The 72,089-nt window shown below is 41.1% G+C and overlaps 1 protein-coding gene and 1 long non-coding RNA gene across 9 annotated transcripts; one reads left to right on the forward strand and one right to left on the reverse strand.

Annotated features, from left to right (window-relative positions):
* The first annotated feature begins 6,727 nt into the window (after positions 1-6,727).
* On the forward strand, positions 6,728-15,212 carry LOC136710977 (uncharacterized). The gene is made up of 3 exons (XR_010804691.1): positions 6,728-6,920; positions 14,208-14,392; positions 14,988-15,212. It is a non-coding gene; the product is annotated as an uncharacterized lncRNA (long non-coding RNA).
* On the reverse strand, positions 14,386-49,757 carry LOC136710975 (R3H domain-containing protein 1-like). Of its 8 annotated transcripts, XM_066686906.1 has the most exons (27): positions 49,544-49,757; positions 44,956-45,167; positions 44,033-44,176; positions 40,488-40,523; positions 39,872-39,964; positions 37,945-38,080; positions 37,743-37,821; positions 37,537-37,596; positions 37,209-37,349; positions 36,845-36,953; positions 36,502-36,594; positions 36,310-36,338; positions 35,723-35,776; positions 35,409-35,626; positions 34,212-34,514; positions 31,911-32,074; positions 30,401-30,502; positions 27,392-27,661; positions 26,833-26,962; positions 22,895-23,046; positions 22,452-22,603; positions 20,810-20,913; positions 17,470-17,642; positions 16,738-16,882; positions 16,355-16,452; positions 15,713-15,797; positions 14,386-15,323 (listed from the first exon to the last, which is right to left on the reverse strand). In XM_066686906.1, the coding sequence occupies exons 2-27, from the start codon at positions 45,091-45,093 to the stop codon at positions 15,004-15,006; spliced, it is 3,528 nt and encodes a 1,175-aa protein (XP_066543003.1). In that variant the 5' UTR covers positions 45,094-45,167; positions 49,544-49,757; the 3' UTR covers positions 14,386-15,003. The 8 variants fall into 8 exon arrangements, with proteins under 8 accessions (XP_066543003.1, XP_066542997.1, XP_066543000.1 ...); XM_066686900.1 differs by lacking the exon at positions 49,544-49,757 and having other exon boundaries at positions 44,033-44,246; positions 44,956-45,093; XM_066686904.1 differs by lacking the exon at positions 49,544-49,757 and having other exon boundaries at positions 15,183-15,323; positions 15,726-15,797; positions 44,033-44,246; positions 44,956-45,093.
* Positions 49,758-72,089: the final 22,332 nt, after the last annotated feature.

The following is a 72,089-nucleotide window of genomic DNA, read 5'->3' on the forward strand; positions in this document are numbered from 1 at the left end:
CCAGCAAAAAGGGCAGAATAATCCCTTGAGACCTGGCGAGGCAAAGGCAGTCTACCCTTTGTTCTCTAGACAGCGGATATTTAATTTGACTTGTACAACATCTGGAAGATGAAGAGTCGAGGAACACCAAGTAGACTACACATCATCATTATTTGAAAGAACTAGGACCAGGCCTCCCAGCAAAAAGGGCAGAATAATCCCTTGAGACCTGGCGAGGCAAAGGCAGTCTACCCTTTGTTCTCTAGACAGCGGATATTTAATTTGACTTGTACAACATCTGGAAGATGAAGAGTCGAGGAACACCAAGTAGACTACACATCATCATTAATTGAAAGAACTAGGACCAGGCCTCCCAGCAAAAAGGGCAGAATAATCCCTTGAGACCTGGCGAGGCAAAGGCAGTCTACCCTTTGTTCTCTAGACAGCGGATATTTAATTTGACTTGTACAACATCTGGAAGATGAAGAGTCGAGGAACACCAAGTAGACTACACATCATCATTATTTGAAAGAACTAGGACCAGGCCTCCCAGCAAAAAGGGCAGAATAATCCCTTGAGACCTGGCGAAGCAAAGGCAGTCTACCCTTTGTTCTCTAGACAGTGGATATTTAATTTGACTTGTACAACATCTGGAAGATGAAGAGTCGAGGAACACCAAGTAGACTACACATCATCATTATTTGAAAGAACTAGGACCAGGCCTCCCAGCAAAAAGGGCAGAATAATCCCTTGAGACCTGGCGAGGCAAAGGCAGTCTACCCTTTGTTCTCTAGACAGTGGATATTTAATTTGACTTGTACAACATCTGGAAGATGAAGAGTCGAGGAACACCAAGTAGACTACACATCATCATTATTTGAAAGAACTAGGACCAGGCCTCCCAGCAAAAAGGGCAGAATAATCCCTTGAGACCTGGTGAGGCAAAGGCAGTCTACCCTTTGTTCTCTAGACAGTGGATATTTAATTTGACTTGTACAACATCTGGAAGATGAAGAGTCGATGAACACCAAGTAGACTACACATCATCATTATTTGAAAGAACTAGGACCAGGCCTCCCAGCAAAAGGGCAGAATAATCCCTTGAGACCTGGCGAGGCAAAGGCAGTCTACCCTTTGTTCTCTAGACAGTGGATATTTAATTTGACTTGTACAACATCTGGAAGATGAAGAGTCGAGGAACACCAAGTAGACTACACATCATCATTATTTGAAAGAACTAGGACCAGGCCTCCCAGCAAAAAGGGCAGAATAATTCCTTGAGACCTGGCGAGGCAAAGGCAGTCTACCCTTTGTTCTCTAGACAGTGGATATTTAATTTGACTTGTACAACATCTGGAAGATGAAGAGTCGAGGAACACCAAGTAGACTACACATCATCATTATTTGAAAGAACTAGGACCAGGCCTCCCAGCAAAAAGGGCAGAATAATCCCTTGAGACCTGGCGAGGCAAAGGCAGTCTACCCTTTGTTCTCTAGACAGTGGATATTTAATTTGACTTGTACAACATCTGGAAGATGAAGAGTCGAGGAACACCAAGTAGACTACACATCATCATTATTTGAAAGAACTAGGACCAGGCCTCCCAGCAAAAAGGACAGAATAATCCATTGAGACCTGGCGAGGCAAAGGCAGTCTACCCTTTGTTCTCTAGACAGTGGATATTTCATTTGACTTGTACAACATCTGGAAGATGAAGAGTAGAGGAACACCAAGTAGACTACACATCATCATTATTTGAAAGAACTAGGACCAGGCCTCCCAGCAAAAAGGGCAGAATAATCCCTTGAGACCTGGCGAGGCAAAGGCAGTCTACCCTTTGTTCTCTAGACAGCGGATATTTAATTTGACTTGTACAACATCTGGAAGATGAAGAGTCGAGGAACACCAAGTAGACTACACATCATCATTATTTGAAAGAACTAGGACCAGGCCTCCCAGCAAAAAGGGCAGAATAATCCCTTGAGACCTGGCGAGGCAAAGGCAGTCTACCCTTTGTTCTCTAGACAGCGGATATTTAATTTGACTTGTACAACATCTGGAAGATGAAGAGTCGAGGAACACCAAGTAGACTACACATCATCATTAATTGAAAGAACTAGGACCAGGCCTCCCAGCAAAAAGGGCAGAATAATCCCTTGAGACCTGGCGAGGCAAAGGCAGTCTACCCTTTGTTCTCTAGACAGCGGATATTTAATTTGACTTGTACAACATCTGGAAGATGAAGAGTCGAGGAACACCAAGTAGACTACACATCATCATTATTTGAAAGAACTAGGACCAGGCCTCCCAGCAAAAAGGGCAGAATAATCCCTTGAGACCTGGCGAAGCAAAGGCAGTCTACCCTTTGTTCTCTAGACAGTGGATATTTAATTTGACTTGTACAACATCTGGAAGATGAAGAGTCGAGGAACACCAAGTAGACTACACATCATCATTATTTGAAAGAACTAGGACCAGGCCTCCCAGCAAAAAGGGCAGAATAATCCCTTGAGACCTGGCGAGGCAAAGGCAGTCTACCCTTTGTTCTCTAGACAGTGGATATTTAATTTGACTTGTACAACATCTGGAAGATGAAGAGTCGAGGAACACCAAGTAGACTACACATCATCATTATTTGAAAGAACTAGGACCAGGCCTCCCAGCAAAAAGGGCAGAATAATCCCTTGAGACCTGGTGAGGCAAAGGCAGTCTACCCTTTGTTCTCTAGACAGTGGATATTTAATTTGACTTGTACAACATCTGGAAGATGAAGAGTCGATGAACACCAAGTAGACTACACATCATCATTATTTGAAAGAACTAGGACCAGGCCTCCCAGCAAAAGGGCAGAATAATCCCTTGAGACCTGGCGAGGCAAAGGCAGTCTACCCTTTGTTCTCTAGACAGTGGATATTTAATTTGACTTGTACAACATCTGGAAGATGAAGAGTCGAGGAACACCAAGTAGACTACACATCATCATTATTTGAAAGAACTAGGACCAGGCCTCCCAGCAAAAAGGGCAGAATAATTCCTTGAGACCTGGCGAGGCAAAGGCAGTCTACCCTTTGTTCTCTAGACAGTGGATATTTAATTTGACTTGTACAACATCTGGAAGATGAAGAGTCGAGGAACACCAAGTAGACTACACATCATCATTATTTGAAAGAACTAGGACCAGGCCTCCCAGCAAAAAGGGCAGAATAATCCCTTGAGACCTGGCGAGGCAAAGGCAGTCTACCCTTTGTTCTCTAGACAGTGGATATTTAATTTGACTTGTACAACATCTGGAAGATGAAGAGTCGAGGAACACCAAGTAGACTACACATCATCATTATTTGAAAGAACTAGGACCAGGCCTCCCAGCAAAAAGGACAGAATAATCCATTGAGACCTGGCGAGGCAAAGGCAGTCTACCCTTTGTTCTCTAGACAGTGGATATTTCATTTGACTTGTACAACATCTGGAAGATGAAGAGTAGAGGAACACCAAGTAGACTACACATCATCATTATTTGAAAGAACTAGGACCAGGCCTCCCAGCAAAAAGGGCAGAATAATCCCTTGAGACCCGGCGAGGCAAAGGCAGTCTACCCTTTGTTCTCTAGACAGTGGATATTTAATTTGACTCGTACAACATCTGGAAGATGAAGAGTCGAGGAACACCAAGTAGACTACACATCATCATTATTTGAAAGAACTAGGACCAGGCCTCCCAGCAAAAAGGGCAGAATAATCCCTTGAGACCTGGCGAGACAAAGGCAGTCTACCCTTTGTTCTCTAGACACTTGATATTCAAATTGAATGCTACAACATCTGGAAGAGAAACAATTGAGGAGAATACAGTTTTTGAACAATATTGTCACAAGTAAGCAGGGGTGTGGCCACAGGTGGGCCAAGACCAAGGTTTGTTTTTGTGAGATGCGTAAAGATGGTTGACAAATTGAAAACAAACCACCACCAGCAGCAGCACCTCACCAAAATGTACATTCATCTTATTTCTGGTGACACCTCTACATTCAACATAGTATCAGACAAATATTTGAAATTCTATACAAGCCTTTATTGTTAGTAACTAAAAGAACACAAGGTAAGATTTGGTATTTATGCTCCTGGGCTCCCCCTAAAGTTGTACAGTGTAATTCACTTTTATAGCACTGCCCTGAAATAAAACGCTGGGGAGTGGGGGTTGGTGTTGGTTTCCTACCCTTCTTTAAAAGTTACATAATGCAATTTCTGCACTGCTGAGCCCAGAGTAGCAATGACAGAGGCCCTATTCCAGAGGCCCCATGACCGGTTAGTGAAACATCACAATGACAAAAGCTGTAAGTTTTAGGTAAAATACTACCTGGTGTTCCTTTAAGATATTTTAACATGAAAATGTTGTTGATGCAGTTCGTTATCACTATCCAAGAAAACCATGTTCATTTATTTTTGTAAATCATCTGACATAATGGCCTCTCTGTACAATGTGTTACAATTTCACAAGTGATGAACCAATGGAAATGCTACAAAATTACTTGAAATAAACAATGAACACTGATTATTCTAGTTTTTGTTGTGTGGTTTATTTTAAGATTTATTGTAATTGTTTGCTTGAATATCAATAATTCAGCAGGTTATGCTCTCTTTCATTTTTTCTTTTAAAATACCGATGACTGGACCAGTTATTTATTTATTTATCTCTAAGCTCTTGCCTTTGTATTGGCTACCCACCTTAACTGTGCATCCATCAGTGAAGCTATGGTCAGAATAAAGTTGTTTTACTGCTCTGTAGAAATGATTAGCTTGGAATTTCTATATCAACATTAACAGTCAGTTAAGATTTTATGATTCAGTATTTTCCAACAGTGATTTATTAATTTATTCATGTATTCGTTCATTCAGTTGGTACACTCTAAAAAAAAAACTGCTGTAGAGGTACATTATTGGTCACTAAAGGTACAAACAGTGTAAATGTAACTTTAAAAGGTACACCACAGAGGCGTTAAAGTCCAGTTGTGTTTCCTTAAGGTACATTCAATTCTCTTCTCCAGAAGTAGAGGCGAATATTTGTAAGATTTCATTACAGAACTGTGTAAAATAAAATAAAATAAAATAACATAAGTCCTGGACATGAAATGGAGCGCATGAGCTCTACACAACTTTAAAATCTACAATTATTTTAGAATGAGGTATAATTATGTTCCCTAACTAAAGCTACTGTATCTGTACCCTTGAGGGTACCACCACAGTGACAGTTTTTCTGATGGTGTGTAACCACTTCATCATGTCCAGAGTCATGGTAATTCTATAACCTTCAGGCACAAGGCAGTAATACCAGTAACAATCCAATCCTACAGTAAATTAGATAAAGAATATATTAAATTATGTAATAATGTATGTTTTTCACTGGGGTATAAAATGGACAGTGGCACAAAGGCTTAACATAACTCTAAAACCTTTTCCTGTTTGGTAAAGATGTGGTCAACTTTTAACACTTTGTGTTTTGTACAAATGTAGAGTGTGTTATGAATAAAATGTATTATTATCATTAACTTCATGACGCACTGAAGCTGTCCCGCCAACTATGTTGATAAATAGAGCTGGTTTGCGTGATGTTTCTGTTATTTTTTTTTTACAGCCCCTTTACATTACACAGCTCTACTAAGGGTCAGTGTATACCTTACCAGCGCTTATGGGAGGTTTATTTCATGGATAAAAAATAAATAGAAGAAATGCATTGCATTTTCATCACATTATGACAGAGGAGTCGATAAAGCCATAATTCATTATTAATCACTGCATTTTAATTACTGTTTCTGAAGAAGTGCTGTGAAGTTATATTTAATAATCAGCCATATGGTTGTTGTAATAACAGCTGTGTAGAGCTGTGTGGGGAGCTTTTCCACCAGCAGAGACAGGATACAGTACTGCAACATGGTTAAAATAACTCATAAAGATTCACAAAGTTCATTAAATCAGCATTATTTGTTGCGTTGCTCAGAATAATTGCAAGCCTTACATTAAAAGTCAGTTTAGCTATTAGCATGTGGTTGGAATAGCAGAGAGGTAAGCCTTGTGTTTCTTCAAGCCATGGATTATAACAAAATCATACATATTCATTAGTAAATACTGGGGTTTTCCCCAGTGTGACACTCCATTACAGATTCCCTGCACTCAATATTGTGTATTTTTGAAAGATTAAGTTCTCTTGCATGGTTTAGTATTATAAAATCACAACAATAACAAAATTAATGCTATTTATAGAGTAGTTTTCATACCTGTAACTGCTCAAAGTGCTTCATATATCAGTATTGGTGTTCTCTATAGTCCACAAACCCAAACAGACCTAATGCCTCTCTGCTCATTCCGAGGTACTCTGCCCTCTCGGACTGACGCTGATGAATGGCTGACAGTCGGGGTCTTCCTCTCACCTTCTTCCAGACTAGATGTCTGCCCTCTATTCTCAGTGTCTGCTACACACAGTACCTCTACCCCACTCCACACTTGCAACAACACCTCTGTGATTGTGGTGCACCAACACTTGGACATATGATGGGACTGATTAAGCCCATAGAATTACTAAAGGCCTCCACAACCCCAAGGCTGCTTCTACCTGCAGTTTTAAAGTAAAGCTACTCTTAATTTTCTAGGTTGTTTGACCAGTTGCTAATTGGACCCCCCCCCCTCTTGTAAGTCTGGGTTCCATTTTAAATACACAGCTAACGAGCACGCATGCGCAAAAGGCCCTGGCTTGTTGGAAATGTTTGGGTGTAACACGGTTAACCGTTCAAACAGACATAGCGCTGGCTAAATTCGTTTCATTTTACGGATTTATAACCTACCCGTCTATTCTACCGTCAAACCGTACAGCCATTTAAGGTGGAACAGAAAGTTCCAGCATGAACCTGCTGCTCGACTTAAGGGTGAACACGTGTTTTACGAAGGGAGAGTTACAGGTAAGACTTCATAGCCCAAATTCGGTGTTTTAGGTTTGAAAACCAGATAAAATTACGAGTGCGGACCGAGACGCTGTTCTATCCTGTGACTAATCAACTATTAAGAGCTGTTTAATTTGTAACAGAGTGTTTGTTTTAAATGGTGTGGCTCTCACCGCTGTCCTAGGGCCAGTAAAAATAGCCCAATGGACGTGATAAAAGCTCTTTTTGGACACATTCAGGACAGCATTGAGTTAAAACCAGAACCTTTAAAAATAAGGGAACGATTACGGGATGAGATTCTCACAACGATGAACTTTAATTCCCGCCCTTCAGCGTAAAGAGCCAATCAGCTTGCTGTTAACAGATAAAGTCCCGCCCTCCGGCAACAAGAACCAATCAGATGCTGGTTATGTAAAGCAATGTCTGCACCTACAAGTCATAAGGGACTTTATTTACATATGGGTGTTTTTTACGAACCGTTTGTGCACAACTGGACGTCTTTTTTCACAACGGTTGATCCTCAAATAGATGAACGAGTTCTTTATAAGGAATGTATGCAAACGTTTAGACGTACAGTGTATTATTAGGTGGCCACCAGCTGGGGGCAGCATCTCTCTTTCTCAGTCAAATGGAAAAGAAGCTTTCGAGGATTTTAGGATGTAAACGTAGAGGGGCCACTGTGGGTCGAAATCAAATTACAGTCATGATGTTTGAGAGGATTAGGTTGAAGTAAAAATCTTTTAAAGCTAAACTACGCTTTTTTCTTATCTCTAATTGAGGTCCTGTTAGGATCCATGCTGGAAAATATTGGCTGCTTTAATAGCTCTGGATCATTGTGCTTTAAATTAAATATCTGAATTATTTCTTTGAGCACTTAAATACAATAACCAAAGGTCAGTAATCACAACGGAATATTGACTTTCCAATCCTAAATTCCCTGATTATCTAGCAATCTATACTCAACTGGACCAGTATTGACCTTTACTAATTACACTGTATGACAGAGAGTTTTGGACACCTGCTCATTCAACATACATTCTTCTCAAATAAATGATAGTAATAGGGTGTTTGTTCACTTTCACTGCAGTAACAGTTTTCTGGAAAGGCTTTATACTTGCTGCTGGGACATGCCTGTGAGGATTTAATGTGAGTATTAGTACTGATGCATGATTACAGCAGAGTTGTTAGATAGTTCCACTGCTTAAGGCCCTTGCCAACACGTGTCACTGGGCCTGATGACCTTAAAGAGCAGTGGTCTTTTAGCCCCACCTCCCTTCTCTGCATCACTCCAAGATTCAGGGTTAACTTCTGCCTCTTTTTGCAGTTGTGTAAACGAGGGTAGCATGCTTACAGAGTCTCCCAATGACTGCCAGACAAAAGCAGGTTTTTCATTCCTTCATTTATTATCTGTAAGCGCTTATCCAGTTCAGGGTCGCTGTGGGTCCAGAGCCTACCTGGAATCATTGGGCGCAAGGTGGGAATACACCCTGGAGGGGGCGCCAGTCCTTCACAGGGCAACACACACACACACACACACACACACATTCACTCACACACTCACACCTACAGACACTTTTGAGTCGCCAATCCACCTACCAACGTGTGTTTTTGGACCATGGGAGGAAACTGGAGCACCCGGAGGAAACCCACGCAGACACAGGGAGAACACAAAAGAAGGTTTTATGCTTTTTTATTATTATTATTATTATTTATTTATTTTTTTTTAACCAATCCTCATGGGCCTCATGTTATCACAACACGGGACTTATAACTAACACCACCTAGAGACTTCTTTGTTTAAGACATTTTGAAATTTCACGGACATTGGTCCAGTGTCCCAATTAATTTAATGCTTTACTAAAGAGGTTATAAAAGCTATGTGTGAAGAATTGAATGTTTTCATCTAAAATAGGTGCATATAAAGTAGCCAAATTCACAAATAAGGGGTGTCTACCAAATTTTTAGTTATTAGTGTTTGTACCAATATTAATCAAATATTCTTTTATTATTAATGTTATTTATGGAGTTAGTTCCTGACAAGGTGTATCTGCTTTAGAAACGAATTGTTGGAACAGCTGTCTGTTCCTGGTTAGCTCAGAAATATGATCAAATAAGAGTAAGAGCAAAAGCACACACCTGCACATTTTAATGCCTCAACATGTTTGCTGAATTGAAAATATAGAAAGCAAATTGTGGCTTGTGCAAACGTTATGTGGAGTGACCATGGAGGTGTTCTGGGCACAGAAATCAGACCCACTGTTCCTCAACAGGGGAAAGATATGGAAGAGAGGTGGGTGATAGGATGGTGTGTTTAGTCACAGAACACTGAGAAAGGAGGATTTAAAGGGCATAGAACGTGTATGAATAGTAGTTTCGGTCATGGTCGACTGCTCAGACGTAACTTAGGCTATTATACCAATGCTGTTATGTATCCTTATCTATGGTTTCAACTGTTGGGTTTGATTGAAAACTCTCATTGTGGTTTTATACTGTGTTAAGAATTTATCATCACTGGACCAACAGAAATAGTCCAAAAAAGGCTTGCAAAAATTCTCTCAGTAACAGTGAATGCTTTTAGGAGCACTGCAGGTAATGTCACTGCAACACAGCTCCAGGATTTTAGGGTTGTTTTTTCAGCCTTGTTTGGGTCAATGTCTGTGAGGAGTTTGGTGTGTTCTCCCTGTGTCTCTGTGGGTTTCCTCACATCGATTGGCTGTACAGAAAGTGTCCTTAGCTGGATACGTGTGTTATTCCATGTGATGGACTGGTGTTCTGTCCAGAGTGTGTTCCTGCCAAGGATCCAGTCATTGCAGGTAGGATCTGGATACACTGCATCCTTAACAGGTGAAGCACTATGAGGAAATGAATGACTTGCTATTGTTTTAGAAATGCAATGTTTTAAGAAATAGGTTTCCACATGGTTTAAAAATATATATTTAAAAATAATTTTTAAATGTGCAGAAAAAATGTAGTACAGGACATGAGGACTTTTCTCATTTTGACAAATGACAAGGAGTGATCGCATTTCTGCACACAAATGTGGTTTTTCCTGGAAGACACGATGCAACTTTTGAAAGCATAAAAATTAGTAATGGTGCAAACGCATGGTTAATAATCTTCTCTCTGCTTCTTCCCACATTGTGACGGGCAAGTCACAAAGTTCACCAAAATTGATGCATCCAGCCTTGCTTTGTCATTATGCACAGGACGTCTTATTAATCTGACTCAAAACGATTGTGGGTGTCCCTGCAGGTCAGTGGACATTACTGTCAAATAACAGACATCCATTAATTCACTGTAATGTGACACCCTTGGGGTTTAATTGGAAATTCACAGAAACTGTGACAGTGGCAGTGTGAGAGCATCAGGATGGCTGAGGGTGAAGAGTGGACACCTAATCCAATTGAGTCCAGCCATGACTACATCACTTGGTATGAGGGCCACAGTGAGGGAATGAGGATTGTCTTCAGTTGGACAGATAGTGTATAAGCAACAATATTTTATTCAGGTTACATTTAACATGTAGGACTCGCTTATAATTAGTCAGATAAGCTGCTTTAAGATGCACCCATTGTGGAGACATCCTTTATCTTTGGGATGAGTTGAAATGGCGTGTTATCGATAATCAATCATGTAACATCAGCACCTGACCAAATCCTCACAGGAATGTTTCAAGATCTTGGGTAAAGCCTTTCCATAAAAGTAAACGTTGTTTCTACAGCAAAGAATCAAACAACAACTCAACTATTAATGCTCTTCACTAGGTTTATTTCACTTGCGGAATATATATTTTAATGTATTTTTACAATTTTGCGATGTAATATTGTGATAGATGTTTACATTTTTATTATTTTCTATAAATTAAAATCCAGCCCTGGTTTCATAGCCAAGAAGATCTGGCTTTAATTTTGAACTCCGGATGTAGAGTGCCAGAGTGTCATTTAGTTTTTAAAAGTAATTAAATAAATAAATATACTGTGATTATTGTTATGTACACAGCAGTGTTTGGTTATGTTTGATTGGTTCAGCTCTGATATCATAAGCTAGAAGTTTTAAACCTTTTTAAAGCATTGTTTGTGATAATATAGTTTAGAAAAAGAAATGTAATATTTGATCATAAACACAATATTTCAACCCTGTCGTTCATTTTAAAGAAACACTGGATGATGAACAGATGTCCACAAACACACAGCAATCGTCAGCTGCTTACAGAGCTCTTCAGGAAATAGATCAGGTGTGTTAGAATGTCGTGTGGTAGAAGCTCTGTCACCTAGAACAGGATTAAGTCCCTATTCCAGTCATCGAATAATCTCCTTAAAATAAAAAATAAATAAAAAAAACTCTCAGAAATAGATTGTGAAATTTAATTTTAAAAATCCATTACTTCTTTAAAAAGACTTGTAACTCTATACCTTTATTCAGTACACACGGATCTATAAATATGCGACTTACCGCCTCTATCTCCATTCACCCTCCACTGCACTAAAATAAAAGCCCTGCTAATAAATGAACTGGGGCTCATATGTTTGGTTCTGCAGGTTTTGTGATGTAAGAAACCCTGTCTGTCTGCATTTGCCCATTTGCAGACTGGCTTTAGAAGGCTTCAGTTTCAAAGTGGAAATATTCAGCCTTGGTACTGACTGCTTATGTCACTCATGGTACTTCTTTCAGCGTATAACAGCAGCATACGGACACGGTAACACGGTTCTAAACTTAGTGATTTGTAAATGTAGGTAAATTCTGTTTTGATTGGATGTCTTGTAATGTAGTTAATTCATTAAGAAAACCATATAGGAACACTCCTTACTCCTTACAGGTTTTATGGCGATTAAAATAAAACATTTGTAGCATTGTGCATTGTTTATGGACTGGAAATGAATGGTGCATTTTTTTTAAACATTAACCTTGTTAACATAACACACGTGTGTGTGTGTGTGTATAATGGCCGCTTCCAAAATTTGGTCTCTTCATTTTTTTCTGTAATTAAAAAAGCTATGTAATTTCATGAATTACTGCATGGTAAAGGAAATCTTCTCTGATTGTGGGTGATCTGCCTACAATAGAAAACCTAGTGTTATGTCCTTGTTTCCAATTGACAGAAAAATTGTAGAACAGTTTAAAACAAACACTCATTATAACCCCTTAAGGCACAGTAACAGTGGATGGGAATGGGGATTAACAACCTTTCTAATAACTATAATTTGTATCCAATTTATTTGACAAGAAAACATGACACTGGGGTTGGTTTTCCATAAATGGCTATAAAGAATATCTCCTCCTTGAGGCTGCATGTCCTCCTCAGAGCACCAGAAAAGGTCCTGCTCAAACCCCTCCCCATTTACACTCTTGATTTAACAGGTCAGTGTCTGAAATCTGGAAACTGAAAAGTATAGTCTTTAACCCATTACCACTATTTCCCCCTTAGCCTCAAAAAAAAAACCTAATTTATTTTGATGATAGTGAATGACTGCTTATACATTCTTGTGACCTGATGTTCAGCCTCAGGGTATGATGAGAATTGTTTGATTACGTGGTTTATAAAAACATGTGACACAATGTGTACTAATGTGTACTAAAGTAGGCTTATGTGTAGCTAAAAACCAAACATTATGATCAGTGTATTTCACATCAGCCTTGGATCTAGGGGAAAAAAAACACTCCACAAACACCAAAGTAGTAGATTTAAAAATGAATGGCTGTTGACATTTGCACCTTTTCCATTTTAATTCAGATTTGTATCAGAATCGTGTTGTGCCAAGGTCAGCAGCCGAGGACGAACTTTCCAGAGTGAGTGGATAAAAAGTAATGAATATACTCTATTAGACGGATGTAACTGTACACTTAATCAAAACAGCTTATCCATCTTCTCAGTGTCAGGGTCGTCCAGATGTCGGACTTAATTAGCGGTTAATAATCCGGTCAACGATCTCGCCTACCGTTCCTCAGAGGGTGAAAAAGCAAAGACGTCAATTTTAGAAAAAAGTCTCCCAGTCACACACATTCCCTCAGGCTCAGTGTGAAAACGTGGAAAGGATTTCTCTCTTTCACTAAATTGCTTTGATGCTGTTAGAGGAAGGAGGGGCGGAGGAGAGGAAAAAGAAAAATCTAGACGAACTGTAGGCCATTTTGCTGAGATGAGGTTGGAGGGAGGTTAATGTAGCAGACAAATGGGCCAATAAAAGAGAAAATTGAGATGAATAGCACCCAGTAGAGCGTCAGATAGGGGCCGGTGAAGAGTACAGGACCTGGCACTCGTTTTGACAAAGTCGGCAGCCACAACGCTCCTGTTTGGTTGATGAATATGTTCTAACAGACAGGGGGACAACAACTTGCTATTAACAAAGATAGAGGCCCTTACAGGAGGAGCAGCAGATCCAGGGAGGGTAAAAACATTTTTATGTCAGACAAAAAAAAAGTATGTCATTTGGTGTAAACATTTATTGGTTCTTCAAACTGAAATAAAAATGACTTGCACCAGTAAACATTTAACAGCCTTTCAGAATCCACACATTTTTCTTTGAGAAATAAAAGGAAAAAAATATATATTTATATATATATATATTTATATATAGACTTGTATAAATGTGCAAACTGTTTTTTTCCAGTGACCCAGTAGGCATATTTTCTTTCTTTTTTTATTTTTATATTTTTTAAAAGACTTTGAAAATCAAAAGGTTTGACATGGTTCTCCATGTGTGAGGAGGGACGAGAACTGGAGGAACTGAGGAATGGGGCGTTTTTATGTTTTGGAGATGTCTTAAGTTAAAAATGGTGGGGGGAAAAAAATGGAAAAAAAAAAACACCTTGCTGTTAAATTTGCCTTGTCCCAAATTTCACAGCAGGAAGGGAATTGAATTATTTAGCTACTATGTAAATTATTTACAAAACAAAATGTGGGTCTTCATTTTTTTTTTAATCAGGACATAGTGAGGTGTCTTTCTGTGAAGCCAACCTCTGATCGAAGGCACAACATAAGACCCACTGTGTACCCCATGATTTGACCACACTTGTTGGGGGGGGGGGTGTTGGGGGCAATGCTGCCATGGAGAGGTAAGAGCGCACCATTGGAGGAGCAGCTAATGCTGTGAGGGGAAAGTAAGTTGCTGAGACTTTAGTCAGAAACCAGATTTTACACACAAAATAACAAATTGGAAATCAAAAAAGGAAGAGGGGGAGGGAAGTACAAGCTACCCCCTTTTGATATGTTTCAGTCAGTTATCCAAATCTTGTTTGTGTGTGACACAACACGGGAGGGAGTAAGTCTCTAAGTTTCAAGTCCTTTTCTGTCTGTCTTTCTCCCCCAAGAACGCCAAGAACATGACAAAGATCACGGCAAAGTGTTTCTAACTTGAGTGTGGGGAATTGGAGGTGGGCCATTCGCTCTGTTTTTGGCAGAGCAACTCCGACAGAATCAGAGAGGAGGATAGGACGACAAAGTGGAGAGATGCTGGTGGTGAAGGGGATGCCGTACACTGTCAGAAAAAAAAAAGGTACAGTCTTCAGATGTAGTTATGTACCTTTAAAGGTTACATTGCCTTCCATGTACCATTTAGAAAGGGGTGTTTATTAATTTTAAATATCAAATAATAAATTAAGATGAGGGTGTATGGAGTAATGCAGAAGTACCATCACTAGTGACCAAAGCTTAAATTTGCCAGTAAATACACTGTATAAAAAACCCAGTTAAATTAAATACATGCAGCTCCATGTAAACTAGAGACATGCCCCCTTGCAGCTCTACAAGATAATGTGTATTTTGTTGAAGCCTGATTCTGAGATCTGGAGATGTCCTTGGTCAACACGGTGCTGCTGCTGTTGTGTACTGACGTTCACTGACATGACCAGTAAGTTCAGTAATCCCGCTGCAGTAGCTTACCGCTGGTGTCGAAACCAAGACATTTTTTCCCCTTCACCTACTCTTGTCATAATTTAAACCCAAACTTTGGAAAGCTGAACAGAAACTCTGCCAGTGACATAGGAAGGTATGTCGACGTTAACAGTGTGTGCGGGGGTTCTTTTTCTGACAGTGTAGGGTGATGTGAGATTATTTCTTTATTTTTATTTTTTTTTTTTTAACTGGGGCAGTTGAGAGTGAGGGGTTTCATTGGGAGCTTGCCCTCTCCAGTGTGGGCAGCTCGCATCGTCTCTTGCTGGGGGCCAGTCTAAAGGGTGCAGGGCCGAGGGCGAAGCTGTAGCTGAGCAGTGCCCCCTGGGCTGCTTGTCTGGAGGGGAAGGTGGCCAGGACGGTGTATGCGGAGGCAGGATCAGAGGTCAGTGGCCTGGAACGGTCACCATCTGTCCGGCGCTCTGAGAGCCATGTAACCACGCCACCCACGCGACCCAGATCCCTCAGCAGCAGATCGGCCTCCAGTTGACTGATACCCACAGGCAGGTCCGTAACTTCCAGAACATGTCCACTCACTACAGGATAGAGAACGGGGGTTAATTCACCACATCGCATTATGTAACATGACATTAATATGTCCCTGATCTAGGGATGCAGCAAACAAATGACATCACCATCAAATGTAAACCTATTGGCTGCACCACGTAATGACAATCACTGACAGATGCTTTAAACAATGTATAAATACTTAATATAACGTCCAGCCGTACCCTAATCATATCACATGTAGATATTAGATTACTACAACTACACTTTTGTCTCTTTTCCCCCAGTCACTGTTAAATCTCTGGAAGGTAAAACAGACTCGTCACACAGAGAATCATCTTCAGTCCTGTGTCTCTGCTCTCAGGTCCTTTCTGGACACTGTCTCACCGAGGAGCATCATGCCCCCCGCTACCATTACCTGCTTCACCTACACTGAGATCTGTAGACAATGCTTTCCTTGGCGGCTTCCTGCCTCGACCTCCATGCCGTATCCCCACTGGACCCTGAGCCATAGAAGAGAAAAAAAAAGGAAAAATAAAGACATATTCTCAGCCTCTCTCCATATGTCCTTGGTGCTCTGTGACACAACGCTGGCTGTGATGATTTATAGCTGTTAGAGGAGCAAGCAAGGACACAGAAGTAGGGCAGCGTGATGACTGGTTCACTGTTATTGAGGTTTTTTTAAGTAACATCAGTGTTTGATGGGATTTTGATATACACTGTTGCCGAATATTTGTACACACCCAGTCATCCATCTTTGTTCTGAAGGATATTAATTAGTAGTTTGGTTCCCTTTTGACATAACAGCTTCTAATCTTCTAGGAAAGCTTTACAGTGCTGAGCGTGCTTTAAATCCATCTAGTTCACACTTGGCATTGAGCATGAGGATGTTATGCTCAGGTGTAACCGCTCTACAGAATCCCAGTCTTTAGTCAGAGCTTTTCTTTGGAGATTATACATCAGTGTGTGCACAGTGGATAAAACCTAGAAGCAGCTGAGCTCACTAATTATTCAAATAATGTTTGGTGGTGAATAAATATGGCTGTTCAGTGAGACTCACCTGATGAGTGGAGACCATAGGGGGTGCGTGAAGCAATGGAGGACGGACCTGGGGGCTGTACTGGAGAGGCTGACCAATGAGGGGGTACCTTGCATCACCTTTTAAGACGGAAAAAAAAGTGAATGAACTATAAGAATGTGATTCTGACTTTATTTTCAACAAGCCACACGTCATGGAGAAATCCTACTTACAATTGCATTTTGAATTTATTTGTTTTGGTCGAACAGATTTAAAATAGTGTATAACACAACAGAAAAACAGTTTGTTTTTTTGCTCTCGTTGTCAGGAGTGCATCACCGAGCTGAACATAAATGCACTTCATGTGTCAATGAACTGTAATAATTAACAAAAAAATTATATTTAAGCTTTTAAACAGGACTGACCTTGCCCTGGGACAAAGGATCTGGAGAACTGAGGCATGATGGGAACAGACGTGAGGCCAGGACGGACGTTCTTCACGTTGGTCAGGTGGGAGGGTGTGGGTGATTGTGCAGGGGAGGGGGAGGGACTGCCCAGTTGGGGGCTGCTCTGTGAGGACAGAGGAGAAAGTGTTTTCAGCAAAACATTGTAATAAATACGTGCAGGTTTAAAAATAAAATAATGAAAATTCTCTGGTAATCTGTGTATAATATGCCATTCTTTCAGGCTCACGTTTGTAAACCCAGTGGATTGTCATGGTGTATGTATCTTACAAGCATAAAAACATTGTATAAGCTCTTATTATTCTGGCTTTGGAAAGCTGCTTTGCTGCTGCTATAACAGCTTGTTAGGAGGACACACTCTGGATCTGCCCATTTTATTATTTTTATTTTGTCCAATCTGGCAGTTCTGTTTTACCTGTACCAAAGTGTGCGCAGCATAATAGCAAAATACCCAACTAATTTTGGTTTAGAGTATGCTTGATTTTTGTTAAAACTACTTTCAATGGCAGTTTCACTGATTAAAGCCTGAACATTTTCATGTTTAGAAAACGCAAGCAACAGCCTGTGGGTATAAGCCTATTTTTAAAAATGGCTGCTAAAAATCAATCCAAAACTTTGGCTGTAAAGAAATCAGCTTTAAAATGACCAGTGCCTCCCAATATATTTTCTATGCCTTTCTAAGGAAGCTTTTACCTGTGAGGTGTCGAGGCTGCAGAGATCTGTGGACTTCTGGCTGCGTTGATGGTCCAGACTGTGGTATTTATTGTGTTTCCAATGTGGAGGCGAGTGTGGCCGTGGCTGTTGGGTTGGAGGTAATGTGAGCTGCATCATCACCATGCCACCACCAGGGGGTGGAGGGGGCACGCCTGCACACACAAATATACACCTCAGCTCTTCTCAAATTACTGAATTTAGCTCCCGTTATAACCAAAACACGTCTACGTTGCCTGTGAGCAGCTCAGACTGTATTCTGATTGGTCAGTGGTTTATACACGTCCTGACGACACACAGGTTTAACGCCAGTGAAGCAGTTTTAGTGAAGGCTTTGTGACACACTGCTACATTTAAATGCTTGCTTGCAGGCTCATGTGCAGCTGCTCAAGAACATCCCGTTTCATTCTGTGCACAAGCAGTGTGGGCAGAACTGTACAAAATGGCTGACTCAAGCAAAGGATTTTGTCTACAATCTTCACCCAGATATATATTCACTTGTTTTTGCGATGTTTCAGTCATTAGCCTGAATTCAGTGCCACAGCTTGAGAAAGCAGTTAATGACGTTAGCAGGCAATATACAAGACTAACGGCTATTACGAGAGCACATGTTGGATCTATTCTGTCTGTAAACCTTATTGTGATACACAGCAGCCAGTCCTCTGTTCCCTTACAAGAATCAGAAAATGGAACCACAATATTAGTCCATCATGGGGAATTAGGAGCATGTAATGAGGACAAGCGAGTGCAAATCTATGGACTTATTTCCTTTAACAAGGAATTACCATCCACACTGATGGGATGGAATTAAATTCCGAAATTGAATTATTCATCCCCTGCAACTTTTGCCTGTGTTGCTTAATTTATTAGTGCCTGGAATTTAAAGTGCTGTAGCTTATTTGCCAGAGCACATGTCCCTCTCTCCAAGCTTGGACACATATGGCACTGCAGTAAAGAGATGGGCTTGAATTCTATCTAACAACTTCACACAAGGCTACTTACAAGGTTGGAGACTTTTCAGAGCCGAGACTTGACCTCATTTAAGAGAAGCTCTGGAGACACTTTTCTCTGGGTAATTACTCTTTTTTTGCAAGTAACCTATTTAATATCCTCCTCAGGTTGAGATCAAAATAAGGTTAAGTCCCACTAATCCACGCTTGCTCTGAATGATTTCATTAACGTCTGTATTAATTTCAGATGAAACTGGCTTCCTTGCGCTTTTCTTGCTGGCTGAAATGCTTAACTGCCAAATAAATTACGATTCCAATGTTAGTGGTGTTCGACTTATTCTCAGAGAGGATGGAGAGTCAGAAACCTCAGATAAGGAACTCCTTAAGCTACATAATCTAAATTGAACTCTTATTACGTGAAGAATACCTTTGTAGGGATAAACTGGTGGGGGGGAAAGAGTAAATAAAGCAGACGATGACCAGACAAGCTTCATTATGATCTGCTTGTTCTACACTCTAAAAGGCTAAGGCTGGCAGCTATAGACCGAGAAACGATGGAGGAATATTCAGGATTTGCCACAACAGGGGTTTAAAAGGCCATGTTCTTTCCACTTGGTAATCCCCCCATGAAATTAAAACCATTGCGGCCACCGACTACTAAAACAGACGGCGGGAATCTAATTCCGGTGGTTGAAAGGCAGGGCTTTTTTGGTACCCGTCTCTCCTTTTAATTAGTTATTAAGGGCAGGAGAGTAAGAGTGTGATGGAGAGAACAATCGGGAAGAAAGCAATTCACGTTAATGATGGCACATAAAGCGGCACGCCAAATTAGAATTAGAGGCCCTTTTAAATTTATTTATTTATTAAATTTTTTTAAAGACGGCCTTAACTTGGAACAAAGCGGCAAAGGAATTACTTTTTAATTACCACCCCATATCTGTTCGATAATTGGATCGTTAGGGCTGGAGAATGTAATTTCAATTAGCACCTTTAAGTCTGATGCGAAATTGAAAGAGGGGAGGGGAAGGGTGGGATTTTTTTTTTTTATATAAATCTAAATATGGGTGCTGCCCGACTACCTTTCTTTTGTGGTGGCTAAATTATATGGTGATGGCCTGGCTTTGAGTGGGATCCCCACTGAATCCACCAGCTGGCGAGGTGAGCCAAGTGGGGAATCATTTCTCAAGGTGCCACCTTCCTTGTGTGGAGGCCCACCATCTAATTTGGGAGGTTTCGGAGCGAGGTGCACTTGAGTTGAGTGAAGCAGGTTGGAGTTGCTTTGTGTGAGGCAAGGCAAGGATTACGAAGAAAAGGGGGGAGAGGAATGAAACGGGGTGGAAGAATAAAGAGGATATTGATTTAAAAACTAACCTGTGGAGTAGACGGTGGATTTTTTTCCCCCCTTGTCCCTTACACACAAGTCTTTTGCTACTGTAGATTATGTTGTAGAATTTGGAATGAAAGTGTAATAAAATGTGGCTGCTGCCAGGGTCAGGAGATCTCATGTAGCAGCAGATAACTTTACTGCATTCAGGATACAGACTGTGGTCTTTTGGGATTTGTACTATTTCAGCAGTGAAAGTAATGGAAGCAAATGATAAACACAGACCCTATGGAATGTATTCATTAAGTGGCTCAGGAAAATAATGAGCAAAAAGCAAATACACCCTTAAGACTCAAGTAAATTCAGACACAGGCTTAATGGTGTACTTTCCTCAATATTAATTAAAAAGAAGGCACTGCATCGTCAGTTGTAGATGCCCCTTTAACATTCCCCTCATGCTCTTAAACCCCACCTTTCCCAATGTTTGTCTTTGCTGGTGAATGAGACTAAATGTTCAAATCAGTGTCTGAGCATCAGGTGTGTCAACAAGCTCTAGTGTTTACAGGGGCTATGCTTTGAGTTTTACCTAATCTCCTTTGTTGCTCAGTACATGCATGTTTGATTAAAATTATTAAATGGTAATCATTTTAAAAGTGAAGACATATTTGGAGACTAAATAAAAGCATGAAATGTGACCAGTTCAAATGCTTTTGCAAATGTTATTTACAGTGTTAAATTCTTGTGCACTAATTAAAAAAAAAATAAGAAAATGCTATACATACATTAAACCTACTTGTCTTTTACAGGGAATAAATTTAACCACTGATGTCCAAACTCCTGAACATTGCACGTATGGGCACCAAGTGGCGATAGCCCTTACAGATGGTGCCCTGTTAAACTTTAATTTAAAATGTAGATTTTGAGGCATCAAATATTCATTAGTTACAGTTACTATGAATGCTGCTTCAACCGAATGTGAATAAAATGCATACAGAGTGGAAGGAGGCTGTTGACCGAGTGAGCTGTAGGTCATTCTGGGCTTAAGTACCTGAGCACTGCTGGGCAGGAATCTGTTGGGAGTTGCAGGGGGAGGAGGTGCGAGGGAACGGCATCTGCTCTGTGCCTGGAGGGGGGAGAAATCCCACCGAGGAGCTGTGGATATACACACACACACACATTTGCACACGGTCTTGCCCACCACAGCAGAAAAAAACCCCAGAAAATTGTGCCTACAGTTGACTTAATACAGCACAAATTCAGCTGATTGCCTGAAAATTGGAAGGAAATTACTAATATAGGGCACTAAGTACACATGGGATTGACGCAGCGCAGCGCTCTGGAGCTAGTTTAAATATACCCGCTGCAAACCTGTGGGGATATGCCTCCCTACAAATAAAAGGGGGGGAAAAATCACTGCCAATGTAATTTTCACAACGGCAGAATAAGATGCGGCACCGTAGGCATTCATCATCTGTCTCTGTGACCAATTTTCCAAGGCGCTGTTCCTGTCCCACCCCTACACCCCCTTCTCCTTCATAGCTCCAGTGTACTGGACTAATAAGGATGTAAGCAGCGAGGAGACTGATGCGGCAGCCAAAGCGCAGAGGCAGCTGCTAGAGACAGTTCGCACCCTGAGGAATAAGCCCCGTCCACAGGCCGCTTTTATGAAGGATGGTGGCGGACTTGTGGAGAGAAGAGCAGGCGAGAGCAATAGGGAACGAAAGAGCGAGCGAGTGTGTTCTCCTTGCGGGACCAGTTGTGTTATATTAAGACTGGCTGGGTATCTGGCTGTATAAATCACTGCCAACCCGGCCTACTAAAGTCAAGGCCCCAAGAGAGCGCAGAGGAACGAGGAAAAAGTGACCTCTTCCATCTACTGTGGTGCAGCTCAATCCTATACAGCCCTGGCTTGACCTCTTTAACTAAAAACTTCAAGCTTAGCTACGCATTTATATATACACACTGCACTGTATCTAACCCAGACCCCAAATCCACAGTAGGCGACATTCTATGACTTTGAGAACACTGTCAATCTGAAGGATATGAGAATCTTAGGATACTCAAATGCTAAGCGTCTGTTTTCACCTCAGCTAACCTTATAAAACTGGATCACGTCATGTTTCACCTTGTACTTTTAACTGTAATTTAAGAAAAATTGGGACAGAGGCATTGTTACCACTGCTCAAAAATTCATGGTCAGATTTGTCTGCTTCTTCTGTTCATGATGTGCCTTTTTCAATTAAAGAAATTCCTGACTTCAGGCAAAACAGTCAAGCACATGCAGAATGAGACCTGGCATCATCTTGCTGAAATAACCACGAAATTTACTGGGAAACTATGTTGCTTTAACAGCAGTATATCAGGAAGCCTTTCTTGGTGCAGCGGAGGATAACAGTGGCTTTTTGAAGTATTCCTTAGCCCATGAAGCTACGTTTAAACACAGCAACGGTTTCTCACAGTACCATCTGAGGACTTGAAAGTCACGAATATTCAATCACAGACCGAGATTTACCAGGATTTCCTGAATCTTATTATATCATGCAGAGTAGATAGTGGACGACCTAAATTCTTTGAGAGTTTCTTTTACTTTTAATCCAAAAGAACTAATAAATAAATAAATATATATAATATATATATATATGTATATAATACACACACACACACACACACACGATAATGTAAGCTCATACCTTATGGTGTTCTGCTGACTGGGTGGTATAACACTGTAGTAGACCTGAATGCTGGACGCAGGCATGGGCCCATGGCTGGACTGGTTGGGGATGATGATTGGCTGCTGATATGTCTGCTGGGGCACGCCCTGGGATCCTTGAGGCATGGATACCTGGCAAAAAAGGATACCAGAAACTCATTCATTCATAATCTATAACCACTTCATCCAGTTCAGGGTCGCAGTGGGTCCGGAGCCAACACACAATCATTGTGTGCATGGCATTAACAGACCCTGGACAGGGCAAGATATGAGAAATGTACAGCGATACGATTCTTGACCATATCTCTCTGCCCTATTTAAAACAGTGGTCAAGTTTAAAAAAAAAAAAAAAAAGATTTTAAAAATGTATTTAAGGAGCACCCTGATTCAGGCATATACATCATAAAGACTCTGAGCATTCACCTGATAGGATGGCATTGAAGGATACTGGACCATCATGCCTTGCATTTGAGTTCCCATATTGCTATGTTGGCCGCTGACCAGGGTTTGACTCTGCGGCTGCTGGACCATGCTCTGGTAGCTCGGCTGTTGATTTGGCATCACAGTTTGGTAACCTACAGAAACACACAGGCGCACAAACGTTAAAACTGAGAGAGCTTTATCTTCTTGGCTGGTAGCTAATGCAACTGAATCAGTTTTAAATAAACCACACGCATCCCCTTCTTGCCTTCTTATGAATTCAAGCCCCTCCACAGCTTTTCATCCTTGCATAAGTTGCGTTTCGATATCACGGCTACAATTTCCTGTCTCGCATTTACATAATTCTTACAAAATATGGCCGTTCACAGACAAAGGACTGGCAAAATAATCAAACCTCGGATGGGACACATTCAGAAGGTAATTGGGATCCTTACCTGTGGCAGACTGCTGAGAAACAAAACCAATAAATGTGGTAATATTACAGACAGGCAGCATAACACGATAAAAGTGAAATAACAAATGTTTCAATTGTAGGCAAAGTCACAAAATGTGGCGGTGAGACATTAAAAGAACCTAAAGGACCAATTGAGCGCAAAGTGGAGGAGACTGCAATTATGCAAAAATAATGAGTCTTAGGTAGCATGAAATGATCAGTGTTTAAATTACAGTAGAACACTCAGAGGCAAAAAAGCAAGGACTGTCTGCTTAATACTGCATGGCCTTTTCTTTTTAACCACCACAAGTTCACTGCAATATTGCATGAATGAAAGATTTATTCCTGGATAATGTCAATTATACCAAAACCATCTAATTACACCCTTGTTAGCTAAAATTCTTCACCATCACCTGGCAGAGACACCTGTGAGTGAGTTTTTTTTTTCCCTCTACTGAATTGCTTTTCATTACTTATGAATAGAAGCACAGCCTCCTTGTATTAAAACAGCTTTCATTATGGTTGCCTTCTTCAAACGTTACATCTTTTATGGCTTATAGATGATGACAGGGAAAAAGGAATAAAGGGAGGGAAGACAATCAGCCCCGCCGAGGTGCTGCTGGCTAATAGAGAAGGTAGAATACATAATAAAAGCAGGTAATGCGGTTTTGTTCCAACACCCATTATAGGGTGGGATAATTTCCATCCGTGTCAAGGTTATCTGGGGGGGAAGCTTATAACATGGCAATGCTATTGAAAAACTCTCACCAGAGGAGGTACCCAGCGGGGAGACTCTGTGGGAAGCCTATGTGGAAGGAGCAGAGAGTGGGGGTGGTGGTGGAGGGTGGGCAATTTTCAATTTCTCCTGGCTTTTGGCCAAAGAGACAGCAATCAATTTAGCCCAGATGAGAAAAGAAGTGGGACAAAAGGAATGGATGGCCCCCGGCGAGGAGCTGACGAGGGCCGGCTATTTTTGGTTCAATTCTCTCACCTCCACTTAGGGAGCGAGCATGAAGGGAATATAATATTAAACACTCTCTGTTCAGGCTGACTGAGCATGCAGGAGGCAGCGAGGATAGGAGAAGGGGAAAGAGAGAGAAAGGAAAAAAAAAATAAATGTATTCACTCAACTCCCCTGGACCAAGTGTGCTTTCAAAGACGTTTGTGGAGTTGCTGCTCACAAGGTTGCCAGGTTTTTTTTCTTTTTTAAAAAGCTGCACTGTCAGGAGCTTGTGCGATAACCTTTTTCTGTGGAGAGCAGAGTTGGCATTCTCCTTTCCAGGGCAGATGTTTTGTTTCCTCCTCTTGTTCTCTTATTTCTCATCCCCTGACTGTGGAGTTCACTCTCTTCATCCATCAATCCTGATCCCATCCCACTTTCTCATATCCAGGCAACAAATGATGTTGCCGTATGTCTTTCAACTCAGTTTAGCGAAAGCACATTCTTCTTAGTGATTTTATTTTCCTCCTCTCCACATCACAAAAAGGAAGCCATATGAGGGACGAGTTCTAATGTCGATTCCTGTGGATCCAGCTACTGAGCTTAGGTTTACACCAAGCAAATGTCAATCTGACAGAATGCCATCGGAAGCAATTAACAATTCACCATGACTTTCTGCCACCAATGGAAACGAGAGACAACACTGAGACCCTGATTGAAATCTTTTAATCAAACAAAGGTGTCCCAGACATTATTGATAGCTCCGGTTGTGTCACTACCCGAACCGTTTTAAATAGGCGGAGATTGGGTGATATTGCCCTGAAATAAATCTCCACCTAAAATGTAGTCCAATGTTATCAACCAGCCAAAGCCATGCCTCTGAATTTGCTTCTTTATTTTTGCATTGTAGCCACAGGACTGTGAAAACCCAAACTACTGAGTACAAGTTAACCCACCTTTAGCATCAGAAGAAAAGCAGAACAACAAAGCCGTTTAACAAAATTGCACACAAAAATTTAAAATATAATATTCAAATTTCACTAAGTGTGTTTAATGTCCCATTCTTGCTTTCATTTTTTTTTTTCAAATAAATCTGCAGGAATATTTTTTTGTGCTGAAATGCTTTTCATAATCCAAGATAAACTGAACACAATTAGTGATGTAGCTCCAAAGCAAAACCAAAACAAAAAGTTATAGTTTTGATTGATCAGCTACATTTGGGTAAAGGATAACACTGCTATTGCGAACAGATGATGCTATTGCAAGAAAAAAAAACCCTAGTAAAACCTTGGTGAAGTTGGTTCAATTTCAATATCAAAGAAAGTACAACACTGAGATCAGAAGATTGCAGGCTGTCTGTAGGAGTCTGTATTTGCGGAGGAGTGAGGGGCTGGAAAAGAGACCGGTTCACTGTGAGAATCTTAGGGCCTCTCAGACAGTGCCCCGGCCCCGCATTCAGCCGCTCTGAGTCAAAACCGATGATGATGATGATGATGATGATTTTCTGAAAAGAACATGCAAGTGGCTTTAGCCTGTGGGAGCTTTTAACATCATGCTGTTTTTTTCCTCTAGTCTACAGAGCCTCCAGGCAATTCATTTAGGCCCATCCTTTCGTTCAAAGTTCTGACCAAATCTTAAAACAGCTTCCCAAAAAGACAGCTCAAGGTGCTAAGAGGCAATTAGTGCCTAAACGAATCAAAGGCCTCTTGAGATTCTGCAAGAAAGGATCCAGTTTCATATCCTCAAAGTAATAAAGGATCGTTTTTCCCTTTTTTTTAACCAGAGAGCTTTTTCAATCCAATTGAACAAAACATCTGTCAATGCACACAGCACCGAGCTAACGCGGTAGGAGAAAAACAACGCTAATTTTACATTTGATTGGAAATGCTTATTGTATCTGTTTAAAAAGGGCAATACAATGTGAGTACCCAGCGCGCTAAAGTGCTCGGTGGTGTAATTAGCTTTCGGCTCCGCTCCCATGCCCCCGGGGCGCCTCCTCATTTTAACACATGCAATCTTTTCTGTGCGCTCGACACAGCGACGAATAACCAAAGACAACAGAAGTGCTGCGAGAGAGGTGGAGAGTGTGAGGAATCAAGAGAAAACGGGGGAAATAAACCAAATAAAATTAAAAAAGGGAGAGCAACGTCCCCTCCCCTGCGGCACAGTGTAAACAGAACCCAAAATAAACAATGAGGCACAAAGGGAGGGAGGAGAGAAACGGGCATACGCTAAAGTGCGTTCCTCGCCAAAAGATGAAAGGAACACATTCTATGAATTTGTACAAACTCTAGGAAAACTTACAACACTTACTTAATCAAGTATAAATCTTCAAAATTATTCATGGGTGTCCTATATTTTGGTTATTCACAACAGTGATAAACATGAATCAGTTATTTGTATTCTTTGTAAAATACAGATATGACTTTACAGCCATGTGCATGTGTATAACATATCCAAGAGTTATATATAATTGCAGGAAAAACAAACTGAAATTGGTAGGCACACTTTTAGCACATGGTAGCAGTTAGTCCAATAGATCTTTACCTGGCTGTTGAGCAGGAGGAGGAGGGGGCAGGGGCTGGCTCTGAGGGCTACTGTACTGCACCGTGCCAACCGGCCGATACTGCTGGCTTGACAGAGGGTACTGGCCTGGTGCGCAATAACACGCTGGCATCTGTGGACAGGGGAAAATAAACAAGACAAATGTCATCAAACAATCCGGTGCTTCTTGATGCATATCCAGTGCCCATTACACACCAGGCAGGCACCAACTATCTCAAAACACAGGGTGTTATTAGAATTATAGCTTGCACCTTTGGGAATGCAATAACTAACTGTTATTAAATACAATGCAGAATAACACAAACATGAAAAACACATTAATAATGAGCTGTTTCCAATATGGCAACGTTAGCTTGCTGTAGCTTTTTTTCCCCCCTAAGCAAACAGCAGTTTAGCTCCACCCGTTTACACTGAGAAAGTTATGGTAGCTTGGGTATACAGGCCATGTAATCAGGAGTTGGGAATCGAACCCTAGTCTGTCATGATGAAAAGCATAGGAGTTAGTTCTCTATTCTCTACCAGTGACTGGACATTAGTGTACCTGCTGCATAGGCTGCTGCATGTAGCCCTGCTGCTGCATCACTGGCTGATTGCCAGGTGCAGGTGCCGGGGTGGAGTAGGTTGGGGGTGGGACGCTCTGGCCTGGGGTGGGCACCATGTAGCTGGCCTGCTGCTGTGGAGGAGGAGGCGGCGGCGGAGGAGCCTGGAGCACCATGGAGGAGGGGTACATGGCAGTGTGGGCGTCGCGGCCCTCCCCAGATGGCTGCCGCACGAGGCTCATGTGGCTGAACTGGGCGCTCAGGTTGTCTTGCTGGAGGGTCAAATGGACAACATGGACGTTAGGTCGAGATTGTGATGGATCATCGACCTAACGTTTTTTAGACTAAATTTTAAATTGCAACATAAATAAAATGACACTGTTTAACTAGCAAAACTGCATGTTCAAATTCTGAAATATAAATAAAATCACTTCCCTATTTTAATAAAAGTTAAGTACATTACTTATTTACATATTTAAAAGAAACACATTTTAAATTATTGTCATGACTGGACACTGCTGAATCAGTTGTTGGAACAGGGTGGAGATGAGGATTCATGATGCTGTTGAAGTTCAATGCTTGCCTCTCAACCAATTAAAATGACTGAAGAATAACTTTTTAACAATTTTAATGGTCATACCAAAAAAGGCTTTGTCAACGTTCAATAAACTCATTGCCATTTGCACGTATAAAGTAAAAAATAAAATTCAGCCAATTGTGATCTTGGCTGATATCAATTGTGCAGCCAGGGCTGGACAATAATACAATATCAATATATATCGCAATATAAAATGTTTCAATAACAATGATATGATTCTTAAACACATTTTCAACATTTCATTGTATATTATTTACAGCCGTGTCTGTCATTCACTGATGATCATTACAGAGTTCTGCCATCAGTTCATTGCACTCAATTTTATAATTAGTTTAAAAATATCACTATTGACAAAGCCAAGAGGTTGTTGTTTGATGGTGATGTTGTGTTGCTTTCTTTTTCTTTTTTTCCTGTTGAGTCTTTTTTTTTTTTTTAATTGTTCATATCAATATTATATCGTATCGACAGAAATTAAGAAATATAATGTGATATAAATTTTGGCCATATTGTCCAGTTATACATGCAACTCTAGTTTTAAACTGTGACACTAGTGTGTTGTAGAGGTGTCAAAATGTCGTAATACGGAAATTAGTTACTTTAAGGTGCACAATTGATACAGACCGCGCTAACGTTCTTGTAGCTGAATGCATTCAATTCTCACAGCAGTGTTCCAACATCCAGTTGGAGCCTCTGCAGAAGAATGCAAGCTGTCTATGCAGCAAAATGGGACCAAATAAGTTGTTGAGCAGCTATAAACACACGTTTGGAAATGTATATGTACAAGTATAGGGATGGATCTGCCATATTTACAAGGTCAGGGTTAGTTTAAAGTTACCAAATTAGTGGTCCCATTAATGACATTTTACGTGCTTCTCCTTACGGAACATGAAAGGGTCGCCAAGTCTCGTGGAAAATGGCATGACCATTTCCTTATGAGAAAATTCTTCGCCCACTAATGGGCTGTAATCCTAGCTTTGCCCAAGCGAAAATATTCTAAAGGCTTAGTGAAGGAAGCCTTTGGAGTTTAATTACCAATCCATATCAATTTGTTTTATTTTCTCCCTATTAGAAATACACTGGGATTTGCAGCATTTCTATTCATAGAATATTAACTTCAACATCTGCTCCTGGATTAATTATTCAGAGCAGCCTTCCTCTCTTTTAATTAGCCATTAAGGGATGTTTACTGGTAGAGAGAGGTCAAAAAAGAGGTTAGCAGAACACATGACGTGTGTTTACAAGTAAATGGCATAGAAATGAGGATTGTTGAAACAAGCGACACAATAAATCTCCTACAGAAATGCAGAGATTTGGAAATGCACAGGCAAGATGCGCCAAGATGTTGTGAAGCAAGTAGTACAGTTGACTGCACACTAAAATCTTCCACATATCATATTAATCTAATGTAGGCACAAGACCAATGAGCGCCATTAGGGGAAGCAAAATTCTGCCATAAATTCAGCAGGAGAACTCTTCTATTTTTTATTAAGCAGAAGCATCTATCAGGATGCATGCTTTAAATGATCGCATAATATTCAAATTTGGGCCAAAGGAATTCATCAAACACAAGCAATGCCTTGCTGTACAGATTTAATGATATTCCTTTCGCCTTTTTTTCTTTTAAAGCCACTCTCCTTTTTTCTCCCCAGTTAACTGATATTTGTGGATTTCAAAGGGAACCTGCATTCATGGCTCTAATGAGCAAACATCATTGTGCATGTCAATGTTTTTGCATACCAATAACACAAGCCGAAATTAAATTAAGAAGATACACAGTGAAGCTAATAAAACAAGATTGATTGAACTGCATGAGATTTTGTGTGCAAGAATGCATGTGTGAATGTGTGCACGCATGTAAATACAATGCTGTGCAAAAGTCAGAGACCATGTGATCTCTTTATATATATATATTATATATAAATAAATAAATAACACACATTATGTATTCTGTCATTCAGACATGATCAAAAACTAAGACCCAGTAGATGCAACAGACAGATCTCCTCCAGATAAACAGTACTTAAAAGGATGATGTGAAATAAGGATCGAAGTCTGAATTTTTTAATTTTGATATTACTTGGACTTGAGAAAATGAAAATGCAACCAACTCCTAAGATTGAACTTTGAAGCTGTGGAATAATGTCCCTGTACATTTCTTTGCATGAACTAAAAGCATGGATTCATGGATTAATTATGAGGTTTGCTTCCCCTAGACACGAAAAAATACAGCAGTAAACAATTCTGCCACAATTCCAAAAAATAACTTTTCGTATCATTTCTCAGAGGCCTTTTACTTGCACAGGAGCAGAAATCTAGATGACTGACAGACATAATGCACTGGCTGGCCAGGTGGAGACACACACACAGAAAGAAAAAGGAAAAGAAAAAAAAGACAAGAGAAAGAGAGTGGTACCACAGTGTACTGTTGGTTAGGGGAGACGGAGAGGAGCTGTGGTGGATAAGACACCGTCGAGTACTGGACAGGCTGAGCGGAGGGCTGGACAGGCCAGAGGGGCTGAGAAAGCAACAGATGAAGGAGAAGACAGAGAGTGGGGAGGGGAGGAAAATGGGTTTAGTCAAAGATATAAAAGATGGAAGAATCAGAAAGGGGAATAAGCACAGGCATCGAAAACATCTGGGACAACATATTTCACCCGAGAGAGTGGATTAGGCTAGTGGTCGTTCAGAAACTACTAATACCATGTAATGAAGTTAACTGAGCCGATTAGAAGGCTTGATATGATGACGATGATAAACATACACCTACGGTGGGTTAAGAAAAAGAACTATGACACATCAGATGGGACTTTTAATTGTGGGCCTCATCAAAAACGAGTGTGCTCAGGAGATGATGGTGATATTAAGTTGGGACGTCAGGGTATCGATGGCAAAGAGAAAAAAAAACGAAAGCTATTTGCCCATTGTCAGACCTGGGTGTCCACTCCATGAAGGGTCAAATTAATTTTGCATCCTAGCATTTCATTAATGAGTCTCAAGTCCCCATCATCCTGTATCTCGGGGTTGTCATAGCAGTGCTCAGCATGTACACCCAGCATCGAACAGATTGCAATTTCAAACTATGATGGCCTGTGTGAATGGCTACGACTCCCATTTGGAAACGGAGGTGCACTTTGGTCTTTATCCCGAGCATATATTTGCCTTCAAATCATTCACTGTGACAGGGTTGGCAACTCCTGCCCCCAACGGTAGCGTGGCTACAGGTTTAATCTATCCTTAATAGCAAGCAGAATACCTAGGCCAAGCAATTAATGACCCATCAGATGCAATAAGCGGCCCGCAGGACAGCACTATCAGCAGATTTCCCCGCCTCCATCAATCATATTTAATTGACTTAACAAAAACTCAGCCGCACAGTCAATTCATTATGCTTAAAGGATACGATATAGAATTAATTTGTGAAATATCATTTGTGTGCCAAGAGCATGCACTTCCAATATTTACTTTAATGATAAGAACGGAAAATTATCTGGAGAGAACATTAATCTGATGTCTTTGCTCAGCAGCCATCACTTAAAGATTGGTTTAGGGCAGGTAAGAAAATAAGAGACCATGGTAACACTCCTAATACTATGTCTATTAAAAGCTATGGACGTGTACCATTGAATTCATCTGGCATTTTAAACATGGCTATACATATTTATTAAAATGATTATTGTTATTTCCCTTTACATATCATATAATTAACAGTTTTTTATAATTTCCCAAATGTAATAGGACAAAGGAACTTCTGCACCAGTTTAAGTGCACCATGCTCAATTCCAAGTGCCAACTAGAGGTGTAAAGCCATGTTAATAAAGCTTTAAAAATACATTCAAACATGTCCATGAAGTTAACTGCTACCAAAATGGTAAATGATCATTAAATCCAAATCTCACTGGATATTTGCACAAAGATGCACCTACCTGGGGGATGACATGATTACTGGACTGATGCTGGTGGGGGCCGGATGGAGGAGGTGGTGGAGGTGGTGGAGGAGGTGCTAAAGGCTGCTGCGGCCTGGAAGCCTGAGGAGCGACGGTGGGGTTGTAGACCACAGCACTGCCATCCGGGTTCAGGAAAGGCTGACCTACAAATGGAGACAGCAAATCTTCCAGATCTCCAACATCACTTTTTTTTGTGTGTGCTTTTGTCATTATTCTAAAACTATACTGTCTTCAGAATGGTACTGAAGGCCATTATTCAAAGACAACAAAGAATAAGTGAAATAATTATCATAAAGGGTACGAGAACTTAATACAATCTCTCATTAACTAATAGATGGTAGCTCTGCTGCTGTTAAAAAGAATAGTTCCTTTATACAGGTCAATGAGATCCATGTCATTGCTTTTTTCCAGTAGGCTGATTCTATTTTCTTATACTGTACTAGATAGAAAACCCACATATTTCTATAGTTCTTACTAATTGTGTGGTTATTAAATAATAAATATAATTTACTATGTAGCCCTTGCTCTTGGGCACTTAATTATGAAGAAGTGGTGATGCTTCATCTTAAACAGCTAGAGTGTTCATGTGACTCCTGTCAGCTTTAAACATTTTCACTTCACAATTTCACTTTATTCTGGTGCATATGTTTCTTCATTCTAAAAAAATATCCCAAAGACAGTACAGTATACACTTCACTTTAGCTACTGCTTCTACATATAATGACTTACATTAACCAACGACAGTGACATTCCCCCTGCGGCGGAGTGTCTCGCTCAAGGGCACAATGACAGCAGCCTTCCGCTGGAATCTAACCCAAGACCTTGCATTATTTGCAAGTTAATACGCAAATTGATGGGTTCCTGAATCCACGAGTTCCTGAGCTATAAAGATGTATTATAATAAAGCCCCCCCCCACCCCCCTTCAGAAAGAACACTTTTTTTTTTTTTTTATAAATGTGACTGAACACTTGTGAAATGTGATAAGCCGAGATGAATTTTCTAAGCAGAGAGGTTCATCCTCCACCTAACCATCCAACGACCCTGAAATAGTCCTCCTTCAAATTTTCACGTCTACTTTTCAACATGAATTCCTCAGGCCTTTACTGTAGGGAAGAAATTTCCCATTTGCCTACCGCTTAAAAAGGTCAATAAGCAATTACACACCCGGGCTCCTTCTCAAAAATATATTAGCGGCAGCAATATACGGTCTTATCAGGCCCATGCATATTTAAAGACGAGACAGGAGCAAACATAGTAAATAGGAATATTTTAGACATCAGAGGAAAAGCTACAGATTCTTCCCTTCCACTTTTCAATGACACAGAGTACAGCTTCATCATACGTTTCTCTGAAACACTTTAGGGGAATTTGTTTGGAAAGAAGGTTTATTGATTGTGGCAGAGGGATACATATTTTCAAAGATCTGGCTGGAAGACGGTGGAAAGGGGAAGAATTTAAATGGCATATGAACTGCATCATTAGACAAGCGATCCTAGGTAATTTTACGATAACAGGGTGTGTTTCATCAAACCTGTGTTTACTTTTCAGAGGACAAGCAAACCAAAAGGAAGAGCTCCTAATTATTAGCCCAGCCATTAAGCAGCAGTGGGCCTCCTGAGATAGCGAAAGACAGACAATGATAAAAACACATTGCTTGTTTACTTCTCTGCAATCCCCATATTTTGTCCCCCCCACTGAGACACTCTCCACACCTTTGTTTAGACAGTATCACACTGAGCAGAACAAGAGGGGGGCAGCACACAGGAGATAGTTAAGACAATATGTAAGTAGAGTTAGTTTAGTATTTAGTAACTTTAACAACAGAAAAAGAAAAGAAAAATCTCTGAGGATAAAAAGCTAAAAATACAACTAGATCATGCTATTATTAGGGCCAGACTGATATATCGGTTGGCTGATAATACCTGCTGATATTAGTGACTTGCAATATTATTATATCAGCAATTTTTTTTATTTTATAGATAAATAAACATGATAAACACATCATAGAGATTAAATTTAGGAAGTATGATCAATAAAATCACTGAAATTATTGAAGCTGGTTTCTCCAAAAATCCCTGATTTAAATAAGGATTGTCAATGTATTATCAAGTCACCAATTACAATTTAGTCCTAGACTCAGCTCAAGGAAATTAGACCTTTGTCATTTGCCATTTCAGCTATTAGCCCTCTAAAATCAGTATCAGCCTCAGTACGTTTATATTGGTCGGGCCCTATCGCATATTAGCATGAGGACAGAACCTGTGAGCCCGATTACCCACCTGTGTGTGGGTTGAGGAGAATACTTCCAGGCGGGATCCCCGCCGCTTCCAGGGGAAGCAAATAGTAGCTAGTGTTAGCTGTGGTTGCTGGGGGCCCACTCCTGCTGCCCTCATAGGACACGCTGCTACTAGAGCTGACGGCAGGGAAGGCCAAGGGCACGGTGTGGGGCTGTGGTATGGCCGGGGCAGGAGGAGGAGGAGGAACAGGAGGAGGAAGAGGAAGAGGAAGAAGTGGAGGGGGGGGCTGCTGAGAGCGAGAGAGCGAGCCCGTGGAGGAACCTACACTACTAGAAGAGTCAGAACCTAGGAAAAGGAAAGGAGCAACGAGAGAAGCCTTAACCCACAGATTTAGCTGAACATAATGGTAGAACGTGGTGGGGGTGGAGTACCGTGTTAACAGGCTCTAGAGTAAGCATGCACAGCTTTTGAAGCTTAAAGCGGCAAAAGCTTTTAGAATTCAATGGGGATTTTGGGTTGTATTTGGAATATGTATTTTCCTTTACTGTGTGATCTGCAGATGGCCTCCTGTGGAGTACAGATACTTCAGAATAGGATCTGGGACTGCTCTACTGGCTAGATGGAGTTCAAACATGTGCAATACATTTCCTGTTCTAATTACCTCAGGGATCACAGTAATGAAAAAAAGATAATGATTTTATTAGCATTGAATGACAAGTTAATTAATTTCCTGATTAATGACTTGGTTAATTTAGCAATTCTCTTTGTTTTTTCTCTCCAAGTTTTCATTTACACGTTACTAATGATGAACATGTGTTGTGCAGGTGTTTTGATTCCTATTTTATGCTCATGTAGACTCCAAAATGACAACCTTTAGAAACCACATATGTAAATGTAGTTGTGTCAATCAAGACCCCCACTGAATTCCCAGGAGTGAATCACTAAGCTTTAGAAAAGTTACAATGACAGACTAACATTAGCATGCAAACCTTTTAACAGTGTTTAGGAAATCCTACATAAACATGCTGAGAAGTGGAGAAGAGTGACGCTCAAGTATTTTGGGAAAGAAAAGCATTTGGTTGATTTTGAAAACACAATATCAGGTTTTTTTGAAGCACGGGTGGAAATATAAATGTCAAATAAGAATCCATCTTGAAGAAACCGCTCCTCCCTTTCGTAAGTGCTGCTTGCCTGGTGCACGGAGGTGGAGGTAAACTGCCCAGAAAAGGGGGCACTCACCCGTCTTGGAGAGGCGTCCCACGCTCTTGCTGCTGCTGGAGCTGTCCCCACGGATCAGCACCGAGATGCCACTGAAGCTGCTGGCCTTGGTCATGGCAGGCTTGAGGTTGCGGTTGGAGCTGTCTGAGTCAGTGCTGCTCCAGGGCCGCGGCTCCGAATACTTGGGCTCGTTCTCTGAACTGCTTTGGCGGCTATTCCCTGATCGGCCGTCTTTCAACCTGAGCAATGAGAAAAGTGCAAATTGGAGGCTGGATAGTCCAAAAATTAAAAAAAAGCAGAGAAGTTGTTATAGACCCCCAAAGTGAAAAAAATACCTAAAAATCTGCCGCCTCTGCTGAGTGCTGTTACAAGCATCATCCTCCTGGATCCTACAAAATATCAGAGAGGTAGACTTAATTTCCCCAGTGGTTTGGACATATTACACCTGCAAGACACTGCAGCTGCTGAAGTAAGCGTGTGCGCTAGCTTTTTCAGCCATCGCTATCTCTAGGTGATGTATTTTGTTTTTGTTTCTTCTTTACCCAATTTTCTCCCCAATTTAGTTGTGGCCAGTTCCACACACTATTTAGGTCTCCATCCTTCACTAGATTCTACCAAGATGGGAGGGCAAAGGCTCTCAGAGACTCATAAAGCCAGCTACTGCAGCTCAGGCAATGTCAATGAACAGATCAACACACTTGGATGTGAACATATTCTATATCTTCCACATAAGTTCGCAGTCTCCAGTGCTGGCTAGTGTAGAGCAGAGTTTGTAAGGAGAGACCATCTCTACCCACACAGAGAGAGCAAGGCCAATAATGAACCCTTTAAGATGTAGCCACAACTGGCTGTTGTATAACTGTGAATCGAACTCTCAACCTCTTAATGCCCCCCCAACCTTTAAGGCCAGCCTTTGACTCACCTTTTATCAAAAGGGAAAACTTCCAAACCCTGAAACAAAAATCCAGATTTATTTATTAGAATTAGTGTGAAACTACAATTTCAAGGCACTACAAATTTCTGTGAAAAAAAAAAGCTTTATAAACTTGTCAATAGTCCATGCTTCAGACATGTCTTGAAAGAGGCAAGAGCAAAAAATGATTACAAAGCTCACATCAGCGAATATTCTCTCCCTTGCTCGCTGATACTCTTCTTCTCGTTCTTCTATTGATTTACTCCTCCTGTCTTCTTTCAGCCTCATCCGCATCTAAAAAAACAAGCGCCTTGTTTTCAGTGCCTTCACAATAAAAGCTGCCAATCCCTTAAAACACCATAATCACCCATGTGAAGCTTTTTTATTGTGCTTTATTTTATTTAAAGGAACTATTATTTTCCAATCACTATCCATCACCACAAGACAATGTGCCACTTTCAGTCTTTTTTGTACAAGAGGGAAGCGTTTAAAGCTATTATTCTTTTAGATCTGCACCATTAGTCTCTTTAAGCTTGCTACCAACCATATTGTCATCTTTGTCCATGCTGGAGTTGTCCCTTTTTAAGATGTATCGCTTCTGGAAATCATCCGTCTTGTCATCTTTGATGTGCTCGGAAAACTTCTGATCTGGTCTGCAAAGTCAGAGGAGCGCAAAAAGTGAGTCGTTATTAAGACAGATTGTTATGCCATCTCTCTTCCGCTACATGAACGCAATGCCTCGGGCTAGCAATACTGAAATCACATATAATTACGTTTCCTACACCAAAACCCATTTTACAAACGAGACACAGGCCAGGAATCTGACTTCCTCAGTAAGATTCTGCTGGCAGGCATTTCAGCAGCCCGAGCTAACTGAAGGTAAAAAACGTGGCAGGTACGTTACTCACATTCTTGTATTGCTAGTTTTGTTGATGATTACACATTTCCCGGTTTGGTCGACGTTGTGGTCTAAGCCGAAGTAGGCGGCTACTCTATGAAGGAGCATTCTGTGGTAGGAGGTCATGGGGGGGAACTTTCTCCTCTGGCTCCTGAAACAGGGAAAGAGAGCCAAGAGCCGATCAATAATTCAGAAGGGAGTCGCTACAGCTATCATCAATTGTTCTGGGCAATGTCCAATTTAGCTTCAAGTCAAATTTCTGGGATGCTCACTGAGCAAAGACGAAAAAAAATATATCACACAAATGATGTGCTTGATGAAGGGAGTCATTAACTCACTCGTTGTTACTGATGAAGTCCAGAATTTCTTGTTCCAGCTTCAGTAGCATCATTCTGTCCCTGGATTTTTAAATGATGCAAGTTAATTGAGGACACCGTTTCACACATATAGTCTCCAGCAAATACTCGGAAAGTGTTCAGAATGAATCCAAATTCTTTCAGCTTATTAAAGCAGACAAAGAAAATAGGGTAGAGTGTCTACAAACCTGGGGTTGTTTTTCAACGTGTTTACCAAGAACTCGTGTAGATCAATGCCAGTGGAGTCTGTGTATTCTTGACTGGAATCTTTAGAGGGGAAGAAAAATGAGCTTAAATATCACCAATCATTTTTAGAGCTCATGGTTTAGTATTTCTAAAACAATATGTATGATATCATCACACAACCAAAAGCAAGTCACAAGAGCACACCTCTTGACAACATCTTGCGGGGCATTTTCTCCGGTTTCTCCAACTTATCGCCACTTTTCTCCTTGTCATCTTCATTTTTACTGGAAGGAGCATCCTCTTGGTCAAATGACTGAGAAAGCTTGATCTGAATTTCATCCTGTGGAATAAAGACAATAAACCAATGGTACAGACCTTTGTGTGATTCTGTAAAATGTCTGAATAAATAAAAACAGCTTTGAAGTTTGATGATGTCCTATATAGAGCGCTACATGGGTTTTAAAAAATGTGGTTGATTCAAAATTCCCTTTCATAAATTTTAAATGTTACAATCCAACACTAACAATTGAATTAAATAACAGTTAATAAAAATTGTTTTATAATTAAAAACATCAAACCTACATTCAGTCCTCAGCCCCTACAGGCCACATTTATAGACAATAAGATTCACTATGAACCGGTTTTGAAATCATTTTTTGGCTATTATAAAACAAAAACAAAAAAGTGGTACACAAAACCAGACAAAAGATTTTAAATACACAGCAGGGGAAAAACAAAACATAAGAATAAATTGAATATATAAGGGCCCTTTAAAATCTAGACCAGCAATGACAGTGGTACTGTCAGGAGAACCACAGGAATAGGACATCTGTTAGGACTGGCCTTAAACAGATCCTGCTCAAAGACACTGCATCAAAATTCGAGCCTTTGGTTTGGAGTCTCTGGGAACAGATTATATTTTATGCCGTGGGCTTTGAGGACCCCTGCCATTTGCAATGTGGCAAAGCCCGGGCACCCTGAGGGGAGGCTTTTGGTTTAAGTCTTTTCTTTTTTCCTCCAGGCTCAACGGCGTCCTTGTGCCTGCGCCCCCCTCCAGAGTGGCCGAGACCAAGCAGCCTCTCTCCCCTCCCATTTTCCCTTTGATTAACAACGTGCTGAAGAAAGGGGTCCATTTCACTTTTCAAAACCGGCACAAAAGTAAGACAAAGTAAAGCGGGCGCACGACATGACGCTAAGGGAACTACGGAGGATTTCTGAAAGAATCTTTTTATCATGGGGCAAGTGTAATGTTTACACTGAGAATAGCGAGATCTGTGCTTTGCACTCCTGAAGGAAGAAAAAAAGAAAAAAGGAGGCTGACAGGAGCTACGGCCGGCTGACATGATGTAAAAGCCCCTTAGAGTCCGAGATTTATGTGGCGGAGATGGGGGAAAATGCACTAATGTCCGACTAAGTCTGTCTTGCCGATTAATTATTAAACATTAATGTGATACACAGCTACAAGCAGCTTTGGTTTTCGTTAACAGTTTTTGATACATTTATAAAAAGGTTTGACTGTGAAATCAGAAAGTTGAGCTGTGAACAGCAAAATCATTTTATGTATTTATACTGAACTGAAGGGTGGGGGGGTGGGGGTAGCCACACCTCACACATATCTGATGACATTGCCCCAATGTGTTGTGTTATAATGAATAACACGTTCTCAACACAAGTAAAATTAAAATCAAAACCCAAATTTTCAGTTTACAACATCATTTAAACAAAGCAGCTGTCCTTCACACTGTGTAAAATAATGAATGTCAAAAAAATCTTTTAACATTGACTTCCATTGAAAGATAAGGTTAGTTTTCCTTCTGTAAAATGACTATTTTGAAAATGCATGTTTTCATTGGACAGCAACAATATGTATAAAGCATAGACTAATATTTTTGAAATAGACTTGATTTAAAAAAGACACTATGGCTAATGACTTGGTTGCTCAGGCAATAGCTAAATGCCAACTTCACCATGTATACAAGCCATGTTTCCAAATATGGTCCTATGAAAACCAAAACCTCACATAGATTTAAGTGGGGGAATAACATGCAAGGGTATCTTGCATTGAGTGAGAATTGAATGAATTACCAAGAGAGCTGGAAATAATTTAATGTGGCCCTGAGAGGAGCTTTACCTGGTGTTCTGGAAGCAGTTCTGAGGAAATTGGGGGAGGAGAGGGTTCTTCACAAATGGCCAGGCTCCGAACTAACTTTAACTTTGCGTTAGACTGGGGGAGAGTAGTGAGGGTTAAAGAGAGAGATCAGGATGTACACCAAAATCCACTGCAGGTCCAATTGCATTTCCACAAAACAAAAAGTGCATGAACTCAAGGCAGACTAGTTAAATGGATGAGTTTAACAAAAAATAATCAACTCAAATTACATCACCCATGCAAGCATAACAAACATGGGATTAACAAAAAGATGAGTTTGATTTTCACAGCTCAAGTGTAAGTAAGAATTAACTCATGCCTACACCAAGTTCTATTTGGTTAGGGACCACAAATGTGATTCTTGAGCATTTGAAAATCATGCAAGAAAATAAATGCATGAGACATTTTGCAATATACGCAAACTTTTTTTTTTTTTAAACTACATACAAGCACACCCTTCATGAACATAAGGGATAAGGGAGCAGTTGTTTAAAAATAGGCAGTGATTGGTTCATGATATGGAACAAATATAAAGTACAAATGAGTCTGGCAGAACAACTCAGGAAACACATCAAGAACATGCCTCTTGCCACTGTACCTTGGGCCTTTTTGTGCTCTGTCCAGGTATTTGCCGCTGTACGGTGGGCAACGAGACAAAATGGGGCAACACAGATTACAGTACTGAATCATCCATCGAGTCACAAGAACAACAATGTACATAAACATAGCTCTGAATGAGATGCTTCACAGAAATACGCAAAATGACAAAGCACAGGCTACATGATTATCTGCCTTAAACCATCCATTACAGAAATATAGATGCATCATCTACTTTTCCGAGACTAATGGATGGTTTGAAGGGGATTCAATACATGTATCCTTCCTTTTTCACTTACTGAAGACCAACTACGTACACATCAGACCCTTTTCCTTTCAGTGCTGATGAGCATTAGGCATGTGTCAATCTAAAAATTTCATCTCGCAATAAATACATTACCTCTAACTTTGGTTATTATCGCAATAGTGAGGACAGCCTGAGGGTGCTTTATATAATTGCACAGCAGTCTTTGTTCATTTCTGGAATCCTACTTTTCTGACAATTTGAATGGGCATCATGTCCCATTTTTGTCTTAATCATTTCTGAAGACCCTTGGTGGTCTGTTATGACACTAATTGGTTGAGAATAATTCAACGTTTGCTGTTATTTGCTGGACACTCCCCAGAGTGGGTGGTGTAGCTCAGTGGCTAATACCACTATTACAGATGCAGAAGACCAGGATTTGATTCCCTACCTGGGAATCTATCATGCAACACATATTAGAGTCCTTGGGCAACACTCCTAACACTAATCTAGCCTTCTCTTGTAACATTAGTTCCAATTTTCTTATGTTGAAGCTAATTTTTTTAAGCTTCAATGTAAAACAAGAAAATATATGTATCCTAAATTCAATTAGACAGTCATTTGACCTGCAGGATGTCTGGTCAGTTTATAAAACAAACGAGAGGAGGTCTATGTCAAATTCTTAGTGAGGATTCTGGTCAGCAGCAGTGACAGAACGACTAAAACAAAACAAAACAAAAAAAACCTTTAAAACGTCTGGAATATTACTCTGGAACATTCAGATGGTACATACTCTATGTTACTGCTTTTTTGGATGAATGAATCTGCCCATATTAGAGAATATACAACAGAACAGACCTTACATTTTTCTTTATTTTGTACAACTGCTATATAAAAGCAGTATATAAAATAGTATGTTATTGTAAATAAAATTTTTGCTATGATTTAAACCCTGGCCTGAACTAGGACCACAACGTGATAGTACTGTAGGACCTTATGGATCCAGAGTTGCTGCCTCGACAACCTGCGACTTATTGCACTAAATTGCAGTACGGTTTTTCAGACGATGCATAAAAAGAACACCATGTGCTGAATAGCTTATATATTACCGCACACATCTATCTAGCACTGTATCTTAGTCCAGATCTGAAAGTACTAGAATATTAAACACAATGTGACAAGAACGATCTGTGTCTGTTTGGATTCCTGACTTTTTACTTAGCCCCATACCGCATTAGTTCTGACAAGTGGGGAAAAAAAAAAAAAAAAAAAAAAAAAGATCAGACACAGACCGTCTAAATCCTGTGCCATCACTGAGTTTTAAAGCAAACAGCTGTGTTCACCACAGCTGTCAACACTCTTTTTCATACTGTGTCATCCCCACTCAAATGTGATGGACACAGTAATGAACGTTGAGGGAGGGAAAAATATTCAGTATAAAATGTGTATGGGAATTTGATGAATGATAAATGCAAAAAACGGACAGAAAATCCTCCCATAATAATCCTGAACAGCATTTTATGATATATATTTATATGAAGAATGGCTCTTATTCACACACTTGCAAAATCATTACTATGCCTCACGAGTGCTAACAGAAGACTTGGGGGGGCTCATGGCCAAAAAGACACTTTGAAATAGGTAGAAATGTGTGTGAACTGTCTGTATTCTCCAGGTGAGGCCACGGAACGACAGGAAAAGAGATGGTGTCGAGGGGGCAGCCCACGCGACTGTCATTCGCCATTCATCTTCTCCTTCTCTCAGGCTCCTGCGGTCTTGTGCTCCCTCAGGCTTGAGCAGACACCAGTGGGCCATGGTTAATGAGCAACACAGTAGCCTTACGAAATTATGATGGATGCTTATTCACCCTTAATTGGGTATTGAGCATCTCTAAGTCCCAGAGTGTCTGGAGCTGGCACAGAGCCATGAGCAATTGCTTCAGACGATTGCAGCGCTCGGCAAAATTTGCCACAGGAATGCAGGCGAGGCGATGAGGAGAAAAGATTCGGAAATGTGTGGGCACTGCAGAAAAGGCAACGGAGAAACAGGTAGTGCTGCATTGTGTGAGGCCGAGGATCTGTGAAAAAGCCTTTGGGGTGGGGGTGGGGAGGGGGGGCTGCCGAGCCAGATGGCCATAAAGCCACTTGCTGTGCTTTCCCTTCCCACCCCCCAGGGCGACACAGAGGAAGTTTTGAGGATAAGCTCAGATTGCCAGCCGCACGGCTGCTCACACAGTCCTCCTCACTTTCGCTTTTCTCGCAATGCATCTCTTCAAGGGAGCGGGAGGGGGAATGGCAATTTGTGGAACAAAATGAAAAGAAAGGAGAATGGGAAGACGAGCGCATTATAAAAAAGGAAAAGAACGGCACTGGGAAAATGTCACCACGTCGAAGACAGACACTACTGGCCAAGGTATCTGTCAAATAACCAGCAGGGAAGATAAATACGTAGAAATAAAGATGCACTGCTGTAACCTTCAAAAGCATAACCTTCACATACTGGAGTGGGTCGGGGTGTATCCATTTCAGCTGGTTCTCATAACCCAATTACCTGACAATTGATTGGTTGTGCTTGGCTGCCGACCCCCCCTGGGTCCTCGTGTGCTCCAGCTGTATCGGAACAATCGTTTTACTGATTTGTTTTTCTGACCTCTCTCCTTCAGAAGATACCAACCTAATACAAACCTAAAGGCGCAATCCTCTTTTCTAGGTGCTTTTTTTTTTTTTTTTTTGAGGAATGGTGATAATTATGATGGTCAATATCACTATTGATCGCGAGCAAACACACCAAAGAATATTGTGTTTCGTACCGGAAAATTAAAATGACTGAGTGCAAGGCCATTGCTTGACAACTATTCAATAAGATGTGTTAATTACCAATGATTTTTTACAGCTTCGGCTCCACAGAAGTGGGTATACATGGAAGTCTGGTTTATGTAGCAATGTCAAAAAAGATAATAATAAAAAATAAATAAATAATAAAAATGTTTTGAAAAAATAACCATATACTCTAAAAAAATCGTTTACACATTGGACTATTATAGTGTATAAAATCAGGCAGAAACAAAATGCTACACTGTTTGCCACACCCATCTATACGTTTCTGCGCTATTATGACGCAGTGTCATATGTAACACAGCCTATAGGTGGCGACATTAAAAAGCTTTCAACACGTTTTAAAATTCCAAAAATCTATCAATCTATCGTCTTTAAAAATGTTACATTTATTCCCGATGGTCCATTTAATTTCTCTTTAATAAGTCATAAGGCGTCTACTACTATAGTTCTGCCTGTTAAATTTACCTGTGTTTCACTCTTGTCATCACAGCAATTCTCATCCCCATCAGGCTCCATCTGCTCCCGGCTCTCGGACTTGGTGAGGCTGCTGCCCCCTGGCGTTGAGTTGCTTTCCTCTACTTCCAAACCTCTCATGGTTTCGCTCGTCTCCTTTACATTGACAGTATCAGACATCCTCATTAGAGAAGGCTACTTGGAGCGTTTACCAGGAGCTTGGGACCTGGGGGAGATTAAGATTTATTTTCCTTATATGGATCCTGACATACAGATCAACTGTGTGTAAAGCTGAGAACCACAGTTGGAGGTACTGACCCTTAATTTACATTGTTTTATATTAAACGTGTGTGCGCATGCTACTCCATAGGTTTGTGCAAAAATATGAAACACGCGTGGGATACTATAATACTATTATAATTAAATCATATCAGCAGGAAAAATTGAAATAAAAATTTGCATCAGAGATTTTTAGAGTTGTCCAATGTTTCACATACACACACACATATATATACACACACACACACTATCAACAAACAAATACATGAAAATCAGATACAGGCATCAACGCAAATCAACCTTCATTTACTTCCCCTAAAATTCTCTCCCTAAATTTCAGCGAGGAACAAAAACACAAGATGATTATTATTCTGCCAATGTAAGGGTTCCATTAACACGTGAGGACTGTGTGAGATTTCAGGCTTGTGACACTCCAAATCCCACTGAGAGCCTTGGAGCGCTGACAGATCATCCAGATGGTTCAGGAAGCTATGAATGCATTCTGTCTTTCATCAGGCTTCTAAAGCTCCATATTTCATTCCAAAACTACCTGAGTGCTACCCACACAAGACAATTAATCTTGGCTTTAGAGGGTTTGCGCACACTGTACCTACTTCAGATAAATATTATTTTCTTTGTTCTTTTTGTATTCGTACCCAATGTTCTGCTGTGTGCTGGGCCTGTGTTGGTGCCGCCCTGGCGAGAAGGGGGAACCCCGCGTCCCTTTCAGTGGCGTTGTGGACCAGGTCGTCGCTTGTGTTGAGCGTGCTGGAAGCCCTGAGATAGAGGCCCATGTCCCTGTCACCAGCACTGGCTCCAGATCAGAACAGCGCTGGTCGCCCACAAGGCGCTCATGCCCTTCAGGAACCTGAGAGACGAGACAGGGACAAGAAAGAATAAATAAATAAAATAAAAAATCTGGTCAGAGTGTAGATGTGTTACGCACAAGTGAAGCGAGAGATCTCTGAAGAACTCATTTGGATTGCTCTGCTGTCCGGTTAAACCAACATCAATCTCCATGCAGCTGAGTTTATGGTCAACAAGGGGCTCATTACATAGACAACCCTGCCAAGCGGTGCCTTAGTGGTGCAAATAAAATATATTTAAAAAATAAATAATAATAATAATAAAATAAGCAGGCGCTGTCTAATGGTACATCGCAGAAGCTGCAACATCCTTTCCAATTACTGAGACTATGAAGACTACCATCTGCAAGTGCAATCAAGTGGAGAGACAGGGCAAAAACGCAAAGCACACTCAGATGCAGGTCTGCAAGGGAAGCAAAAAGGCAAGGTGCAAGTTCCTTTTCCTCTATAATCCACTGAGCTGCAGTCCTGCTTACTTAAGTGGGCCAAAAGCCACTTTGGAGACGGAGGACCTTCGGCTACAAGATAAATATCTGCCTTCTTTCCTACAACTAGCAGGGAAGCAGTCTGGTGGGTCAATAGAGCATCAAATGACAGACAGCACTGATCGGTTGAGCCAGTCAACATGACTTGGAGTTTCAAAACAAGTGGCCGGCGCCCTTCCTCGCCTTTTTTTTTTTTCCCTGCCAAGGCCAGAGATCAAAGGGACGTGTTTAGAATTGGAGGGCGCAGCTAAGCAAACACTTGGCAGGGCCGAGCGCTGACAATGTAGCGCATTTATCACGCTAATGTAGCTGAGGCGGCCGCTGCTGCATTATTTAAGCAGCTGATGGCCCTGGCTGATTGCGATTCATGAGATCTAGAGCCTGAGGGTGAGCGAGAGTGTGTGCTGGAGGGGGAGGGGGGGGCGTACTGTCATTGGAAGGGGACAGGTGCAAAGGAGCACGGCCACCCACTCGTATGCACCCGCACATACTCTGACTCTATGCTAACCCTCTGAGAATCATGTGGTGCAAGGTAGCTGTCAAACCCTGCAGGGCTTTTATGCTCCTGCTCTCTCTCTCTCAGAGACTGTGCCGTCTGGGCACCAAAGTGGAGGAGTGACAGCTTGCTCAGCCCTCCGCAGCCGTCAAAAATGAATTCTGCAAATCTCTGGCACATCGGGTCAGGGGCAAAGAAGCCTCTGACAATCGCCCGGCAAGCCGCTCTACATATTTTCACTCTCCGGCTCTCTAAATGCGCCACTCGAAGGCAATTTTGATCCGAATGCGGAACAGAGAAGGGCTGTTCTGGCATTCGAGAGCATAGGTTTGCCGCTGTTCACTTTCCACTCATTTCCCCTTGACGGTGCTTTGCGGCAGACGATGTGCTCAGAAAAGCCAAAATTACCCACACTGGCCTGACCCTTAGCTCCCAACACCCCCGCATGGACTCGCTAGCTTCTAAAAGAGAGCGATGAGGGCAGATGGTACCAGGGGCTTGTTAGAACAAGTATAATGCTATAAGAACCACATGAGCAATGGTGGACAAGGTGAGAGAGCTGATATCACAAATAAACACATTTAACAATATTAATAAAATTGACTGTAATTCAACCATGCACAGAGAAAACCCTATGCAAGGCTCAACGGAATAAAACGTAGGGAAAAATAATAATAGTAACCTGACAGAATGCCGCAGAGCTTAAGGTCTGGTTGTGTATCAGCATTAGTTGATGTGCATAGCACATTCTGACTATACTTAAATGAGCTTAATTATCAAACAATACAATACAAAGGGTGGACCTTTTTTCTTTTTTTTCTTTTTTTTTAAATACCCACCAAGTCTGCACGCAGGCTCTTTTTTTATATCCTTAAAGGGCTCCTCATCTCTCTCCAAAAACAGGAGCCGTTTTCTTGGTTCTGGAAAGCAGCTGCAAGAGCCGTGTCCACATTTAGACCTAATTGGCCGGTGTGAGCCAGCCAAAACGAGACAGCAGTGGCTTTTGAAACAGACTTGTAGCTATTTAGTGTGTAACAGACAGCAGCACTGAGAACTGCTGACAAGAGAAACTGAGCTGAAATAAATCAGGAGCCAAACGAAAAATAAAAAAAAAAAGAATGAAAAGATTGCGTGTGCTGTTCTGAGTGTTAGGGAGTACCATGATCAATCCGAACTCTGCTCTCTGGCTGACGGAGGGACGTTATGAGTGCGAGTATGTGTGTGAAGAAAAGGAATGCGCGGCTGGATGCTCAAGAATCCTTGCGTGCTAATATTACTTCATCGGCAGGAATGAATCTCTGGAGATACAAATGAGATCGGCATCGATGTCAGCGAGGTACGGCATGTGTATTGATTTTGTCAGCGCAGATAAATAAGCTGTTTGCGCTACCTGCCGTTTGTGAAATGAGACAAGTGGTTACTGCGCCACTGGCTGCACTTATTATGTGCTGATTTTACACAAGTGTTATTGCAGCTGTCAATTTAGACCTTTCACTTTAATTTAACCACAAATAAAGGACAGAAAATGGAAATAAAGACTGGAGAATATCACAGCTGGGAAAATTGAGCATATTTATTTAGAAGAAAAAAAAGAACAGTCCCTGAAAAGCTTCTAAAAACATGTAAAAGAAAATTGACTTTATCCTTAACATAATCCACAAGAGAGAATGCAATCAATTCCATATCAGTGCAATATCTACTGAGATTTCTGCCACATGCTCCGCTTTCATAGACACAGACACTCGCTCGGGCAGAGGCCTTATTAATATAATCCCCATCAGCACTATTGGACTATTATTATTTCACAGGCAATTATATATGGATGATTGGCAGTGGCTGCAATTGGAGTGGAATACCAATTGGGGCTGGAATACAGGTGCAATAAAACTGTAGAATGAAGAAATAAATTAGAAATCAACTCCTTTTAAGCATGACAAACATACCAATTCAGGGTGGCTAATTCATTAAATAATAATGTGAAAAAATAAAGATTTAAAAACAACAAACTTCAAGCAAAATGCGAGCAATATATTTAACCTGCTTTAAATTCATAAAAATAAATGGGTGTTGGTTTAAGGACCAGTGCCCTTGATATCAAGGGATCAAGGTGATTCTGGTTTTTGATGAAAGAAAAAATAAATAAATGCAGGGCTTTCATTTGCTCAAGCCCAAAGTGGAGGGTTTTTCAGTGAGACTGAACTACATCCCCCACAGCTCCGGTGAAATAGAGAGGAAATCATCACTTGGAAGCCGTTCTGAAGGAGCTTCTCACTGCTGCCGTCTGTGAGCATTCGCCACCACCATCTGTCTCCTGATTTACCAACCAGCAGCCACACAAACTAGAATATAGTCTAGAACAGAAATGTAATAGTAATAATAATAATAATGAAAAGCTATGTTAATAATAGATTTATTCGATTAAGTAATCTCTAACAGCTCTAAGCTGTAAACTTTTTAACAGCATTAAGTAAAATTGATCTGCATGGTTAAAGAAGCTCATATGTTAAAAATTATGCTCCAGTAATTATCTCGAAAATACAGGACTAAGCATTCAAGTCCTGTTAATGCCCCCTCACATTAATCGGGACATTTAATAGGCGCTGTAACCAGAAAACAAGCTAATGGCCAATTTAATTAAGGAGGATGTGCTCTAAAATCTGCAGTTAACCACTTGAAAAGGGTGGCATTACGCTGGTGCACAATGCACCGAATGAAATTAAAAAATAACTGCATTAAAACAAAACATCTGCTGACGACGAAAAACAGAGTCAGACTAAGCACAATTAGGAACATCACTTTAGAAAGTGATTCCAAAAAACCTGCTCCAAGCACTCAAAAAAAAAGATGTCCTGACCTCACCTGTGCAGACGCAAATCAGAGCTCTGCCTTTGGTCCACACCCCATTAACCCACATTCTCCAAGAAACCCCATCATGTTATGAGATACGACCAGTTCAACAAACTCAACCTTGGCTTAAATTCGGCCATTCTTGATTGATACAAGAAAAGCTTAACTCTGTTCTAGTGTGGCACTGAGGATTTAGGGATGAGCAGAAGAACAGCTTGGTGAATGAGCAAGGGAGCCATTCAGAGACAATCAAAAGATCTCAGTAGGGGAGTATAAAACTCCCCCTTTGAAACCGCAAACTGCGCAAAATTTGTCATGCTTCAGGAAGAGAAGACAACAAGAATACGACAAGAACATTTTAAACAGTATAACATGCAACGGCTAAAAAAAATACTTTCAGTTCTCCAACAATTTAATTAAATCCCAACCCAGCATCAAGTTAAGACCACACATCTTAATAATTCTTTACTTTTTTAATGATAACAACAACAAATTCTCACACTTCGTTTTCACTTCGCTGTACCTGTTTGTAGCGTCCGTGCGCACTCACCTGCCACATCGTAGCCTCCATTATTTCCATTGGTCAGAGGTTTAGTTTCCATAGTACCAGTGGCTGCATTGGCTGTGGTAGTTGCTGCGTTGAGCAAAGCTTCCAAAGCAGCCCCCCTTCTCCCGTTCACTCTCGCTTGCTGTCTCACTCGCTCTCCCTCTCTGTTTCTCTCTCTGCAACGCTAGCTCCGTCTGTGCCTAAGTGCCAGAGCCCATGGCTGAGACTCTCGCCTCCGGAGCCTCGGAGACAGCGGCAAATCAACGGCTGGGGTGCGTGATGTCAGAGGCGTCCTCAGCCAGTCAGAGAACGCCGCTCGGCTCGCGCCGCGTCACTGGCTAAATTGAGCTCTTCATTAGCGAAACAGCCCCAGCCCTGGGGCGTCAGGAGGAGCGGTGGGTGGTTTACCTTCCCACCCCCCCCCCTCAAAACCAACCAGCAGCACTGTACCCTGACTTGGGGTGTGAGCGTTTGTCAGAGACAGAGAGAGAGAAAGAGAGAGAGACATAGAGAGAGAGTGTATTGGAACAGAATGTACACCCTAGTGGAACCTGGGGCATATATGATCACATAGCTTCCTTATACAGGGGGTCAGATGGGAGCGAAAATTTTGTTTGAATCTCTGTCTCCAAGCACCAGAAACAGAGAGAGCTCTTGAGCATTGCCTCTAATTCACTTCAAATCAATTAATTCCGGAAATCCTTTTAATCTGAGCATTGATCGCCTAAAAGCCCTTTAATGTCTGAATTGTCTTCTCTCAGCTGCAGGTCCCTTTGTGATCAAAACAGAGGGACACAGCTACTCGTAACAAGACAAAAGCAACAATTTCAAAAGCGAAAAACCAAGCGTTAACTCCCACACACCCCCTCCAAAAAAAAATAAATTCGACATGGATGTTAAGAACATAAGAACATCACACATCTGTCTGAGCACTGAAACAAAAATGTGATTTGCAAAATCACAATTTACAAGCTCACAAACCCTCTGGTCATTTGGCATTTGGTTCTACAAACAACAATTTTGGTGCTGGAGCTTCAAGAATGCACAGAAATCCTGATGAAACTGACTTCCCTGTTTTTACCCCAGGCCCTGTATGAGATGCACACCTTTTCCATTTCTCAACGGCTTCTGCAATTTTTTTATTCCTTCTGTAAACTACCATAACTCAAGAGGAGGAAGAGGTTGGAGCCTTCCTCCTTTGATCGCCACTGAGCGGTCTGTGCTTCGACGCAGTGGGTCAGGAGGGCAGGCGCATATCAGCCATTCCTAAGACAATTACGGGAGCCGTGGCGGCAAATGAATGCACCTCCACTGATGACATGCTTTCGCAATAAAGCGCTTCAGAGCCTTGACGTGGAGGCACAGGGAGAGCTGCGCGTTCATTAAATTTGTTTACATTATTCCGAGACGCTGCTCGAAATCGAGGATGCGCAGAGATCACGTCTGGCAATAACACAGCCGCGGATATCCTGGTAATAAGGAGATGATGAGAAAGTTCTGAGACTCGCTTGAATGGCTGGGAAGAAGTAAGAGAGGCGGGAGGGGTGTGTATTTGTTCTCCCTCCCTGCCACCAAAGCTTTATATGCCAGTTTATTGCTGAATTAGTGCAGGCGGTCTTGAGTCTTAGATTAAATCCCACCTCTGATAATTACAGTAAATGTCTAAAAACGTGAGACTCAAGCAAGCACCGCACAGTCTTCATAACGCAATGCTTCCAACATGCAGGGGGTAATCGCTCTGACAATCTGCTTTACACACTGATTCTGTTATGGGAAGTGGAGAAAACACAACTGGCCCAGACCCTGCATTCCTAATTGTTGAAATTGTTGAAAAAGTACCAGCAACAGAGCTGACGAGCCGTTGTCAAAAACCTCTCTGAGGAATATTACTCAAGCTTGGATGGTGCAAGCAGATTGACAGAGTGAGGTGTGAACAACGCAAGTGCATGAGGCGTTAACGTATCTCGACGCATGTGCAGAGCTGCTGCAGACAAACGTGGAACACGACCTTCCCAAAAAAAATAATAAACCCAATGAATACAAGAGTGCTTTGACGCTGAATTTGTCAGCACATATTCATGGTCATGGCAAGAGCATCCTGGGCTGCTAAAAAAGTTCTGCTAAAAAATCTACTAAAACAAGCTGCTTCCATTAATCCCAGTGATCATTCAGCTGTAGACCATAAGACTACTGTATTTTAACGAACACAGAAATGTGTTGCACTGATGTTGAATTTTTTGGGCCGATACGATATCCGATAACATAGGTTTTCATAGGACAAGCATTTCTTCAGTATTTGTACATTTCTGTGCTTTTTAACTTCATGTTTTAAGTTACTTAGTTGTAGTTCATTTATATTTTAATCAAAGGTTTACTGCTGATTTTGGAGAGAGAGTGTTTGAGCGAGTGTTTGTAATCGTTTATCATCGTGTTTCAGTAATAAATTCAGATGCTGAATGACTCTATTTTCATGTGTTTTATATAAGAAGGGCTCCTGCACTATGTTGGTTTAGAGCATGTTTCTGTCGTTTAACTTCTGTGTGTGTGTTTACACCACTATCCGTGTGTGCTTGTACTGAGCTTTGTCGATATTTTAAATTAGTTTTCACCACAGAGAAATTTAATCCCAGTTCTCTGCAGAAACTGAAAAATGTCCACACAGCAGAGATAGTTGTGTATTTACAGACATCAGTGCATATGCACAAGCACAAAAAAGGCACCTCTGTACCAGTTGATGTATCGGCTAAAATTTCAATATCAGACTGATAACAAAAAAAAAAAATAAAAATCCACATATTTGCAACCGATATATTGTGCATCACAATTTTAATTACCAGCCTAACCTTGGAGAAACACTCACACATGAACAGCAGGTGAGAATAGCAAATATTATCCAAACTGCAGTGCCCTCATCCCAAAATTTTAAGTGTACAGGTTTTCCTTCCATCATTCTAGAGAAAGAAGAGCAAACTCGAAGAAACACAGCGTCCCATTAACTGCCCTTGTCTGCTTCCCAAAGGTATAGATCCTCTTAGCTGTTCAATTAGAAAGAACATATGTCAACACTGGCCCAGCATGCACTAAATTATAATACTATATTGATCATAAATCAAGGTAGGTGTCATTGAACAGATAATTATGGATGCCCCAGTTTGAAAGGGCCAATGTACTGGGTATCCTTACGTCAAAATAATAAATGACAAGATGCTGCATCCTCTATGAGGCTGCACTTAATCAAGGAGAAGGGAACAGCTGGCGAAGGCAACACAACCATGAGACTGTAATGCACCTACCATTTTTTAAAACATAGCTTAAAGAGTCAATGAATAAAACCTTCATGGAGTACATAAAACATGAGACCAAATGTAAAGAGCAGCACCACAAACTGCGAACGAGTGTGGCCTGGGTAGGTAAGAAAAAGGCCTTCATTAACTTCCTGTATTTAATTTTGGATAATTCTAGGTCATTTCTCATACTACGTCAAACTTCTACCCAGGACTAAACATAAATTTAGCATGCTAATTCTAACTAGGCCTCTCAAAGTCTTTGAAGTGTCTAAGGCTGCATCAAGAATGCTTGTACATGGGGCTCCCATGTGGTGTACTGGATGAAAAGACCAGGGTTTTGCATCACTGAGACCTGTTGGGTTGAAATCTAACAGTGCCGCAGGGACCAAGAAACTGATTTATGGATAACTACACTGAACAATCACAGGATTAGGAACACCTACCCTATATCTGCGGTCACTATTCATTTGATGATCAGCTCCACTGACCACACAGGAGCACTTTATAGTTCTAAAGTTACAGACTGTAGTCCACCTGTTTCTGTGCATACTCTGTTATCCCCATGGTCAGGACCCCCACAGAGCAACAACAGAGCAGGTACGATGTGGGGGTGATGTGTTAGCGTGTGCTGCGCTGGTATAAGTGAATCAGACACAGCAGTGCTGCTGGAGTTTTTAAACCCTGTGTCCACTCACTGTCCACTCTGTTAGACACTCCCACCTTGTGGATGTAAAGTCAGAGAGAGTAGCTCATCTCTTGCTGTACAGTGTGTGTTGCCAAAAGGAAGCGGTTGGCTGGATATTTTTGGTTGGTGGACTATTCTCAATGCAGCAGTGACAAAATACAATTTAAAAAAATCTTAAACAAATAAATTAATTAATTGGACTAATAGAAATGCTCCGAATATTTCACACTGACGTTCATTGAAAGTGACTTCCTTCTCATATAAAGCTACTCTTTTGGAGATACATGTTTTCTTTGGAGAGCCGCTATGGTGCACCAACTAATAAAAGCATGCTTGACAGCTGAGAAAACATTCTCCTAAAATAATACTGTATCTACCTGCACCCCCTTCCAAGCCCAAGAAATGAGTCAAACATACATGCCCTTTGTCTGAAGCACCTATCTACTTTGCTGGGGTAAAAAAAAAATAATAAAATAAAAAACAGCTCTCTCTTCCAGATCTGAAAATCATTATTCATTCTCAAGGGAGAAAAAGTAGAGGCCCAAACAAAGATAGGATTATCACCTTTTTGCCTCAGGCACTGTCAGTTCCCAGGTAATAATGCTTTCCTGGTATTCCACAACACCAGGTCTCTGTTAGCTATACCTATAATGGTAAGGGAAGGGTGGTGATTGCAGAAGCAGGTGGAGAGGATTAAGAACCTACATTTCACCTCATAAAAATTGCCATGACCTGTTAACCCAACACTAAGAAAGGGGACTTACAGTTTTTCAATATTAATCAGGTGCTAACCCCTTCGAGACCAGCTTTTACCCACTCCTGGGCCTTAGGACAAATCCCTGCTCCTGGATTTGTGTGCATCAATTTATTTGCCTTTCACCCTATAAGATAGATCCCAAGGAATGAGGGACGAGACGCCTGAACATGTGAATGATCAGCAGCGCAGCCTCATGCTCAATAGCAGCTTCGTTCAGAGAATCATCAGCCACTTTCTCTGCTGAGCTTCAACAAAGGAAATCAAAGTGGCCCTGTCACTCATGTCTCTCCAACACTAAAGCTGCAGATTGGAGGGGAGGAGGGGAAATAGAGAGAAAAAAAATCTGTCAAATAATTATAGCTTGTCCTGCGATTTCACAGTACAGTTGTCTTTTTCTTTAGCATTGAGAAGGGGGGAAAAATGTCCCAGCATTCAGTCAGGAAACACCTGGCACAAAGCTTGGGAGACAACACTTCCAAGTGCTCGACCGATTCATTTACATAATAAAGAAAGCGCAATGCCAGTGCTTACTAATTAAGCCTTGCAATGCAATTTTTCTTCTTCGAGAAAAAGGGCGGGAGAGAGTGGGGGGTGGTGGGGTGCTGGTGTTGAAGAGGACGGTGGGGGTGTAAGTGACAAATGCGTTTATTTACATTTTCCCCTAAGGACGTCCCGATTCCTACACAGACACTGGGCAAAAAATCCTAATGAGGTCCCTTGGGGGAGAGAAAGAGAGGAGCCTTCTTCACTCTGCGGTGAGGAACGTGACAGAGCTCCTGTGGACACTGTTCCATCCTCATTAGAGCAAGGGAAGGATACTGCTCTGCAGAGCCAGCTCTGGTTCAGGATGTGTCACTGTGCGGCGACACAGTTACTCTTCATCGTGACACACTCCTGTGGTGGCAAAGGACAGGCAGGTGCGGGAGAAGGGAAACGAAATTGCTGGCAATACAGCTGGTTAATGCATGCCTCACTGCCGCAGGTTTGCTAGAAATTTGGTTCAGCACCTTCTGGTCCACTGTTAAGTTCTGAGCAAGAATGGCATGGTTTAGTGGCCTCGTCAACTGGAAACATGACCGGGGTCGGCTAAGCAGATCCTATAGTGACCACGGCCTAGAATTAGGATCAGATCTCGTCAGGCACATTGGAGTCTTCAGGCGCCTTCAACAAGCCACACTCTTTCTTCATCACTTTTATTGCCAAGGCACACAATTGTGCTCTCTACTCCCTGTTCCAGACATGCATCTGAACTAGATGAGTCAGTTAGATAATCAAAGGCAGGAGGGAGATGACAACTGTGCGTGTGGACCAGCAGAAGAGCAATTAAACCATGCACAGACGCTTATTTCCCCATCCCAGAAAGCTGTGAACTCTCTTATTCTAGTTACCGTCTATTACCTAGGAAAAGATATGAAGAGGCCCGAACAACCCGCTTAATGATAATTACCTTGTTTTTGTTTCACAAAAAAAAATAAATAAATAAAATCGCAGAGCATTAGTAACAAGAGATGCAATTACAGCCACTGAGAAAGCTGTCATTAGATACAAGGCAGTTAATTGTCAGAATCAATTGTGAGCGATCTGGCGAAAGAAATGACATGACATTTTCCATATTGAACCACACTGCAAACAGAATGGCCAATGTATAAAGGACTGTTTGACTGCACAAATCCTCCAGACTTAACACAGCAAGGCCTCCTAATAGGCTACCGCTTCCAAATGACCCAGTGTCTCTTGGGGAGCAGCGCAAGTATGACTGCCTCTCAATGGAGACCTGAGAGCACCTAAAACCTAAGCTTATTATGTGCTTCTTAGCAATGGCTGCTTTCACTGAGCCTCCTCTTTCCCCAACCTGGCTCGAAAATAAATAAGCAGCTCAGCAACCGAGGATTTCATAAACAAACAAGCTGAACGAGGAGTCAGGTCACCACTCATCATTAGGGATTCAAGACGGCGAACTCCATATTGAGACCGATACTTTAAAGTTTAATACACTGCCTCCATCTTACTAGCCATGTGGGCTGCAAGAGGGAAAGAGAGAGCGAGAGAGAGAGGGGAAAAAAAAAAAAAAGAACGACTTTACCATGTGAAAAAAGCACCTCAAAGTGACTGACCTTTCCTTGCAAGGACATGAAATGCCCACTATCTCCACTTGAGGAGAGAGTGTTTTAAGACTATTACTGAAACGCCAGGTTTCATTCACCTCCATATGCAAATCTCTGCAGACAAAGACAATACACGTCTGTCAAGACACAGAAGTGAAGGGGAGAAATCGTTACCGTCGCTTAAGTGAGATCTCTCGCAATTAAAAACTAAAAATGAGAAATCGCCTGCAAACCAATCTCTGCGAGGCTGGCTCAGAGGACCTGGATCTGTGTCAGGGTGAGATCTCGCTGCAACTGGGGCGCCTGCCGCCACGCGCTGTGCAACGTATGCAAATGAAGGGCGGGCACTTCATCTTCGGGGAGTGTGGGAAATGGATCCGAGATGCTGCCAGAGCATATTCTAATTAGGTCAGTCCACGTCCTAGGCGTCGACTTCTACCTTGATTTGACGGAATCTGGCGGACCCTCTGCCTGCCCCGCACACTACACAAGGGTGCAGAGAGGAAGGAGGTGGGGAGCGCAGCACTGCAATTGAAATCTGGTAAAAATGTGGACACAAGCAAGTATCTGGATTAATTTACCAGGCTTCCCTGCTTGAACTTTTATTGTCCGTTTTGCACATTTTTTTTTTAAATCAAGGAATATCACAGAACTAAGTTCGATGCCTAAAGTCCGCAACCCGTGCAAGATTATTTCCTTCACAAACCTCAGAGGCAAAGCAGTAATGTTGGGGAAATCTGATTGACGCTGTGACCTGTTCTGGTGACGGATGGCTCCGGATGGCACAAGTGTTCGGAAGACACGAAAAGACGGATGGGGGTGAGCTGGTAATGGTTTTAAACCTACAGTACGGTCAGAGCATTGGTGGACCGAAAAAGTCTCCTACTGTGTCAAAGAGGAGAGCTTGACAAATTTCATGTGTCAGATATTTCATAGAGTTTGGGAGGGAGGCATTCTAATGGATGGCAGTGGGAAAAGGTGGGGTGAAACCTAAGCATACAATGCAGCCAAGCTCATAGAAATCATTGTGCATTTGTCTCATTTCACTCACATTCTGCCTCACAGCAGAAAACAGAATAAAATAAAGGCAAAAGGGTTCCTTTTTCAGAGCTTTACAGCAAGGAAAGACTCTTTTCTGTAAATCGCAACGAAAAATAAAAAAAGCTTACACATACTTCTAGCAAGAAAGCCAAGACAGATGCATGATCCTGAACAATTTTAAACTGACAAGCAAGCTCAACACTTCAACGGCACAACTCAGCTGCCACAATGATCATATTTGTTTAGTCAGGAAAGGCCGAGGGCTGCTTTCTGCTGTGACACTGTCCAGCTACACATTCCCTAGCTTCTCTGCAAGTTCAAAATCCCATGTCCAAAGCTCAGCATAATATGTGACTAAGAAGCAACACTATACCACAGCGCTGATACTAAGAGGTGCTTCAGGACTAAAATTAGCCGGGGATGAAACCGAAAACAGGTGGTGTGGCGTTTTAACAAAAGGCCTCCTGGGGCTTGTTACTCTCAGGTGAGTACATCCTAGGGGGTGATGTACACCTACATTTGCTCACTCTACACCAGAGCTCATACATCACCCTAGCACTATTAATACTCCCCCCATGACAGATACAGGGCAGAGAAAAGAGAAGATTGCAGAACAATATTGCGGATAAGATCAGTTATAATGTGATTAGACGGCTTGACAGACCTGGCAAGGATAAAACTACAGAGAAGGAGGCACAGCGGTATGGTTAAATAGGTTATTTTTCTATCCTCCATACTTTTCCCTCTCAGTGTAAGATAATGACATTTTCTGCTGGAACGATAAGACTTTGCTGAGACTGCACACATTGTTGTTTAGTCCTGCTTCATTTGCAACCAGGAAGACGATGACTGCACTTGTTTTAACACCTTGTGTTGGTAGAGTGCTCCGCAAATTGGCTTAAAGCCCTTGAGTAGATGGGTGTCGCAATGCATTAGCGTACAGTTCCTTAGTGCGGGAGGCAATAGACGGTAATGTAGCAGTTCGACTACACAAACTCATGTCGCCATTAAGGGGACTTGACAGCAACAGTGGTTCAGTATCTTGGAGCTATCAAAGGGGCCTAATCCTAAACAAGTGCCAGAAAAGCAGTTTTTTTCCCCTAAAAAGGTATTTCTAAGTTGAATAAGGTATCAGAGAGGGTCTCTGGCCTTGGGGTAGTAGTAGAGTGGTAATACATATGGTATTATTGTTTTCTCCACCCACCTGTGCATGATTAAGTAATCAAAATTCAGAAGCCATTTAAAGAAAAATTACAGAAAAAGAGACACTGTATCTTCATATATATTTGGGCTCATCACCGTGAGGGACAAGAACTAACAAGGTAAAATAAAGTTTAGCTCAATGCTGCTGTTGCAGTATGTTTACATACATCAGACATGCTCAGGTAATCAGAGTTTTGATAATCTACAAACATGCCTAAAGTGCGTTATTAAGATAAATTGTACCGAATTTAATATCAGGGACAAATCAACAAGGAGAAAAGCGGGCCAATGTTGATTTGCAAAATTGTTCATGCACATATTTAGCAATGCCAACACAAACATTTATAAAATATAAGCATTATAAAATAATTATATACCCTTAGCTGCGACTCAGATCTTTTATTAAAGACCCCCTCCAGCAAAAATCATGTTTTTAACTTTGTCACCATGGTGCTGTTGTTTACACGCTAGAAGACATATCATGAGCAATATAAGCAGTGAACACCCTGGCTGAGGATTTCCACTTCAAAACTGCAGTGTTGCAAGACAGACTCAAACGGGCAAATTCAGACAGCCAGGGCTTCTGACCTCAAACTAAAGCAACCAATCCTGCAGTGCAAGCTGCAGCTGAATGGTGGCGCAGTAGGTGCAGATACAGGCGGGAACTAATCGCATATTCATAGAGCCACACTTAATTAATAAAGGCGAAGGTGTAGAGTTATATCTACAGAACCTTTAAAACATTAGGGGATATTTTTCTTAGACGGTTTAAGGTGCTATAATAAAAATTAAAAAATAAAGTAATTCATTAATAATTTTTAATTAAAAGGGTCTCTGGCTGGTATGTTAGGTTCTCTCTTTCTCACAGCAGGAAAAAAGTTATTTGGAGATGCCAACAAATATACCTCCAAATGTTGAAAAGCATGAACAGAGATGAGGATATTACTCTATTCCTGCTCCATAGGTAGGCAATATTGACTTATTTTTTTCTGTAGATGGAACTGACTAATTTTGGTAGAGTAAAGTAAACACAGACCAAAAGTGTTACAAAACTTAACACAACTGAGTTTCTGTTTTTATTCAAACAGTGAGTAAAAACGTACAGACAAGTTCCACTTTGGCTACGTTCAAATAAGAATAATTTTTCCCCCTCAAAACATACCGTTCCATCTTAAAAGACACGTTAAAGAACTGAGAACAGCATTTCCCCAAAACCGATCTCCATTTTAAAGGCAACAGCTACCAGTTTCTCAAAAATTCTGTATAATTAAGAGGCTAAGATTATAATTCTGGTGAAGGGAACCAGATATTCAATGTCCCTAAAAGCTTGTCACAAAAAGCTATTATACCAATTGACTATGAGTATATTGCTTGAAGCTTGACATATCTGTGATGACAGTTCACCACTGATTAAACCTCTTAAGAAGAAAAACTCCTAATGCTTTAAAAGTGGATTAGATTTAACTCCACACCTTTGCCTTCATTATGTATGTCCGGGTCTGAGAGATTAGTCCCTCCCTCCACCCACCCCTCCAAACTTGCCTGCAGTTTGAGATTACCTGAAAAGGCCAAAGACCTGATTTTATGCTTTTATGTGGAATGCAGAAAAATGAACAGTAAAATTGTTTGCCACTAATGGAGCATAAAAAAGGTTTAGGCCACAACTCTGGGTTAAACCTAACAATGATGTTGAAACTACCGTAAAACAGTATTTCTGCCCTAAGATACTCTCCTGTAGACATTAAAAACCTCTAGAGTAAATCACGTTGTCCACCTTGTTAGCATGTATGTGTGTGTGTGTTACTGTTTATATAATAGATAGAGTACCATGAGCAAAAATATTCAGTCAACATTAAGGTTAAGCATTGCCATTGGAGTGGAAGCCAGACTTTATTTAATGGGTGCAGTTACGACACTTTTTGTGCTAACATAGGTTCTAACTAAAAGCAGAGCTTTAAGTTCCTAGTTTTTCAGCCCTGACCTTCTGCTCTCGGCGCCACAGCAAAACAACCCCCTGTAGGAGGGACTGTGACTCCATTGGCTGCTATTGCGCTATATAAAGGTAACGACCAATGAGAAGCACGTTCTCTGTTTAGGAGCAGTGGAGAATCTGCCCCTCGCTCTGGCTGAGAGAGAGTTGCGTGTTTCTGTCTGAAACCATCGCCATAACAGTGTGACCTCAAAAATACAGAACAAATCGCGTCCCGTATCGGTTAAAAACGTAATGCATCTTTTAGTGTCCAAATACGGAACGATTCCGTATTTGACGGGACAGTTAGCAACACTAATTCCAGCCCAGTTTTGCTCTGTCCGTTAGCCATTTCACATCCAGTTAAATGTCCAACAGGCTAACCAAAAAAAAAACTGCACGGCGTTGTTCTAGCTCTAAACACTTCTCCGGTTTCGTCATAGTAACACAGCATTCCTATTACACACCGTGACACTAGACGTCGCACGGAACTACAGCACACCTCAGAACTATATCCTGTTCTGCAGATGGCTGTAAGTCATTAACGTGGGTTGACAAACGGCTCAGAATGTTTTTTTTTTGTTAATAAAATCTTAATGTATTCAAGTCATAGACTGTATCGTATAAAAAAAATTAATATTACTATGTGTAATCAGTTTTCAGTATTGTCATGTAGATGGGGAAAACTTTGGCTTGTAGTGTCAAGCGTGTGCAATGTTATCTCCTTTGTTTCACATCAGAGTGTGAGCCATTGGCTCTTTTGTTTACATGAGATGATTACATGCATTGTGAATGCAGCCAAGGTTATATATAAGGCTTCTGATTGGCCAACAAGGCTTTATGCTTACCATTATATCATCACCTGCTGGTTTGGCATGCTCTTAACAGCATGTTTTTATGTGGCCAGAGATATTTTAAATAAGATGCTTGTGCGGATGGGATGATTAAAAAAATAATAATAATAAATAAATAAACACCTTTTTTAATATGAAGACATAAAGGGTAAGGTCTAATTGTGCATTAATAGATCAAATTTTAATGTGGAGAGTTATATAGCTTCTAAATGTGATTCGGAAAAACGTGTTTTAAGGGCTTTATACAGTGATAGAATGATATTTAAAATTCTCAAGGCATTTGGTTACCATTACTTCCACAATGGGCTGTGGACTGAAGCATTTAAAATCAGTCCACACTACGAGTTTGTATATACAATCATGATTTAATTATGCACAGATTTTGAAAAACACCTAAAGCTCCCCTTTAACACAATTCTGTAAGATTAGATACATTTAATCGGGTTTTGTGAGCGTCTAGAACTAAATAACTTTAAAACGTGTGTCTTAAAATCTCCACACAACAACCTCGCATAACACTGAGATTAAGCTAAACTGGAGCTTAGATTAATGAAGTAATTTACTCTTTAATTATTCCGTAAAAATGTATTCATTCTCGTCATAAGCCCACTCAGGAGACCACTTTGACTTAGTAAACATTAGCCATGTTCTGTTTTGTGAATTACTTTTTCGCTCACTCACTAAACGAAGCTTACGTTCATTCGAATTTTTCGTACCACCTTAAATTGGGTAGGCGTTACATTCATCTGCCGCACCATTTAAGGTGGAACGGAAATTTCGAATAAAAAGCAAGCGAGTAAAGATACAATTGTTTATATTATTGGTTGTATTGTTATTTAAACGAATGTCTCGCTAACCACTCAATGTGCTATGAGTGAGAAATTACGAATTTTATCCGTATTTTAATAAAGAAATTTACATTAGTTGTAGCTCAGGCCTCGAGTTAGTGTTTGTAAGATCAGCAAAGCGGCCGGTGAATGTAGCTAAGCTAGCTAAACTGGGGCAAATTCTCATCTAGTTTCCACACGTTTAGAACTGTATAAACCTACTTAGATGCACTAGTTTATCTGCGAACAGATAAAATCCTTTTTGTCCCTTACAATGTGCGTAATACCCCAGGCCTTAGCGTTAGCTTAGCTTTAGTGCATTACAGCACCGGGCTGATACCGCAGCTGATACAAGAAGCGATACAATTTTCACAGTGGACAAAACATTAGCTAAATAACAACTCACCGGAGACAGTGCCCTTACCGTTTAATATTGTTTGGTCCTCTACTTCTCCACTCTTCAGTCGCAGTGGACCTTGTTCATTCGTGCTCTCAAGAGCCCGGGATCTGAGCGCGGAGGCGGAGAGCGCTGAAGCCGGAGAGAGGCGCTCACTGAGCGGGGACACAAAGAGCTGCGAGCCGCGTTCAGCTCTCAAGGATCCGCTCAGTGATTACTGTGGGTCACCTGGAGGATGGGGGGGTTAAAAACAGACAGACACAGTCTGCGGAATATCCAGAAAAAAAACCCACATAAAAACAGGAGGAGGAAAAATTAAAAAATAGAAAAAGTGTATTAGATATACTGACATTAATAATAGAGATGGACATTATTTTGATGTTATTATATTCAGTCTATTGTGAGGGAAATGATACATACTACAGTTTAATTACTTCTTCACGCATGTTGGCACGTATGCCTGATCACATAAGTGAAAACTAACTGAAAATTAATTTAGAAACTTAGAGGGTTCAGTAGTATAAAGCATTCAAATTCATTTTTAGACTGTGCTCATCTTAACTTATTCATTCTGGATATATGCATTTCTCCATTTTCATTTACAGGTCACTATTGTCAAATTTGTCATGCTATGAATGAGTGAATAAAAATTACAAATATTAGAATATTGTTAAAACACATTAGAAACACTTTATACATGTACCTTTAAATATTTAAACTCCAATGTCCAGTTTATTAGCTGCACTGATCATAGTCCTGTTTCAGTATCATAACTACAATATCACCACCAGGAGTTGTTTAAAGACTTCAGTGTCCCTGAAACCCAAACCATCCAGCCAGCAGGATCCTACGAGCAAGGGTCCAGTGTTTTAAGGGCTAGAGGACTTCACACAACAGATGAGCTGCTGTCTGACTTTACATTTACAAGGTGTACCAACAAGGTAAATGTACCTAAATGAGTGGACAGTGTGTGGAAAAAACTTGAGCTGCTGTGTCTGATCCACTTGCACCAGCACAAGCTTCACCTACACACCACCACCACATCAGTGTCACTGCAACTTGACAAAGTATGCATAACAACAAATGAACCACAGTCTGTGATTGTAGAAATACAAAATGCACCATTTATGGTCAGTGGAGCTGATAAAATGAATAGTGAGAATAGAGTGTCAGTGTGTGAAAATGGTAAAAACACAGCAATTATATATTTACATATTATTGGTAAGTAGAATTAAGAATGTATTGTAAATATTCATTTTGAAAAATAGCATTTGAGAGTACAAGGCTTTCAGTCATTTAAATGTTACAGGTCGGCACATCCTGGACATATTCAACATTTCATTTAAATGGTTGAAAATACTGCAACTACAATTACAATGAGAATTCCCTGGTTTATTAGAACATTATTAAATTAATAGTAGATCACCAACACGATGCTCAGAGAAGATCTGTGAATATTTCTGAACCAAAACTAAAGGGAAAATCCATTTCAAATACTGAAAGGCTTTGTGCTTATTACAAGAATCATTTAATTCATTCATTAGTTAGTTCCTCCATTCATTTGTCCATCTCCTTTCTAAATATATTCAATTCAGCAAATATTCATAATAATTTTATATAAAATTAATTCTCAAATTATTTCATTTGTTCCAGCAACTTTTTACGCGTATATCTAAACATTTGAGGAAATGTTTATATAACATAATCATACATCTTTGATAGAAGTGATAATGATCTTAACTAAGCCTCTGGTTAAAGGATCCATTAATTGGGGATGATGCTTCATAAGAGTGTTAACTGCAATTAATCACTGATTAGTGATTTCTAAATATGTCATGTTAAACAGCGTATATGCATGTGTTATAACATCCCTATGAATGTATTTTTTCACATAAAATGTTATCAAGCTATTTCTGTTTCTGCTCATTTATGTTTTCAGTGTGAGAAGTTCAGAATGTAGGCGATTTTTATGTGTGTAATAACAACTTTTAAAGTAATAAAACTTTTCAAATCTAATAAATAAATAAACATTTTTGTAATTAATTAAAAAACCTAATATTCGCAACTTTAAATTACAGTTTCAAAATCACTGTGATGCGTTACTGACCTGGAATAGGGAGGAAGGAGCCTCGGTCTTTGCTGCTCGGGGCTCAGCGCTGCAGAAACGGCACTATGTAACTTTTGGAGGAGGGTAAAAATACACCATCCTCCTGCTACCTCCCTCTTTGATTTCAGCGCTGTGCAAAGAAACCAAACAAATCTTACCTAGTGTTCCTTTAAATCTGTCAGCTAACTGTAACTGTGTAATGTTCTCCATTTTGGAACATGTTTTGAAAAATTTAGGTCCTTAATGATGGGATTGCTGGTAGTGGCTCTGCAGGGAGTGTTGATGCCACACAGCTGCAGGGTCCTAAGCTCCCGGATTTGATATTCACCTCAGGTCACTGTCTGTGAGGAGTGTGCTGTGTTCTCTCTGTGTCTGTGTGGGTGCTTCAGTCCCATCCCACAGTCCAAGAGCACATGTTGGTATGAGTGTATGCGGATGAGGGTGTGTTCCTGCCTCGTGCACAATGATTCTGAGGAGGCACTGGACACATAGTGACCCTGATGGAGATGAAAGAGTAACAGAGGTTGAATGAGTACCATTCAGTTATCCCATGGAGAAAAAAGCTTAGACCTAGAGTCCAATATATGAATGTGACACTGCATACAGAATGATGACATGACTTATTTATGAGTTTCCATAGACATCATTTTCTGGAAAATAAAGCCATAATGTGCTTTGTAAAGAGTAATATTTATCTTGCTTTCTTTCCTGAAAGACGTCCTTTAGCCAGAGATATAAAGACATGATGTTTATATTCATACTGTATAACTGTATTTGTATTTTTGCTGATCTTCAGAATGCGTATCTGCCTTTGAGGCTTGCCCAGTGGGCTGTCAGATCTGATTTCCTTCGCACATCTGAAATGTATCTGATCCTTTCTTTTGTCCAAATGAGAGGGGAAAAAAAAGAATCACACTCTGCCAAAATGTCTCAACTCCTATTTGAACTGCTGCAGAGACATTTCCACACATGATTGCATGCCTCGAACGTGTCTGAGGACACAAATCTGACAACAAGGCCCAGAGCATTACAGTTTGATGTCTAAATATAGCCTGTTTGTATGACGCCTCTTGTATGATATGTATGAATTATGCTATATGCTTCGATTGAATTCAATTTCACATGTGTAGGATGATTTACAACCGGCATTTTCCCAAAGCCGCTTTCCAGAAATCCAGGCCCAGGCTCCTAATGAGCGCCGCCGAGGGAGACGGTGTCAGGAAAAGCTCCCTGGGAGCACAGAGTAGGAACAGGAACCAAGATTCGAAAGTAAAAAAGACTTCTTCTCAGGTTTCAGTGCAGTCAGGATACAAGTAGGACAAGTTTTCTAAGGAAACTTAAAGAGGACATCCACTGATTTTTCAAAATGTCTGCATAATTTAGTGGTTGTAGTGTGAGCAATGTCATTCAGGGTGATTGATGTGAAATGTTTAGTTCTTGAGAAACTTAGGAGATCAGAGTCTCCCAGTGGAGGTGATGGTAACCAGTCATCTGATACATTAAAGGAACACTAGGTAAGATTTGGTATTTTGGTAAGATTGCACTCCCTCTAATTCATTTACAGCACAGTCCTGAAGGGGGAGGGGGGACAGGAGTGAGGGGGTGGTTTCCTACCCTCCTCCTTAAACTACATAGTGCTGTTCCTGCAGTGCTGAGCCTGGAGTAGCAATGATTGATGTTAAATGATCCCTAATACATCCCTAAGAAGCTGTAATTTTAAGATACAAATCGTACCTTGTGTTCCTTTAAAGCCCTTGAAAGCTCTTTTACTGAAACTGAACACATGGAAAAAAAAGCTGACTTCTTAGATGCTGTTTTGGGATTATTCTGCTAATTTAACATGAAGGTTTCAACCCATTCTGTCCTGTGAAGGCATTGTACTAGATATTGGAACACCACTGTGAGGATTTGGTGCATTCAGTCACCAGAGCATTAGTGATGGTAGCTACTGATGGATGATTAGCTTTGGATCACAAGCAACACCAACATATGGAGCTCCATCACGTCATAGAAAGCAAGTTCACAGTTAAGAGTACTTAAGTACAATTGTGTTTAATATATCACCAATAAGTACAAAAAATGAACTGAAAGTATACTCGCTTATTTTTCATTTGTTGCTAGTTGTGAATGTCTTAGATGAGGCATGAGTGTGTTATGGTTCTTAGCACTCAAACTTTATCATATTGATCATCTCTGTAAACACTCTCTGGACTGATAAAACCATCAGGGGTTAGAGGGAGGATTCCTGAATCAATAGCACAGGACCAAGCAATTGCTGCTCTGCCTAGACAGGGGTCATCCAGTCAGTTGTGAAGAGAAACTGGAAGAGCGTCCGCGACGAGGACCTGGACGGCCAAGGACGCAGAGGCCGTCCATTCGGATGTCAGTGTCGATTAAGCTAGCCAGGATCTGTACAAAAGCTATTGATCCGAGAAGTCAGAGATACAGGAGCGAGCTGTGCCTTTTAGTTAGCCACCACACCGGCATTCAGGATCTTTTCATTGCGGCTTCAAAGGTACATTGCTAGAGCTTCCGATCTCCGGGCATCTGAAAGAGCTCACATACAGCAAGTGACCTTGATTTCAGGACGGGCTTTTAGAGCCAAGCAATCATCTGTAACCCATCTCACCCAGAGTTAACACAATTCCATTAGCCTTTCACAGCTCAAAGACGTCCAGGAGCTGCCCGCTGCAGGGGGTGCGGAGTAAACCCGCGATTTGCCGTCTTCTGCAAAAGAACTATGCCCCCTGCCAAACCACCAGCACCTTCTGGCTCCTCCAGCTCCCTTTGCCCCCACATTTTCCCTTCACTTTTTTTTCGTCCCCATGGCCTTTGCTTTTGCTGTCCTTGCGGACCACCATATATAGGACAAAACAAATCCGAGGTTCACTCAAGGCCAAGCTCTAGTTTTTTTTCCCACTTCCGCTCTCGTCTCCTTAAACTGATTGATACCTTTGAGAAGTCAGTGTCTGACGTTGCTTGGCTCCGTGAAGAGAGACGGCTGATCCGCTGCCCTGCGAGTTTTATATAACGGCTGTGTGGGAGGCCGGTGACAATCGAGAAAGGGGGCCGCAGCCCATCCAAGCAGATACGGCTCCCCGTTCGGTGCTGCCGAGATGTGTGGGCAGCCGCTTTTTAACAAATGGATGCTGGCTCACACTCAGGCTTTATGGGGGAGTGCTGAAATGAAATTATGTAAATACCCTTCAGAGTAGTGACACGCACAACCGGATACGGATGCGCAATCAAAGAGAAACAGCTATTGATCATAAAATATGACAGAGATCCTTGTGTGGGTCTGCCCCCAAATTTTCGAATTTCCTATCCCTGAAAAACACGCCGGGAAAACAGATGAACATATCAAACCTACGTGAAGTGAAAGAGCCTCTCCAGTGGCCACTGATGTTGGCTGAAGCATCAATCTGTCTAAGCCCAAATCAAGCATTTGACTTAAACTGTGGAATGTTGTATGGTATCAGTGCATAGCAACCTGCTCTTGAGCCAGAAACACTATTTGGTCACACATGTCTGAGCTTGGCTTCGGAGTTGGAGTTGGACTTTAACAAAACAAATAAACTAACCTCAAAGGGAACATAGATGACTCTGGAGAACTGCTGTTCTCACAGCAAAACAAACTCCCACTCCAGTTTGTTTTCATTCAGAAGCTTTGCATGTTTTAAGGCAGTATGGTAGGTTTGAGTAAAACACAGATTATAGTTTGTGTGTGGTTGAAGTTTATCTTGCCTGTATGCTTTTATTCAACTTTGAATTTAAAAAATAAATAAATAAATAAACACACAGAAACTCATTTGTACCTTGAGCGGTTTGGTTGTAGCACTTTCAGGATGTGTTTACTTTCATGGAAGGTTAGTGGTTAGAATCAGTTCCACTTTAAATTAAGCAATACATCTAAAACAGGAAATAATAAATCAATATTACCCACCTATGGAGCAGAAATAGAGCGACATCCTCAACCATTTTCACAGGTCTGGCCACCATCCAAACGCCTCCAGATGCTGTTTCTTGGCCAGGGCTTAGCCAGCGACACAGTAAAAGACACCTGAGTCACTTTGGACAGAGATTCTTAGTTTCTTCCCCATTTACTGAATCACTGCTGTGTACAAACACTGGACCTTTCTCTAGTGCACAAACCGATCAGAGGGCTAACAATTTTAATCAAAAAGGTCTCTGAACAGTTTTAAAGTTGATAAATTCAGCCGTGATTAGTGTTCTTGGCAAACTTTAAGGCATATCAAAGCAGAAGAAGTTATACTTTATTAACTCCCTGGGGAAACTGAGAGTCTGCAACACACACACACACACACACACACATTTTTTTTGCACAGGGAAATGTGCACACCCACAAACCCAGAGTATCATGTAGCCATCCTTAGTACCTGAGTTAGAGCTATATACATTACTCGGGCACCTCAGCTGTGAATGTTGTGGGAGGAGATATTGCTGCTACTTCACTGCCCTCTATTCCTATGCTGTTCATACTGTTCCAAGACAATGAATCAGTAACTTTTCTGGCCTATTGGCAGCCTCATTCTGAAAGCACATCCTTTAAATAAAAATACTTACAATGTAACATGTAGTAAGTAAAACTAAGGTGCTCAAAAAGTTAAGTAAATAAATGGAACCATAGCGTGTTACTACCCACCTCAGCAGACTTAGGCTTGCTTGTATTTACAGTAGGTTTTAAGACATAGTGCTTTGTTTACTGAGGTCACTGCAGTAGCCATTATTGTACATAGTCTAGACATTAGTGATACTGCTGTGTAGCAGTCTAACAGCCATAGTAGGGGTCTGCTGACACAGACCCCTGTTCTGTTTGAAAACAGCAATAAGCAGGTGGTACACACCTATAAAAAGGACCACAATGTAGGGAGAGAGAATGGCATTTAAAGGCTTCTGCTGAAAGAACACAACTGCCTGGACTGTACTATAATCAGACAAAAAATTTGCAGTACACTTAAACACAGCCATTTCAATCCCATTTTTTTCTATAGTTGTTTTTTTATTTATTTATTTTTTGTATTTATACATTTTTATAAAAGACGCTGTCTCCAAGCCGCTTTACACAGCTGTGAAGATCCAGGCCTTAACACCAAACAAGCTGGCAAAAAAAGCCCTCTGAGATGGCAGGAAGAAGAAGCCTAGAGAAGGGCCAAAAACTCACAGGGTGAATCAAGCTGTCTCTGAGGCATTAAGCCCCTGTTTCCAATAGCAACTGCAGTAAAGCATTTACTGAGGCTATAAAGATAAAGATTTATAATCTTCCATCGCAAATCTTGGAAGTCCTGGTGTTAGGCTTTTGATTTGGCGTATTCTTAAGGCCGATTTATGCTTTTGCGTTGACTCAAGGCACTGCAGGTATATTATTCCTCAACTCTGTGGAAAAGTTCAGTCTTAGAAGTTGGTTGCACTTTCTCCGTCTTCCAATCCAAATAATAATAAAGCAGCATTGTTTTTCTCCATGACAGGTTTTATGATGATCCGCTGCATATAAAGAAGCTAGCATTGCTTAGACCTATAGATGTATACTTGAATAACCCACTCAGGCTTCAAAGGGATTCCCAGCATATGAAGAAGTCGCTTTAATTTCTCCGTTACCGAGCTGCGCCGGGATCAGAATCATAATTCAGGTATTGTTTCACGGTGTGTTGATGCGAGGTCACGGCGGCTTGAACCCGAGCCATTCCAGGAGCCGTCCCTTTTGCCCAGAACAATACAGCCATCAACGGGCCTTGACAGCCCTTGGCTTATCTCTCCGGGCCATGTTGGTCAGCCGGCCAGCTTTAGCTCCTCAGTCCAATAGACTGCAGAAACCGCACGCGCCATTATTTCCCCTGATCCTCAAATGACAGTGCAAATCCTCAGCCGGGCTTCAGCTTCTCTCAGGCGCCCACCACATAACGAGATCCAGCAGATTTCAGACTTTCTATCCTGATATATGATCGTTTCCTTGGGGGAAGGGGGTGGCTACTGGCTATGAGTGTATGTGTATGTGTGAGTATCTTCTTTGGGTTTTTTATATAGTTTTTTTTTTTTTTTTTTTTTTTTTTTTACGACATGGTGTGTCCAGATATTTGGCCCAGTGCGCCACTCTCTAGACCGGTTATTTATCTGCAAATTGGTCGCAGGTTCTTTCCAGGGAGGTGGCTGCCTCTCGTCTCCTGGTGAAATTGGCGGGGGAGGGGGAGCAGGTTTTTACCCCCTCCCTTGCAATTCGCCATGGCTTTAGTGGTGTATAATGGAACAATCTGCTTCACTCCTCAATCCTAAAAAAATACGACCATCGCCCACCACCACAACACCATTCTCACAGCCTCAGATGACTTTTGCTGTATTATTCATAACTTCAAAAAAATCTTCCTACCTTATTCACCCCCCTGAAGCCACATTTTACTGGGCAGTTGACCCTCGTCTCTCATATTCATCCCAGTGTCGCATCAAATATTGCCCGCAGGGGGCTGCCTGTTTTCTGCAGTGACCCCAGCTTTTGAGTCACACGGCTCTACTAGCAGCAAACAGCCATTTCATTTTAGTGGCCTACAGTTCAGTACGCCTACAGGTGAACTCCATCGCTGTCGAAGGCAGGATAGATGAATTCATTTTGAGCACCCCTGGCCCTGTGATGATTTGCTGATCTATTATCGGAGAGAAAATAAACATGTGAATTGTGACACTCCTTGTGTTCGTGCAAAATTAATAATTACACTATAATTCAGAATAATTAGTGAATTCAGCTACTTTAAATTGCATTTTATTCTGGGACAGATGCACTAGAGCTTGAGATTATCATGTCTAATACCAAGAAAGCTTACGCTGGCCACGTGGAAGGGACACACCCTGGATGGGGCACCACACACTCACACCCATGGACACATCTGAGAAGCCAATCCACCTACCAGTGTGTGTTTTTGGAATGTGGGAATAAACCGATGCGCCCACAGGAAACCCACGCAGACACTCGGATGGCTACAATTTGAACATTCCCCTAAGCATATCACTTTAGAACAGCCATGATTTCTCTGGCTGTTTAACCTTATAACAGGCTAAAGAAAATTGAATGGTTGGTTGTGAATAGGTAACATTTCACATCATAAATTCAAAAGTTGATTAAACCATTTCAACAAGAGCTTTTTTTTGTGAAACGCAACTCCACACAACTACACCACGTGAGGCTGGTGTGCAATGCTTGGCTACAAGAATGGAGCTACACAAAGTGAGCAGGCCATGCTTAAAGGGTCAACCATATTCACACCACATACTTTTGTTACACAAGGGGAAATCCTGTCATTTCTAATCTGT

The sequence above is a fragment of the Hoplias malabaricus genome, chromosome 12 (assembly GCF_029633855.1).
Source record: "Hoplias malabaricus isolate fHopMal1 chromosome 12, fHopMal1.hap1, whole genome shotgun sequence".
NCBI classification, from domain to species: Eukaryota; Metazoa; Chordata; class Actinopteri; order Characiformes; family Erythrinidae; genus Hoplias; species Hoplias malabaricus.

Bases quoted from the DNA above. Each gene is read 5' to 3' on its own strand.
- LOC136710975 (XM_066686906.1), bottom strand. From the start codon at position 45,093: ATGGGCCTCTATCTCAGGGCTTCCAGCACGCTCAACACAAGCGACGAC. The intron at 37,597-37,742 runs GTTTGTAGACAC...TTAAAAATCCAG, and splicing joins ACGTTGAAAAACAACCCCAG to GGACAGAATGATGCTACTGA. The intron at 15,798-16,354 runs GTGAGTCTCACT...TCTATGGCTCAG, and splicing joins CTATGGTCTCCACTCATCAG to GGTCCAGTGGGGATACGGCA.